The following is a 72,089-nucleotide window of genomic DNA, read 5'->3' as shown; positions in this document are numbered from 1 at the left end:
CCTGGAGCCTGCTTCTGATTCTGTGTCTCTCCTGTTCAGGCTCTGTCTCTGACTCTCTCTCCCTCTCAAAAATAAATATTAAAAAATGTTTTTCTAAAAAAAGATAAAAGAAACAACCACAAGGCTGTTCATGCACTGGACTGATACCAACAATGCTGTGTCTGAGGCTGACGTGTTGCACAAAGTCAGTTTCTAGGGTGTAATCTGTGGCAGCTGGTTGAGTCGTGCCAACCCAGGAAGGGGTGGTGTTTGGGGAGCAGAGTTTGCAGAGATAGGATCAGACAGCGGGAGCATGCATGTCTCATCAGGAGCTTCATAAATGAATACAGAGAAACAACCAACGGCCGCCATGTTGCCCAGGGAGCTTCCGGGAACACCAGGGGCATTACAAACCATGGGAAAAGCAGAACCGGGTAGACTGCCATTTGTGAGTCCTCAAAATTTAAGAAGATGGGGAAAACTGGACTGCTGTGGCAAGCACTATGTTAGGATTTTGCCATTTGGGTCCTCTGTTTAGAAACTTCAGACAGACCGCCACGTGCCTATGGGGTGTGTACAAATGTATAGTCTCCACGCTGACATTTACTTGGGAGCGTGTGACGTGGTTGTGCATGGCCTGTGACAGGAACCCATCACAGAGACCCTTCATGTGCAGCAGAAGGATATGGACCACAATGAGATGCCTGCAGTGACCCCTAAAGATGGCCTCGTGACAAGACCCCATACTTTGTCCATTGACCATTTTCATGGAAACTAGGGAAGGAGGAAGGACAGAAGGAAGGCACCCCAGACAGAAGAGAGAGGATCCTGCTGTCAGGTGGCCTAAATACGGAGGGCTGACCCCATATTTTCCATACCCAATTGGGACGGCTCTTCCTCACGGGGCAATAGAAAGGCAATTGTGCTGTGACCCTAAGTCCACAATGTGGCTGACACCGTCCAAAGCAAACTCTACCGCCTTTACAGAAACAACAATTTCTTGCTTACTGCGAAGTACCTTGGCAATAACTCTGAGTTTGAAGAATTAATTCCCCAAAAGAATCCTAAAAAAGAGCACAGCACAGTATCTGTCCTCCAATACCCTTTCCAGTAAATTCTTCCAGCCTACTGGGCTTTTCAGTTGGCAAATAGCAACCACATGGAAATTTCTCTGCCAAAGAGAACTCTCTTTGAGAATATGTATTTACTTATTTGTGGGTTTTTTATTTAATAAACTATGAGAAAGCCAACTTTTCCCCCTAACCACAACCTAATGCACTCTAAATAGCCGTGTTAGATTATGGACACCATTTGTAAAGGTACCTCATTAACCTCTTCCCTTTAAAAAAAAATGAACTGAAAGCCAATATTTACAGAAATCTGATGCATCTCTTTGAGTTTGTTCAAAAGCTTTAGCTCCCAATGATACCCAGGAGCAATTCTTAAGCAATTCTTCAAAATGTATAGTGGCTCGTCTTTGGGTGTGATGTGATTTTGCTTGTGAGGCTGAGTCACTGACTGCATTGGGCTGAATACGGAAAAGATGGGTTACACCCATGAAGACAAGGGTCCTGTTTCATGACGATGTGGCCTAGGAGGAGCTGATCTTCAGGAAGACAGATGTCTCAGGCTCCCAGGATGACAAGAAGGCACCCAGGTGAGGAAATCAGAGATGTGTCCTTTACCATCCGAGTGGATAAACAGTAGAATTTCTTGGGCATCTGTTCACAGCCAAGGGACAATCCTGCAGCTTTGAAGCCACATCCTTGCTTATTTTCAGAAAGTGAACAGACTCTTTTGTTTAAAAAGTATTGGTGGGGAGAAAAAACATTTCTGGCCAGTTTGGTTACTCTGTTCTGAAACGCTCCCCCGAGCCATCAACCACCAATAAATAAAGTCCCCACAAACAATTGATCCAATGGAAAACTCATTCTGAGTTCAGAGCTCTCGGGGGAGAAACATGTGTCGTGTGCATGTGAGTGGCTATGTGGAAATGGAGGTTTCTTTGCATCTGCTGGATCAGGGAGATTAAAAATGAAGGGGTAGGCACCCATAGCTACCTTGTAACCCAAACTCTCTTTGTTAACGCACAAAGGGGAGGAATTTCGAATCATGGGCTCTTATCTGGAAACAAAACAAAATGGCATCAGGTTTGGACATCTGGTTTCAATTGACCTGAATATAAGTTTTTGTGCTGACTTTTTTTTTTTTTTTTTTGATCCACTGCAAGACCAAGGCCCCTGTAAAAATAACCACCGGGAAGTGGTTATGGCTCGTTCCCCCATATATGTATTTAAAATCTTTATTTAGAATCGATGTGAACCCCAAAATAAGCATGAGGTCTGTAGTGTGGATCTGAGGGAGTCTACTCAAATAGCCACTAATAATTATCTAAATGCAGAAGGGAAAAACCAATGCATTGACCAACTGTTGCCAGTGACTGGCATCTTATGTTGAGTCTTTTGTCTTCCCTGATTTCCTTTCTTTCATTGGGCAGCAAGTGTGAAAAGGATAACCTTTTCTAACAGTTCTAACAGTTCCGTGGAAGCCATGTTTGCTGAGAACCAACTATTTCCTGCTTGGCACTTCCCAGATCACAGCATGAGCCCCCTTGTAGCAGAGTGGGGGCCACGATGCTAATTCTGACCCATCCGTTGTGAGCCAAGAGGACAAAGGCCACAAGTGCTGGTGTGAGACAGCCATGAGCTTCTTTTCCTCTCTGGTGAGGTGGCTGCCAAAGACGAAGAAGGAGATGCCGTATCAGGTGGGGCTGGAAGGGACTCCAGTGAGTAGAACCCCTGGAGATGCTCCAGGGGCACAGGGTGACATGGAGGAAATGATTCTTTGCTGGCTTCGACGTTGACATGGGGGGGACTTGGCCACCTAACCCTTCTAGGTGGACATAGCTGGTCAGGAGACAGGGGTCTCCATCATGACCTGTGAAGATATTGGCGCTCAAAGAGCTAAAATGACTTTTCCTAGGTCATGAACCTAGCGTTGGTAGAGACAGAGACTGAACCCTGTTTTCTGATACAACCTTTACATGACTGTGTAGTTCTGTCTTCCGTGACAAGGAGCTGTCATTAGGGCAGCGTCAGACCGAGGTAAGGGTTTTGTTTGCGCTCTCCAATGTGCCTGTCCTGCTCGGTCAGGAACTGTGGCCTCCCACGGGGCTAAGCAGCAATTGAATATAAATGCAAATCACCCTGGCAATAGAAACACATTGGCTCAAGTTCAAACAGAAGCAATGGTGGTCACCCCATCCTTGTTGAAAAGCAGAAGCTCCACCAGGGAGGTGTGAAGGGCAGCATGTGATTGGCGTGGAGGCAAGAGGTCCTGGAGATAAGGCTGGGAGTGGGATGGAGTGAGTGTAGTGGGGAGAGAGATAGCCTAGAAGCAAACCGCCATATCAATCCATGCCAGGAGAATTCAATCTTGAGCGAGTTTTCGTAGGAAAATACAAAGGTTTTGGGTGCCAACCGTGTTTGCTCTCTTCAGACAAAGCCGTCATGCTCTTACTTGCCTTTGGCAGGGCGTGTTGAGTGAGATGAGTAGAACATTCGTTCCAGGCTGCCGTTCCATGTGGAAGGCACTTGAGGGTGAGCAAGGACTGTAAATGTACATCATGGCATCAGCCAAAGGCCTCTCTCCTCTGTCTCCATGCAGTGAATCCTACAGACTACTTTTCCTTAATCGATTGGATGCACAAGAAGACGTACCTCAACAATGGCTAGCAGGATGCAGAAAAGTTCATATGTCCAAATGAGGAACAATTTTAAGTTTTTAATTTGGGATATCATTCAACACATTATCCATCTATCTATCAGTCAGTTGATCAGCTGATCTATTGATCTATCTCTCCATTCATCCATCCATCCATCATCTATCCATCCATCCATCCATCCATCCATCATCTATCCATTCATCCATCCATCCATCCATCCATCCCTATATCTATTCATCCATCCATCCATCCACCCACCCACCTATCATCTCTCTACATACCTATCTGCTTATCTATCTATCCATCATCCATCCATCATCTATGTATCTTCTCTTTATCATCTATCTATCTCTCTATGATGTATCTATCAATCCATTTTTCATCTGAGACAACCTTCTCTGTGTACCTTTTTGAAACAGCTAAAGTAATTTTGAAAGCTGAGATGCGCATCATTGTATAGAATAACCCAAAGATTATGTATATCTAAATATATATATTTAGATAAATAATATATGAATACATATTTACATAAATAAATACATATTATTTACCTAAATATATATTTACATATCTAAATATATAAAGATTTTATATATATAAAGATTATATAGACAGACGGATAGATAGATGATAGATATGATGGATGGATAGATAGATCAATAGATCAATAGATCGATAGATAGATGACAGGTAGATAGATATGATGGATGGATAGATAGATCGATAGGTAGATAGGTAGATACTGCTTATACATTGTTTGGCATTCAATGGACTCCAACTGTATTGCCGATTTTTTCCACTTAGAGAGTTTATTCCCCAAAGTGAGAGAGGCAAAAATAGATCATCACTCCTTCACCGAGTTATTTAACCATTTGTTTCCCCAAACTTCCTTTTTATAACCAGTTTTGAAACTCTGTATTATTGTATACTTTCCAAAACCCATCTCCCTCAACTACATCAAACTGCCATCTTGAAATTTTGGAGCAAATTCTCTATGGTTGAAACAAAAGATTAAGTGCTTAAAAAGAATCCATATGTCTTTATATTTAAAGTTCATCTGTAAACACCATGCTCCTCAGACAACAGAGAACCAGGGCAGAACGTATCTATGCCCAATTACAAAAAAATAATATTAACCACAGTAAGTGCAGGGTTTTTATGAGTCTGCTAGAGTTTGGCAACATGTTTCGCACATGCAATGGTCATCCTTGCCCCTGAGATGTAAGTATTCTTACACCTGGTCCCCCGTGAGGAATCCACCCCCAACAGGTAAACCACACTCAGTGCAAAGCTGTGTTGCAAACCCGTGTCTGAAAGTTCTGAACCGACAGCTGCATAGATTTGAATCCAGGCTCAGGCTATCTTGGAGAGGAGCTCCTTAATTGAGCTGCAAATAAGAAGTCAGATCCAGAGTTCAGTCCTGAAACGCCAGAACCCAGGCTCTGTAAAAGGGTTCAGCATGCCACATTCAGAACCTCGTCATTCCTACAGGACGCTTAATCGTTTCATCAATCCCAGCGGGACACTGGCCGTCCTGCCCCCGCCTTCATTGTCCCCCACAAGACGTTACGCATACGAGCTCACGATTTTTAGTAACCAATCTTACAACATTTCCATCATGCCCATAAATGCCTGAGAGTTATTCACAGTTAACCCCATGCCCCCTACTCCGGTCCCAGGCAATGTGTATCTCTATGGACGTGCCTTTTCTGAGCATTTCACATAAATGGCATCTACGATGTGTGGCCTGTGGCTTCTCGCGGCACATGAGGGTTTGGAGATCACGAATCGCACATCGTGTGTCAATAGTTGTTTTGCTTTCTTTCTTTCTTTCTTTCTTTCTTTCTTTCTTTCTTTCTTTTTGTAAGATGTTTTTAGGGCACTTTTAGGTTCACGGCGACACCAAGGGGTGGTGTAGAGATTCCCACACACGCCCTGCCTGTCCCTGCTCATGCACAGCCTCCCCCATGACCGGCATCCCCCCTGGACGGTGCTTTGGTACAAGTGATGAATGTGGACGGACCACCCAGAGCCCAGAGTTTAATTTACATGGGGCTTTATTCTCGGTGGTGCACATCCTACGGGTTTGGGCAAAGGTACAGTGACCTCTAAGCACCATTATGGTCCCAAACACAATAGATTCATGGCCCAAAAAGCCCCGTGTGCCCCTCCTCTCCAGCCCTGCCTCCTCCCCAACCCCAGGCCACCATCGATCTTTCTACTGTCTGCATAGTTTTGCCTTTTCCAGAATGTCCTACCGCTGGAATCACGGAGATGAAACCTCTTCAGACCAGCTTCTACCCCTTAAGGAATCCGCATTGAAGTTTCCTCCACATCTTCTCATGGTCTGGTCTCCGTGTCTTAATTGAACATTTCATTCTCTGAATCAGTCTCTTTGCACGTCAGGAACCACGTTTACGCCCGTGGCCTCTTTACTCCAGGACCATCTTTCCAGCCGCCCTCTGGCCGCTTGCAGCCAAAGCATCACAACAGATCTGGTGTCGCAAAAACCCTGGGCACGTCCTGGTTTCTTCCTCCTTCCTCCTTCAGGGCATCTGGTGCACAGCATGGAAGGGGCCTGCCCTCTCACCAAAGCCCCTGCAGCAGGTGTAAATCCCGTGCTCCCTGCCTCTGCGGGTCCCCGCTGTCTGTGCTCCCCTCGGCATGGCCTTCTCTACAGATCAGTCCTCGTCAAGTGCCTGCAACTCCCTCCGGGCATGCACAAAGCAGCTGTCATCACCCGCCCCGCCCCGCCCCGCGTGGGATCGGCATGCCTGGCCCCCTGGGCCCCCTGAGCTATGAGATTCCTGGCTCTCAGGGCGCCAGGCCCACATGTGGGATTTTAAGGCCGCGCACAGGAAACTCCGACTCTAAACATTCTTCATGGATCCTGCAGGCCAGGAGGGGTAGGCTTGCTTCCACAGGCAGTGAGGGCGGAGATTTAAGTCTCCAGGGGCCACCTCTGGTTTGCCTCTCTCTACGGGGCCAGCAAGGGGCTCCTTGTGCTGGTGAAGGTGCAGTCACATCAAGCCCGTGCTCCTTGTGAGCTGCCCTGCAGGAATGAGCATGCATGGGGCCCCTCTCTGTGAGTCCCCTTCCCCACCGGCTACGGGGCCTCACAAGGCAGCCATCCACGGGCCCGACCTGCATACAGGAACCATCATAGTAATTCTCCCCTTCTCCGGTGGGCGAGATAAGACGGACAGAAAGCCCTTAAGGATACCCGCTCGGCTAAGAACGCTCCCCTTCTCCGTAAAGGAGCCAAAATGCTAAGCAGGTGCGTATTTATGGGGATTTCCTCCAATGGTAACTTCCGTCCATGTTCTGTGTCCAAACGTTCAGCCGAAGGAACAACGTGGAATGATAGGCTGCATTTCGTCACAGGCGGGATCTCGACAGTTCTTGATAAACCCTACTGACCATCTGGACAGTTCCCCCAGGGACTTCTTCTGGTCCCATTCTACTCAAGCTCTGGTCTCTGCTGCATGATGGCCACTATATCTCCCTCTCCTACCTGGACTCTTACCCCAAAACCGTGTTCCATGTACTCATGGAGACAACTTTATGACCATTTCCAGCGACCCCCCCACCAAAGAGCCTCACTGGGTCCCCCAAATTTCCTGCACCATCCCGCCTGTGCTTCCTGACCATTCGCCAAGACCCCACCTCTGCTCTGCCAACCCCAAGTCCGTCCTGCCCAAATGGGAGAACTGTCTTGCCCGCACGCTCAGTCCTGGCCTGTCTAGTCCACGTGACATGGTTCCATTGCAGGCAATACAGCTCTTGTTTCTATAAAGAGAGAGAGAAGTGAACGTAATGTCTTCACCCGACTTCAGTTCTACCCAACCATGGAGGGCAGAAGTTCCCGCCTCACTGCACCTCACAAGGCATCGGGAATGGGATCACCAGCATCGTCACGGCAGGGTTGACTTCTGACGGGTCCCCAAAGGCCAAGGACCTCAAGAAAGGAATCAGTGGGCCACGTGCTGTTTGACCCGAGGATGGAAAGGAAACATGTCGAGAACATGGCAGTCCATCTGGGCCATGTAGACACAGGGAGCATTACAGGTGGATAGGGAGGCACCCCAAGGGTGTGTTTTGGGCCCTCCAAGCTTGCAGGAGCTGGGGATACAGGACACCCAGGACAAGCCACACCTACTCTGTACTCAAGCTTTTGCAAAGAGCCCATCCCGCCAGGAAATTTTGAGCATCTTAACCAGCAAAGTGTTCTGCTCAAGGACACACATTGACCCCCAGAGCACAGACTTGAAGGCAGGTAAGAGCACGTCCAGGAAGAGAGAACATGTCATCCAAAGGGTCTAGTGAAAGGGACCAAAGAGGAAGAGACTCGTCAAGGACGGTTGGTGGTTCACCCATAACCCTGACCAAAGCAGGGTGCACCCTGCCCAGCTGAGGTCAAGCCCACGCCTCCAAGGGCGTGCACCCCATGCTTATAGAGATGGGCTCTGTTCCTGTTACGTCCTGCTTCAGGAAACACTCTTGCCTTGAACTCTGACAGTAGGCGTTGTCGCCAACACGTGGCAATGCTTCCATTCACAAGTCATTATTGAGGCAAGACGGGTAAACGCAGATGTGGGTGTTTCCTATGCCAGCCTGGAATTTTCTTTTTCAAGGAAAGAATGGAATTATGGAATCCCTTGGAATATTTCTCATTCCTTTTGTTCGTTAATGGAGATCAGGTCACGCCAGCGATGGAGGCATCACCGTGACTTATTTCTTTATGGCCGGGAGGCTCGATTCTGGGGAGGACCACCGAAAAGTGACCCATGTCTGAAGCTCCTGGCCCTTCACGCATGAGTCACTGTGGGCCATGAGCCATTTAACGTGCTGTGCCTGAGCCTGGGGCTTGAAAGGTCACCCAACTTCCCAAATTGGATTTCGGGGTTCCATTGGACCGTGACCCAAGGTGACTTCTGTCACTTGAGGACGGCATGGATGAGGGATTCCGCTGGGTCAAACCTCCCTCCAGCTTCTACGGCTTCCTTAAAAGGTGGTGACTACCCAGTTACCTAGCGTTTCCCAAAAGTGAATCACACTTCCTGGCGTTGGAGCAAAGATTCACCTCGAACCACCCGTGCGCACACAGCATCGCCTTCCCGATGTTTTATCGGAGGCAAAGAATACGGGGAGGGGGGTCAATCTGCCTGCACTACGCACACGCAAACGAGAAAAGGTTTGGGAACATTTTCTCGGTCTTGGTGTCACGTACGATGCTGCACCATCATATACTCGAACTATTGTAAGTCAAGCTATTGTAAGTCAGGTGCTTTCTGAAAGACTCCCAGGGGACCCTCCCGCATTAATTTACTGGCTCCTGGACCCCCTCCTCGGCTTCCTCCTCCACTTGACTCAGAGCTGAAGAATTCACCCTCCATCAGGGATGAAGCATCAAACCTCCCGGCCTCACCCCTGCTGCTTCCCTTCCCCTGCGTCCGGCCCTGATTCCACTGCTGCAGCCACGGGAGGCAGCCTCCCTCCCGAGTGCACGGGATGGTTTGCGGAAGGCGGGGAGGTGGCAGGGTCACATCATAGGCACGCGGTAATTTCTGTCCCGCAAATGCAGTCCACACAACTCTCCTCCAACACAGGCACAGGGCAGATCCGCTCCAGGCTGTGGGACAGATGGTTCCATGGTTGGAAAGGGAATCACACCAAGGACCTAATGAAACTTGAAACGGTCTAAAAATGAAATGTGTTCAGTAAAGGCATGGAAGGAAGGAAGTGAGGAAGGAAGGAGGGAGGGAGGGAGGGAAGGAAAGAAGAAGGAAAGTAGGAATGAGGGAAGGAAGGAAGGAAAGAAAGAAGGAAGGAAGGAAGGAAGGAGGAAAGAGGAAGGAAGGGAGGGAGGGAGGGAGGGAGGGAGGGACGGAGGGACGGAGGAAGGAAAGAGGGAGGGAAGGATGGAGGGAGGGAAAGAAGGAGGGGAGGAAGGAAGAAGGAATGAGGGAAGGAGGGAGGGAAGGAAGGAAGAAGGAAGGAAGGAAGGAAGGAAGGAAGGAAGGAAGGAAGAAGGAGGAAGGAAGGGAGGGAGGGAAGGAAGGAGGGAAGGAAGGAATAAGGCAAGAAGGAAGGAAGGAAGGAAGGAAGCAAGGAAGGAGGGAAGGAAGGAACGAGGGAAGGAAGGACAGAAGGAGGGAGGGAGGGAAGGACGGAAGGAAGGAATGGAGGCAGGGAAGGAAGGAAGGAAGGAAGGAAGGAAGGAAGGAAGGAAGGACAGAAGGAGGGAGGGGGAAGGGAGGGAAGAAGAAAAGAAGGAAGAAGGAAGGAAGGAAGGAAGGGAGGGAGGGAAGGAAGGAAGGGAGGAAGGGAAGGAAGAAGGGAGGAGAGACACCATAAGGGTGGGGGAGATGTTCCTAAGCACAGTTACAGAAGAAATTGCAGCCGGCTGACCGCTGGCTGCCTAGCTCTCGACCCCAAGAGCGGACGTGGCAAGGGAACTCGCAAACTGGCCACCTTCCCAGGGTCTGAGCGACAAGGACAAGCAGGGTTCCTCGACGAGCATTTCCTACTGTGTCTTCCCTGATGCTGACACCTGCAGCGTTGGAAAGCCCAACACGGAGGGGCACGAACGTGTACACGTGAAGCCTTGAACTCCGCTAAGAGATCCCAGCTGGCGTGGTCGTGCACATGTGTAAACACCTACTTTTTTGTCTGTTTGCTTGTTTGTTTCCACGCATGGAACTTTCCAGAACTCCCGTATGGCCCAGGTCCGCCTACCTGCTGCAGGACAAGATCTCTACAGTCAATAAAGCCTGGAAAATATCTCCTGAGTAGGTTCCCCACCAACTTTTTCCTTGGGTTTTCCATGGTGAAGCCATCAAGGTCCCCGTGATGGCATCTCGGGGCACATGTGCATGCACATGCACTTGTATTCAGGGACAGACGTGCAAACGTGCAAAGGATCGCCTGGACACGTCAGCACATAAACAGGGCTTTATTGTACACACGGGCTTTTTTCCTTTTGCTTTAGTTTTTCACTTAAGGAACCAAGCGGCCAAATAACTTTTTTAAGACTGTAGAACAAAATAGGGGTGTCTGGGTGGCTCAGTCGGTCAAGCATCCAACTTCGGCTCAGGTCATGATCTTGAAGTCTGTAAGTTTGAGCCCCACATCGGGCTCTGTGCTGATGGCTCAGGGTCTGGAGCCTGTTTAGGATTCTGTGTCTCCCTCTCTCTGTCTGCCCCTCCCCCGCTCACGCTCCGTCTCACTCTGTCTCTCAAAAGTAAATAAATGTAAAGGAAAAAAAATTTTTTTAAAAGACTGTAGAACAAAATAAATAAAATAAAACAAATGAAGTAAAATAAAATTAAATTAAGTTAAATTAAGTTAAATTAAATTAAAATTAAATTAAATAGGGATGCCTGACTGGCTCAGTCGGTTGAGCATCTGACTTCAGCTCAGGTCATGATCTCAAGGTTTATGGGTTCAAGCCCCATGTGAGTCTCTGTGCTGTCAGCTCAGGGCCTGGAGCCTGCTTCAGATTCTGTGTCTCCCTCTCTGTCTGCCCCTCCCCTGCTCACGCTCTGTCTCTCAAGAATAAACATTGGAAAAAAAAATTAAAATAAGTAACATAAAATAAAATAAAGTAATAAAATAAAAAAATGAAGTCAAATTAAACTAAAATTTAATAAAGTAAATAAATACAATAAAGTAAATAAAATAAAATAATGAAATAAAATGAAGTCAAATAAAATGAAGTAATACTAAATTTAATTTAACATAAACAAGATAAAATAAAATACAATAAAATAATAAAATAAAGTGAAGTTAAATTAAAACAACCAAAGTAAAATAAAGTAATATGAAGTAATATTAAATTACATTAAATTTAATTTAATTTAAACAAGATAAAATAAAATAAAGTAAAATAATAAAATAAAGTTAAAAATAATAAAATAAACTAAAACAAAGTAAAATAAAATAAAACGAAGGAATTCTTAATTAAATTAAATTTAATTTAAATTACACAAGATAAAATAAAATGCAGTAACATAATAAAATAAAGGGAAGTTAAATTAAAATAAGATAAAATAATAAAAATACAATGAAGTAACGTAAAATGAAGTAATACTGAATTTAATTTAATTTAAACAAGATAAAATAAAATACAATAAAATAATAAATAAAGCAAGGTTAAAATAAAATAAAATAATAAAAAAAAGGGAGGTTAAAATAAAATAATAAAATAAAGCGAGGTTAAAATAAAACAATAAAATAAAGTGAGGTTAAAATAAAATAATAAAATAAATGGAGGTTAAAATAAAATAATAATAAAATAAAATAAAATAAAATAAAATAAAATAAAATAAGATACAATAATAACATAGTGGTAAAATCCATACGGCACCACTTTCCGTGTGCAGGCCAGTGGTAAGAAGTTTATTCACTCTGCTGTGCTATCCGTTTCCAGAAACATTTCATCTTGCAAAACTGAAACTCTGTGCCCACTACACCCCAAAGTCCCAACTCCCCCTCCCTCCACCTCCAAGCAACCTTAATTTTTTTTTAAACAGCAAGGCGTTACTCTATAACGTAAAGGAACCAAGCTGTGCTAAGGTTCCCCCACTACGGAGCGCCCCCCACTATCTGCAATTCTTCCACCTCCAGCATTATTGTGGAAACTATCCCTGGCATCCAGCCTGGGATGACAATTGATTTAATGACTGTTTTGAGCCGGGAGCCACTCAGCAGACACGGGGCAGAAGGAGGCGTCCGGGACCAAGCGGGGCCTTAGCTGAGCCACAGCAGAAAGTCCTGCAAAGCGATCACGGCCGTGAGGCCCTCTCGTGGGGAGAGTCTGATGGGCACAGAGCAGGCACACAGCCGGCGCCCAGAGGCACCTGCCAGAGGGCTGACCTATTCCACTGGCTTCTCCCACGACCCTTGGCCGACCTCGGAAGCCACAACCCCGTCCTCAGCCCTGTGCATCTCTGTGCACCTGCCCTGCTCTGTCCAGACGCGTCACACCCACGTGGGAACCACGACTTTTTTGAGATGAGATCCGGGCTCTCCCTGTGGGTGCAGGACGCAGGCTGGATCCCCTGTGTGTTTCCCTCTTCCTCCTCTAGGTTCAAGGAGGCCAGCGCTGGTGAAAGTCCGTCTTTGCAACTTTTCTGCAAATCTAAAACTGCTTCAAAATAAATTGCATGCTTGGGTCGCCTGGGGGGGCTCAGTCGGTGAAGCGTCTGACTTCGGCTCAGGTCACGATCTCACAGTCTGTGGGTTCCAGCCCCACGTCGGGCTCTGTGCAGACAGCTCGGAGCCTGGAGCCTGCTTCGGATTCTCTGTCTCCCTCTCTCTCTGCCCCTCCCCTGTTTGCTCGCTGTCTCTCAAAAATAAGCAAACATTTTAAAATTTTTAAAAATAAATTGTATTTTAAAAACCAGATATAATTAAATTTACGAAGATCTGGTAGCTTTAGGGATAAAGCGGACTCAGTGGGGTGTGGAAAGGGATGCTGACTGTCTCAAAAACTTTAGGGGGCACGGGGGCAGCCACCTGTGTTTTATCTCTGCATGGACATTGAGTCCCCAGGGTTAAGGACCAGAAACAAACCCCTGTGTCGCAGGGATAAAATCAGCCAGAGCGCAGCGGTAGGATGGACGGTCTGAAGCACTTCCCGGGGCTCTAGACGCAAGGCTAGGAGTTTGGTTACTTTTATAGAAACAATGCCACCGTGTTGGGAAAATGAACCGAAACCGACTAAGGTTATAAATCCTGCACTTGCTCCTGCTTTTACACTAAGAGGTAATGATGTTCGAGAGCCGGGAGACATGAGGAGGAGGGTGCCGTGGTCAGGTTGAAATCTGAAGGTTAGCCGGACTAAAGGGGTCAATGAGGTGACTTCTAGTGGTATTGTTGCTATGAATCAAAGAACAATGTTGGGGTACGTGAGGGATGGTCAGTAATTGCTGACAAGCTTTTGGGAAGTAAATGTCTCAATTCCAACATCCCCAGCATTTAAACATTGACTGGTGTTCAGATCAAATACTTCCTCTACCCTCTTAGATGTGGTTCCCGGGAGGTGTGAATTAAACTCTTAGAGGACAGTTTGAAGGGAGGGGGTAAAAAGCATAGAATTTTATTAATATTTTACGGGCACCAACATTTGCAGAAAAGAAGTAAAAACTCAAGTAAGTGGCTACATTCAGGGGCATCTACACCATTTTAAGGAAAGGGGATTAGGCTTTGAGAGGTGGCAAATTGTGGGAAAGTGACTAGGATTGATGGGGGAAATTAATGGAAGACGGGGGGAGGGTTGATAAGGTTTTTTCTTTTTTTTACAAGTTTTTTTGCTAAGTTTTCTTTAGGTAGACTCTTGCCACGTGCAGTGATCACAGTCACCTTCCCAAAGGGCAACTTATACCCTGCTTTTTGGGCAGATAGGGCAGGGCCCAGAACTCCTCAGCTGCCTTCAGTTCAGAACAGTTTTCTCTGACAAGGCAGGTTGTGAAAATCCATCCGGCTGTGATGAAGGAGCCCTTTCCATGAACGGAGGTCCGTTTGCATGTTTATTATCCCTGCTCAAGCTTGCCTGTTGCCCCGTTCCACTGCATTGGTCTGACCCACTCACCCTTTCCTCAAGCTAAAGTGTGACAGGTTGCCTGTAGAAAATTGGACGTGAAGTTCACGTTTATGTCGGGTGTGTTCTTAGTGTGCTTGCTAGATAAGAGTCTCAGAAAAACATTAACAACAGGAAGAACTTAAGAATGGGACAAGAGGATCAGAAAACGCACCGTGTTGTATTTTTCCTGGGTAGATACGTGGCCAACGCACTTGTGGCCAACACCTTCCGTGTCCCCGCAAACGCGCGCCTTGAGCAGAAGCTGCTTTTTCAAAAGTCCTTTACCTCATGACATTCTTTGCACAAATCCCATCACGCGGCTCGTTCGTCCTACAGGAAAAGAGTAGAGAAATGTCCTTCCCAGAAGAGAATTTCTGGGTCCGCCATAGTTGGTGCAGATTTGACTCATTTTCCTGCTACCTTGGCAGCTTTATGTTAAACCTTCATTCGCATCCTGCAGAGGGTGGTGCGTTCACAGCGACTCCCTTACAGGGAGCACCGCCTCCTTTCTCATTGTCCTGTGTTCACAGAGAGGAATGTCAGACCTGAAAAAAGAAAAGTTAGCTTTATTTTATTTTATTTTATTTTATCTTATTTTATTTGGTTTTATTTTATTTGGTTTATTATATTATTTTATTTTATTTCATTTTATTTGGTAAGTTTTTTGAAAAAAGAAAAAATGATTTATTTTATTTTGTTTATTTTTGCTTTCTTGAGAAAAGAAAAGGCTGTTTTTTATTTTATTATTTTATTTTATTTATTTTTGGCAACTTTTTTGAAAGAAAGAAAAAGCCGTTTATTTGATTTGTTTTTATTATTTTATTATTTTATTTTATTTGGTAAGGTTTTTGAAAAAAGAAAAAGTGATTTATTTTGTTTACTTTTGTTTACTTTTTTGAGAAAAGAAGCTGTTTATTTTATTTTATTATTTTATTTTACTTGTTTTTGGTAAGCTTTTTGAAAAAAGAAAAATTAGTTTATTTTACTTTGTTTATTGTTGATAACTTCTTTGAAAAAAGAAATGAAAAAAAAGAAGAAATGGTTTATTTTATTTATTTCTGGCGACTTTTTTGAAAAAAAGAAAAAGCTGTTTATTTTATTTTCTAATTTATTATATTCTATCATTTTATAATTTTATTTATTTTTGTTAACTATTTGCAGAAAAGAAAAAGATAATTTTATTTTATTTTGTTTGTTTTTTTGGTAACTTTTTTGAAAAAAGAAAAAGTCATTCATTTTATTTCATTTTTGTTTTTATGTCGTTTTATTTTGTTTTATTTCAATTTAATTTACTTTTACTGTATTTTTTTTTTCCTTTCATTTCATTTTACACTTTTCGGTAGCTCGGTGGGGAGGGGCCCTAACATACTAGAGAAAGAACACGTTACCCTAATAGAAATGCCCACCACAGCCAGCGTGCAGGTGAGATATTCTGCCTAAACATATTGCTTTTATAATATTTTTTCCGTGTGTTCCTTACCCGTCCTGGAAATTCACTTCTCATTCACAAATCCAACACTCTACAAATCAAGTCAGCAAATTATGCCCCCCTCCCCCACCCCTTCTGTTGTCTTTCTTTCCACGGCCCTTGGAGAACAGTTTTTCTATTTTTTAATAGTTGGGAGTGGGGGGAAGAAAATCAAAAGGAAAACCGTATCGCGCACCTATCACGATTACAGGAAACTCCAATCTCTGTGCCTATAAGGTTTTATTGGAACACGCGCACGCATTGGGCACTGTCTGTATACAGGTGAGCAGACCTCCAAACAGAAGATGAGCTTTTGTCCAAAGGGAAATTGAAAACACACAGAGTCTGGATCCAATAACCCGCATGTCAATAATTTTAGTGGAATAGTTATTATTAGCTCAACAGTATAATCGGTTAAAACAGCACCAGAAAAAAAAAAACACGGCTTTTCTGAATTATGCGATCCGTATGGCTGCATGGCTGTGTGATATCACACACACATGCTATCTGTCTACACCTCTATATGTCCACGCGCATTTATATGTGCAGGTACATGCACATGTGTGTATATGCAATTGTATAAAAGTACAAATATACACACAAAAGCGTGTGCATCCGTGGATATGGTACATACCTCCACCAAAAAAAAAAAGGAGTCAAATACCCAAAGTTTATGACTTCCTCCAAATGGGAAGGGACCCAATTGCTCAACAACCATAAAATGAATCCATATTCCACGGTAATGGAGAGAAACACGCTAGAAACACAGGCTCCAGGAAGGACAGATTTCACAGGCATTACAGTGCCCGCCAGGAGCCCGACACAGAGAAGCCTGTGCCTCATGGCCGTTTGCAAAGCCCCCAGCCACCTGCCCGGCTGCCCATGGCCACATGGGACCCTCAAGGACTGGGTCCTGGGTCCCCTCCGTGTTATTTCCTGATGTGGATGCTGTTAATTTAAAAAAAAAAAAATTTTTTTTAATGTTTACTTTTGAGAGAGAGAGAACGGGGTGGGGACTGGAGGGGCAGAGAGAGAGGGAGACACAGAATCCGAAGCAGCTCCAGGCTCCGAGCTGTCAGCACAGAACCTGATGCGGGGCTTGAACCCACGAACCATGAGATCATGACCTGAGCCAAAGTCTTAGCCAACTGAGCCACCCAGGAGCCCCTCGATTTTCCGAAAGCACATTGGTCTGACACTGTGCACGTCCCCAGTCAATCCTAAATGTGTGATGCTTATCAATTTACGTTCTTCATAAACAACAGGGCCCCTACGCATGGAGCTCATCTCCTTATTTGGCTTTGCATCGTCTACACGGCTTTTCTAACACCTTTACTCGCATGCAGATATCCTGCTGCCCAAAGCCATCAGGAGCTCAGAGCGCATTAAAAGGAGGGAGAACATAGGGGCGCCTGGGTGGCTCAGTCCATTAAGTCTCTGACTCTTGATTTTTTAAAAAGGCAGAAGGAACGTCTTCTGTTTGGATACTTGAATTTGGTTTTTTTTTCTTTTTTTTTTTTTGGATACTTGTATTTTTGCTAGGAAGTGTAGCTGATCTTGGAAGTGAAAATGCAGTTTCTTTATTCTCTGCACCTAGCAAATGTGTATTCTATGCTGAAATGTAGGCTTTTTAAAAATTTTTAATGCTTATTTATTTTTGAGAGATGGGTAGAGAGAGAGGGAGACACAGAATCTGAAGCAGGCTCCAGGCTCCGAGCTGTCAGCACAGAGCCCGATGCCCCTATAACTATTATCTATCTTGCGGTTCTAGGGTTCACCCCGTATCCAGCGTCCTGGTGCCCAAGCACCTGAGAGTTGACGGATTCCCCTCTGTGGCTCCAGCCCAGGATGGGGGCCTCAGGCTTTTTCTCTTGCAAAAAGGGGGTGATAAGAGGGGACCCCCCCCCTCCTTGCTGGTGTCGTGTGGCCTATGTGAGCTGAAACGTGGATACGGTTTCTCCCCAGCAGGCGGGAAAAAGTTAACTAATGTTACTTCACCTTCCCAGTAGGGTCCTTTGCAAAGGGGTGTGCACGGGGATTAACATGCGGTCACCTTCCCTTACCAGTAATAACTCATCAGTTTTAGACAGAATCTGTTTTGTAAAGGGCTCAGCACCAGGATTAATGCCAAGTAACCTTCCACTGGAAGTCACAATTTATCATTTTTACATAGATTTTTTTGTAAAGGGGTCAGCACAAGGATTAATGCAACCTAACTTTTCATCGGAAGTGATTTTTCATTCTTTTTAGGTAGGGAGATAGAGAAACAGATATATTGCACTTGTCTTGTCATTGCTTGTATACACATTGCATACATCCTGTGGGGATTAATTCTATGTAGAGATATTTAGTGTCTATAACTAATAATATAGATACGATAGTTTTCCACATAACTTTATATGTACGTACATATATAAATGCACACATATATAAATGCACACACATAGTATTAGTTATACTAAATGTTTATAACTAATATACATAGTATAGTGACACATATAAGTTTATATATGTACATATATTAAGCCCACACATATACACCCTGTTATGTTTCATGTTTATAACTATATATATACATAGTAGAGTCACACATATAAAGTTTATGCATATACACATATATAGAAACACACTGATATACGCCCTATTAGTTATATTTACTGTTTATGACTATATACATATAGTCATAGTTACACATATAAGTTATGTATGTATATATATAAACACACACATATACATCCTATTACTTATATTTACTGTTTATGACTATATATATACATAGAATAGTTACACATATAAGCTTATATATGTACGTATATATATATAAACACACACATATACAGCCTGTTAGTTGTATTTAATGTTTACAACTATATATATATGTATATATATATATGTATAGTCACACATATAAGTTTATGCATGTACACATATATAAACACACACATATACATCCTATTACTTATATTTACTGTTTATGACTATATATATATACATAGAATAGTTACACATATAAGCTTATATATGTACGTATATATATATAAACACACACATATACAGCCTGTTAGTTGTATTTAATGTTTACAACTATATTTATATGTATATATATATATGTATAGTCACACATATAAGTTTATGCATGTACACATATATAAAAACACACAAATATACATCCTATTAGTTATATTTACTGTTTATGACTATATACATAGTATAGTTACACATATAAATTATGTTTGTATATATAAACACACACATATACATCCTATTATATTTACTGTTTATTACTATATATATACATAGAATAGTTACACATAAAAGCTTATGCATGTACATATATATAAACACGCACATATACAGCCTGTTAGTTGTATTTAATGTTTACAACTATATATATATATATGTATAGTCACACATATAAGTTTATGCATGTACACATATATAAAAACACACTGATATACACCCTGTTAGTTATATTTACTGTTTATGACTATATACATAGTATATTTACACATACAAGTTATGTATGTATATATAAACACACACATATACATCCTATTATATTTACTGTTTATTACTATATATATACATAGAATAGTTACACATATAAGCTTATGCATGTACATATATAAACACACACATATACAGCCTGTTAGTTGTATTTAATGTTTACAACTATATATATATGTATAGTCACACATATAAGTTTATGCATGTACACATATATAAAAACACACTGATATACACCCTATTAGTTATATTTACTGTTTATGACTATATACATAGTATAGTTACACATACAAGTTATGTATGTATATATAAACACACACATATACACCCTGTTAGTTGTACTTAATGTTTATAACTAATACGCAAACTATATACCGTTACACATATACATTTATATACATATACATAAACACACACACATATAACAGAGAGATGTATTATAAGAAATTGACTGATGCATGACGGAGGCTCACACGACCCAAGATCTGTAGGCTAATTTGGCAAACTGGGGCCCCAACCTACCTGATGGTGTGAGTTCTCACCCAAACGCCAACAGGCTCGAGACCCGGGAAGAGCCCGCGTTCCAGACACTCCAAAAGCAGGAGAGTGCACCTGTCCTGCTTCGACAGCACTCAGCAGGTGAAATTCTCTCTTCTGCCCCACACGTCTGCCTTTTTGATGTAGTCGGGCCTTCAACTGATGGCACAGGGCCCACCCACACTGGGGAAGGCCATCTGCTCTACTCCGTGCATGCATTCAGGGCTCATCTATTCCTGAAACACCCTCACGGACACACACAGGATCACGTTTCCCCACACGTCTGGCACCCCCACGGCCCAGCCAAGTTCACACGTGCAGTTAACTGTGACTCTCCATCAATGTGCTCTTTTCAGCAAAGCGGTGATGGCTCCAAGGACAGGCCTTCCCTTCCCCCACTCCGTTCCAGCCCTCAAGCTCCATGCATGTGCGGGTTAATTGTACCTGGACTTGGACCACTGAGGTGCCCAGCTGTTTGGTCAAACGCTAGGCGAGGTGTTGCTGGGAAGGTGCTTTGCCAAAGGGATGAACACCCACCATCAGCTCATTTTTAACAAAGTACACTTTTTCCATACCAGGTGGGTGGGCCTGGTCCAATCAGTCGAAGGCATGACACAAAGGAACAAAAACCAAAGTGGACTCTCCCAACAAAAGGGGGCGGTGTTTGCCAGACCTTCCAGCCCGCTGCCCTGTGGAATTGGGACTCCAGTTGGCCACGTCGATGCCGGCCCGTGCCTCCAGCCTGCTGGCTTGCCCCACAGATTTCAGCCTCGCCGGCCCCTACAACGCCTCGAGCCCACTCCTTAAAATACACCTGCACATGCACACGCATCCTGTTGGCTCTCTCTGGAGAACCCTGAGGAACACCACGGTAAAAGGGGCAACCCAGTCATCACGCCGAGTCCCGGAGCATGTCCCCTCCAAGGAACAGGGGCCATCTGCAGGAAAATGCATCTTAAAACAACTTCCAAGGAAATGCCCCAAAGCAGGAGGCATGCATTTGGAATTGTGGGATTTGGGCTGGGTGCCCAGCTCTCCCTGGGGGTGTCTTTCACTGCAGGCGGGGCGGGGGCGGTCGAGCCTGTGAGTGCATCCGCGGGATGTTGGGACGTCCTTGACCACACCCACAGGCGGTGACATGTCTGGGGCAAAGGCCCTTGGGTGGCATCAGGGTGTCAGTAGCACAGGGGTCGATTGGGTAGGACAGCACCTGAGCTGGCCCCAGTGCCCCAGGGGAGGTGGGCTCTACCGTATATATGATAGTATAAGTCTAGCTCAAGGCCCCCCAGGGAAGGTGAGCTCTACTATATATATGATAGTATAAGTCCACCTCCAGTCCCCCAGGGAAGGTGGACTCTACCGTATATATGATAGTATACGTCCAGTTCAGTCCCCAGGGGAGGTGGGATCTACCGTATATATGGTAGTATACGTCCAGTTCCAGTCCCCAGGGGAGGTGGGATCTACCGTATATATGATAGTATACGTCCAGTTCCAGTCCCCAGGGGAGGCGGGGTCTACCGTATATATGGTAGTATACGTCTAGCTTCCGTCCCCAGGGGAGGTGGGCTCTACCGTATACATGATGTATATGGGTTTATTGTGTTCTCCACGGTGAAACAATCATACCGAAGGATTATCTGCTTCACCCACACCCCCCAAAACGAGGTAACTTTTTTGGTAATTATCTGGTTAACTCAGTCAGTGAAATTTGCCAAAGTGATTCATCATCCCTAAAAGTTTTGTTTCTTGTTCTTTTGCTCTTTGATAGCCCCCTTGAGATTTCTAACAATTAAATGTGACAGCCTTTCTTTGCAATAGCATCAGCACGTTTTGCAATCTCTGCTGAGCGTGGCTTTTTCCTAATCTCAGTTAAATTTCCTTGTAAGTCATTTATCTTCCTGATTCACTTTTGAAGGACCCACGTCTCCCTGTGGGATGTCACGTCAGTGGATGTTTAGAGCTCCAACTCCTTCTGGCTTTGATGTTGACACCGTAAGCATCTTTCACAAATTCCTGTGTCCGTATTTTCGCCCCATTTATTGAAAAACCGATTCTGGGGAAACCGCACATTACTTCACGATGTGTCAAAATTCCTTGTCCTGCAAAGAAACGCTGGGGCGTCCCAGCATGGCTGAGCTCACGGTGTCTGGCCTTTATCTGGTGCGGACAAGAACTGGGTGAGTTTCTAATTCTTCAGACCCGACTATGTGACTGACGAGCATTCGACAGGACAGAGCACATGGAACCATAATTTCCCCCATCTTATCAAGACTGCTTTGTCCTACTTACTCCTTTCATGCTCATGGATCTTCCTTGCTTACAAATTCTATACATGGTGTTAGGAAACTCCACAAAAGGTGTGGAAAGGAGACCTCTTTAACCTGTACGCACATCGCGTTCCGTGATTTTCTTGTCACCTCATTACTTGTAAAAAAGGTACAGTTGCTATGGGATGTCGTTGACCCAAAGGAGCCCAGCCAGTGAGGAGGGCATCGATCCAGTCTTGGAACTCTGTTTTTATTCTGTCTATCCTATTCTGAAATTTCTCTGCTTCCCCCTCCCCCCAAAAAAGCATTTGATTGTCAAGCCTCAGGATGACTCAGTAAGTCGTGAATCCTCCCTGAAATAAGCCACCTTGGATTCAAACCTAATTATATTCTGAATCAATAGTCTCTTCGAGGACCAGTACATGATTGATCGTTGACGAAGGCACGTACACGCACACGAGGGCACCAGTGAATTCAGCCCCCGTGAGCCCTGCCGTAATATTCGCACCCCTCTCCACCCCTCTCCATTTCTATTTTCCTTTCCCCCTTTTCCTGGGTCTGAGCTCTAGCTGAATCGGGTCAAACAATGTGCACGTGCTGGCCAGCGCTAAACGAATTTTCTAATTCCATTTATGCCTGATGCTCCTTAAAATGCACCTCCCTCTCTCTCTCCGTCTCTCTCTCTCTCTCTCTGTCATGCTCACAATGCACGTCTTTGTTCTGTCCATCCTGAGCAAAACGCCAGTTCACAATGAACTATAGCAAGCTTCCAAAAACACCCAGGCTTTCAAGCCTATAGAAGGGGTAAAAAACCCACACCACCGGGACACATGGTTTTCATCTAAAGGACTAAAATAATTCAAAAGAGGTCAGCATTTTTAAAATTAATTAGTGCTCTGCCTCTTGGTGAAAAACCAAAGAATCGTCTGTTGTACAGCAAAATGAGGTCATGGATTTCTTTTTTTTTTTTTTTTTTTTTCTATTCAAGCAGATGGTTTGCATTAAAAATGATACGGGCTAAGGGAATTTCAGCCTTTGGGGAGATTCCTGCACGCAGAGTTTCTTGAGATGCCCCTCTAGTCTCAAGGGGCGCGTAGACGATAACCCCACAGGACCGGGCACCCGGGCAGTGAGTTTCTGTCTTTCCTGCATCATCCTGGGTGAAAATATGCCTGAAGTCACTGACAGCTAGCTTCCACCCCCGCATAGACTCAGACAAACCCCCGGGGAACCTGCATGCTGGTGGGTGTGATCGCACAGCCACTCCCTGCGGCCAGAACACTCATTACAGACCCAGCTGATTTGCTGGATACAGTAGACAGGCGGACTCCACAGGTAACCGAAACGGCAAGATAACAGAATAGAAGGAAAACTCCTTGAGCTCGGATGCTTAAGCGGCCGCCATTCCCGACAAATGCTCCCAGATCCTCCCTGCGGAGAGACCGAATACAGAACCGGCCGTGGCCAGACCAGCTGTGCAAACAGAAAACCCCTGACAGCAAAGGCCCCAAATGTCCGGGACCTGATCACCCCCCGCCAAGATCCCTCACTCTTGCCCCTGGTTTTCTTCCCACCTTAGGACCAGCCCAACAAGGCTTGGGTCAGGCTCCCCCTGACCCATCCCATAGGACGCCCTGCTTCTGCTCAGCCGACACCAGCTCCCTCCCGGAGCCCCCAGCCCCCAGCCACGTGCACACCTGTCCTTTCCCATTTTTGTCCACAAGGCAGGTGGGCCCCACCTGTGCCCGCCTCGGAGCCTCCACTGACACATCTGTGCTCAGCGGCCGACTCCTTCCCCAGCTCTGAATAAACCGCTCGCTCAGGTGGTCTCCGGCATTCCCCAGCATCACGTCCACATCCTGCATTAAGTGTCCCCTGCTCCCTATTTGCCGTCCCCGAGCTGCTCTGCGACTCACTCCCCTCCCCTCTCCCCTCCGGCTCACGGCCACCTGCCCCCATCCTGCACACCCCAGGCAGGTGCTCACCCTGAGGCAGCCTGCTGGGACCCCTGTGCTCCCACCACCCCTACGCCACATGGCCACTGGTGGTGCGCACATTTGAAGGAGCCGCTGATTGTCTGCCGGCCTTCGGTGTCCTCCGCTCGGGTAAAGAGGGGCGTGTTGCTGAGATCCGTTGAATCTTGTCTCCTGGCTGAAATCACGGCAGCCTGACTCATCCCCCGGGAGGCTGGAGCCAACCTGTCTATTCATCTCTTGCCTGTAAGACAGAGAGAAGCAAACTCACTTGGCTCGTACATCGAATATATTTATTCTCATTGACTTGCCCAATCTCCCCTTGAGAGGCATTTACATCGCTTTATTTTTGTAAACGTTTATTTATTAGTTTGAGAGAGAGAGAGAGAGAGACTGAACAGAGGAGAGGCAGATAGAGAGAGAGAGAGGGAGAGAGACAGAATCCCAAGCAGGCTCCGAGCTGTCAGCACAGAGCCCAGCATGGGGCTCGAACCCATGAACCGTGAGATCATGACCTGAGCGGAAGTCAGATGCTTAACCAACTGAGCCACCCAGGCGCCGCTATATCAATTTATTTGGATTCACTGCACAACATCACGATAAATACTATGACGCCTGCAACGTACCCTCTGCCCTTGCTTGTATTCCTGGATGGTTTCCTTCGCCCAAGAGTCTGCACATGAGAAACTTGCTTTCCGCGGTAGACCAGAGATCCCAGATGTTGCTACTATGAATCCCCGAAAGTGCCTTCTTTTTCACGGGCGTTGGGAAAAGCAGGTCTGGACGGACCCCTGCCAGATTCTTGGAGGCAGTGGATCTCAGCCTCAGCCCCACGGACAGTGCCGGCTTTCCAGGGCGAGCCTTCCGTCCGCAGACACACGGCTGTGAATCCGACGAGCGAGACGTTTCCCGACCCCAGCTCTCCGCTCTTATCAAAGCCCGAGCTTCCCGATGCTTTGGGCTTGACGTGCAACTAAGTGAGTCAAGGCTGGCTGCACAATACTCGTGCACCTGTAAAAAACCTCTTTCAAGAACCAGCAGCCTCATATGGGATGAGTGAAGATATCCCTGATTTCCGCAAACTTGTCAAAGATGTGATCGTGTGTTTTCACAGAAGGTGCACACGTCAGGCTTCCCACTGGTTTCTTTGTCTGTCTGTGTCAGGGTGTGCGTGCTTGCGTAGAGTTTTTAAAAATTTAATCTCGGGGCGCCTGGGTGGCTCAGTCGGTGAAGCGACCGACTCCGGCTCAGGTCCTGATCCCATGGTTCGTGGGTTCGAGTCCCGCTTCGGGCTCTGTGCTGACAGCTCGGAGCCTGGAGCCTGCTTGGGATTCTGTGTCTCCCTCTCTCTCTCTCTGACGCTCCCCAACTCGCACTCTGTACTCTCCTTCTCTCTCAAAAATAAATAAACAGTGATTTCTGACATAGTCTTTGCAGGGCACATGAGGACCACAGCTACTGGTCGTGGACGTTAACAGAGATACCAACGCCATTGAGTGTAGACAAACTGTATGAAATATGGGTTTTTTTAGTTTGTTTATTTATTAAGAGACATAGAGAGAGTGAGCAGGGGAGGGGCAGAGAGAGGGAGAGACAATCCCAAGCAGACTCAACACAATCAGTGCAGAGACCAACATGGGGCTCGAACTCACCAACCATGAGATCATGACCTGAGCTGAAATCACGAGTCAGATGCTTAACCGAGGGATGAGCAGCGAGGGATGACCTCACAGCTGTTAGGGAGGGACCACGGACAAGGCAATGACACCACGTGTTGGCGAGAATGTGCCCATAACACAGCCTGAGCGACAAAGTCCATTCTTCTGAGAATCCTTGACTGCCCGATGCCATCGTCACATTGGGGACATAGCATCCCGTGCTAGAGAGTGACAGTGCTGATTCAATCTAGTCAGGGAAGTCATATGCCCCCGACAGAGCAGAGAAAAATACACCCACATCTGGAAAGATCACTCTCCGATGCCTGGCCTCCCGGCCCAGATCCACCTTTATTAGGACCCCTTTCCCCTTATCCTGTCCGTGTGCCTTAAATCCCAGGGCCCAGCATTTCCACAGTTCTCCCCAATTTGTAACTCTGTGACTCAAGAGACGGAGTCTTGTAGAGACTGGAAGAGTGTCCCCCTCTCCCAAAATGCACATCCATCTGGAACTTCAGAATGTGACTTTATTTGAAAATAGGACCATCGCCATTGCAGGTTAGGATGATGTCATGTCCTGATGGCAGTGACAGGTGTCCTTTGAAGAAGAAGAGACACAGATCTAAAAAAAAAAAAAACAAACCCATGTCAAGACAGAGGCAGAGATTGGGGTGATGGTTCTACAAGCCAACAGTAGGGGAGGGAAAGTCATTTTCCTCTACCCTGCTAATTCTGTACCGGAGGGATGCAAATTAAACGGACGATAAGTTCACAAGAAAATAACTAGCTTTAATTACGTACATTTGTAACCATGGGAGCTCACAAAGAAAGCTGTAGTTCAAGGAGGCAGCCTGATGATGTTTGTGTAGCACCTTAGAGTAAACAGAGGAAGAGGGGTTTGTGCTTCCCATAGGAGGAAGTAAGTTTGGAGAAAGGGAAAGGTAAATTGTGTTGTAAATGGCATTGTCTTCTTATGTGCATAGAAAAGTCTCTCGGATAGTAAGAAATGCCTCCAGAAGTCACTGTCTTTCTGGTAAGAGGTGTTTCTGCAAATGTGGATTTCTTTTAGGAAAAGGGGAAATTCACACACTCTGTTTTTAGGCAGTCAGGGAAAAGTAAAGAACTTTTCCTGCACCTGCTGGCTTGAAAAAACCTGTAGCTCAAAATCGCCCATATCACCAAAAATCTATAGTTTAGGATAGCACATTGTGGTCCCCTTTGGAGGGAACGTCGAAGGTTAGCAGAAGCCCCCATGGTGGGGTGGAGGGAGATGTAGGGGACAGACCTGGGAGAGGACGCACCTGTTGTTGTAAGTCCCTAAAAGTATGGTCATTTGTGAGGGCCACCCCAGGAAAGTCCTACCTGTGCCACCCTGGGATTATCCGATTCGCAAGCTGTGCACCCTGACAACTGGACCTTCCCCTGCTTGGTCCCCATGGCGGCCTCCACATCAGCAGCCTAAGGGACCTGGTGCATCATCAGACAAAACAAATGCCTTGACCCACCCACACCTCCCCCAATAGGGGGGAAAATCACATTTCTTTTTTTAAATTTGTAAATTTTAATTTTTTAACTGTTTATTTATTTTTGAGAGAGAGAGAGAGACAGAGTACGAGCAGGGGAGGGGCAGAGAGAGAGGGAGACACAGAATTCGAAACAGGCTCCAGGCTCAGCCGTCAGCACAGAGCCCGACGTGAGGCTCGAACTCGTGAACCATGAGATCATGACCTGAGCCGAAGTCAGACGCTCAACCAACGGAGCCACCAAGGTGCCCTGAGAAATTGCATTTCTAATGTGAAGCAAAGTAAATGAGGCAGCACAGACAAACAATTTTACATTCTGCTGGGTTTACTGGGTCAGCGGTGAGGGCGGATACATGAGAGGTAGCAACAAAAAGCAACAGTGTTCAGAAGCATAAAAAACACAAGTGAAAAGTCCTCTCCTCCCCGCCTCATCCACGACGTCAAATGAAAACTCACGGAAATACCGCTTGGCCCTTTTTCGATTGCCATTCCGAATGACCATTTCTGAAATCCTGTGCAAAATCAGCATATGCATTCGTTGGGGTTTCTGCACCTTGAGAGAGGAGGTCCTGATACCCCGTTACCTTCCCTGGACCCCCCCCCCCGTCTTTCTCCAGATGGTTGGTTCCTGTGTACAGAATGCTTGATTCCCCTGCATTCTGCACCGAGCATGAAACACCCACTGAAATTTCTTTTTCTCATTCTGCAAGGTATAGACCGTTTTTTTTTTTTTTTAGGAAGACAGCACTGTGTACAACGATAATTTTAAATATTCAATCCGAGTGGAGTCCACCTGATGGCAAAAATAATCCCCGTTGCATTTTCTTACTAGGAGTACCACTGTTTTATATCATATATGTTCTCCTTACATATATCATATGCATGTATATGATATATGCGTATATCCGTTATATCCACACATGTATCTGAGATGCTTACTTATATACATTTCATGCGGTGCTGACCTAGTTATGCATTTTCATGCCAAACACCTTCATCGAGGCCTGGGAGCTGGGTCCGTCCAGTGGTGCCTGCGGACCACACCCAACGTCAACGACCTTCCCAATTCCAGCCGTCTCTGACCCAACAACATGCCCCAGGAAACACCAGTCTGCCCCCCTCCCCCACAGAGGACACCAGCCCTTCGCCAAACTGTAAAAATAGAAAAAGTTGGGATTCCACTTTGGAGGATGTAAGAACAGTAAATCCCAACTTTGCACCAGGCCCTGTGCTTTCGCGATAAACACGGATGCTCAGCTCGCAGGTGGAGAGGGGAGGCCAGCGTTTGCAGGCGCACAGCGAAAGTGAAATGCAGTGGGTGGGGGAGGGGAGGTGTGTGCCCAGAGCTCCGCCCCCGTGTCCAGGCCGCAGCCCCAGGCACTGTCCCCTTCCCTGTGGGCCCCTGGCTGGTCTCTAATCACAGGGACAGCAGGTCAGCAGGAAAAACAGGGGAGGGAAGTCCGTTCCGGAATGAACGTTGAGGGTCAGCATCTGTGTGGTTGTGTGTGCATCTATCTGTTCACGGTGTGTGTGGCCGTGTCTGTGCACGGCATGGGCACCCTCCCTGCTGTCCGTCTCGCTCTGGCTCTTTCTTAACCCATTTTAATTCGAAAATCGCACATTTGGGGGCGCCCTGCCCTGAACCGGCAGCCTCTCAACCTGGACTGAGAAAACCAAGCAGCCCAGCATCTTTGTTCTTTCCAGACTAGTGAGAAGAAAACAAGGCAGTAAACCCCAAAAGGGCCCTCCGTCACCCCTAGCTGAGAGGTTACATGCTGGAGGACCGTGAACCCACCAGAAGGGACAGGAAGGGACGGACAAGGCAGGCGTCCCCGGTCCCCTGAAATTACCCAAAGTCCTCTAAAGCGTATCCGCTGGCCTCCACGCTGGGTCCCCCGGAAGGTTCTGCACTGTGTCAGCACCCATCCTTGCAAAGGGGAACCAGCAGGTCTAAACATCGCAGGGACAAACAGGCTCGTCGCCTTTCCAGCCTCATTTTCAAAGGCTGGCTGTCCACAAAATGAAAATCCTCGGATCGACACATTCTTGGCCCTTGGAAAACTCCCCCTCGGAGCTCACCCCGCCCACACCATCCCTGAGTTCGGAACAGAAGGCAGCCTGGCCCCGGGTCAGATGGAATCCAGGAGGGAAAATCCGCAAGCCGGGATCCAGGGTGCTGATCCCGCGGGACAGGAGTGGGCAGCCCCTCTCGCAGCCGGGTGCGGGGGTCCTGGAGGTCTGGGCACCTCCGTGCACGGGGACCGGGGCTCCTGGGTAGGCAAAGAGGATGCAAAACGCGGCTGTGTGGACACACAGGGCAGACGGCACACAGCCAGGCACAGCCCCCTTCCTCCCGCACTCTCCGCAGGGCTTCCACAGGGTGCAGAGAATACCGCCCCGCTCTGCTGTGCACCTGGCCCCAAATGGGTGGGGGTCCCACCCCAGGCCAGGTGTGACCACCCTGCCGAGCTGCAGACACAAAGCGTCCGCAGGTATAATTGATGGAGAAGAGACAGAGACGGAGACTCAGAGAGAAGGCGAGACAGGGAGGGAGGTCCCACCCTGGGGGAACCCACCGCTGGGGCAGCTACGTTTAAAAAGCCAACAGACCCCAGGCCCCGGAGAAAGACAATGAGAGACAAAATAAATCCCCTGATGCAGATAACTCAGCACATTTTCTCTCTTCCCAGGAGAGCACATGGAAAGTCCGGGATGACTTTTCTCTGGTTCTGACTCATCGGGGAAATTCCTCCTGCAATGTGGCAGTGATAGGCGTGTCTGTCCTCGTTTAGGGCCCAGGAGAATTCTGGGGCTTCCTCCTCCCTCATGTGCCGGTAGACAGGACGGGAGGCATTGGGTGGGGGTGGGAGGGGGGTGATGCAGACGACCTGCTCGTGAACAGGAGTCCCCCTGATGAAGCCGGAGCTTGCACTCAGCTGGACACGCGTTTGACGCTCCTTCGTTTTCATTTCGATACGTTTGCCCAAAGAGGACAAGGTCACCTTAGCAATGATGCGTGTTAGATACAAAGGTTAGCTGATGCTTGGAGCTCTCCACATTACTTAACGGCGATAAAATATTTCCTCCCCCACCTCACCCTGCCTGAAAGAAATGCAACATCGCAACAAAGTCTCGAGTTCCCTCCGGCAAGCTAGCAAATGACAGTCTGAATCGTATCCAAAAACTGTCAGTGAAAGCTCTACAAGTCAACGCGTGCTGTTTTCTGGGCTATTAATGAGGTCAAGAGGGCGGCCTTGCATGACAGACTTTTCTATGCCGTGGGACAGAGCGGGTCTCCAGAAAAAATGGGTCTCGGACATTTGCTCACGATTTCACACGTCTGTATAGTTCCTCAGTCAACTAAGTAACAAAATTGAATGATGAACCAGGAAGATACCTTCATATGTGTGGATATGACTTATCCGTCATCTATTGTCTATCAATCATATGTAACATGTATCTATGTATCTATCTAGCCATCTATCTTATTTATCATATCCATCCATACATATGTATGTATGTATGTAACATCCATCGATCAATCTATCATCTATCAATGATACTTCTATGTATATATTTGTCTATGTATCCACCCATCATATCTATCTATCCATCCTTCTATCTATCTATCTATCTATCTATCACCTATGTATCCACCCATCATATGTATCTATCCATCCTTCTATCTATCTATCTATCTATCACCTATGTATCCACCCATCATATCTATCTATCCATCCTTCTATCTATCTATCTATCTATCTATCACCTATGTATCCACCCATCATATGTATGTATGTATCTATTTATTCATCCATCTATCCATCCACCCATCTAATCATCTATTATCTATCTACCTATTATCTATCCATGTATACATCTATCTGTCACCTATCATCTATCTATATACCTACCCATCATCTATCTATCCATCCACCCATCTATTCATCCAGCTACCTATGTATGTTTCATCTATCTATTGATCCATCTATTAATATACTAACCCATCTATTATCTGTCTAGTATGTTTCATCTACCTATTAATCCATCTATTAATATATTAACCCATCTATTATCTGTCAGTCTATCAATCATCTATATCTATCCACTCATCACCGACCTAGGCATCTCTACGGAGTCATCCCTTTCCCCCGTGACCATGCACACACATCATGATGTGAAACCAAGCAGCCACCCCATTTCAACAGCGTGTGCTGTGTAGGAGGGGTTTGCAAAGAGTCCACATTCCTTTGTCTTCAGGAAGTGATCAGAGCCCTTTGGTGGTGCGGCCGGCTAAGCTGTGATTCCATTTGGATTTAATAAATGCTTCCATGTAACCCTGCAAACACAACAACCGGCCCTCGATTTCATGCATGCGACAAGATCTGGGATACGCATTAACGAGAGAGGGGCCGTGATGAACTTAACATTTGTCTCGTACAAATAAGATTTGCCGTAGATTTTTGTGCGCGTGTGTGTATGACCCAATTAGAGTTTCAACATCAATTTTTAAAATTACTCTCTCTGCTTTTGCTAAGGGTCACTGACGCCTTATGGTTTATGGTATATCCATCTGTTCAGAATTTTTCCAACATTTTAACAATTTCCGTTAATATTTCAACTCCACGAGTGATGTTTAGAAAGCTAAAGCGTTTGGACTCCGGGTTGATCCTGCTGTTTCAAAAGCACGAGTTGGGTTTATACTATCTGAAGTGGAAGATTTTTTTTTTCCAGGGGAGTGGAATTTCCACATGGCTTTGATCATTTTTTTTTTAATATTTATCTATGTTTTAGAGAGAGAGAGAGAGTAGATGGGGCAGGGACAGAGGGAGACGCAGAATGTGAAGCAGACTCCGGGCTCTGAGTTGTCCGCACAGAGCCCGACGCGGGGCTCGAACTCACCGACCTTGAGACCATGACTTGAGCCGAAGTCGGATGCTGAACCGACTGAGCCACCCAGGCGCCCCTCAACTGCGTATTCCCGGGGCGGTCCTGGCTGGCATTGGATGGTGTCTGTTACATTCTTACAGGGAACCCGAAGCCTGTGCGAAGCACGGGCCCCCATTCTCGCACACGGCACCGCTCGGGTTAACGTAACACCTAAGACAAGGCGCTCCGAAGAACTTTCCCCTGCTAGCGGATACGCGTCCTCTACTGCCGAGGTCAATCAATTTTCTCCAAATCTTAGAATTCTTTCCTCTACAAAACAAATAAATAAGTCAACAAAAGCGCTTTCCTTGATCTCCACACCAGCAAGCTTTGGTTTTAATGAAACGAAATCTTGAGAATTACCGTGCCTGCATTCTGCTGGCTGTTTCCAAACCAGCCACTTTTTCCACTGACGTCGACGTGTACGTGGAAACCTTGCTCCTTCGGAAATTATATTTCTTTTGCTGCTTCTGCAGCATAAAAGGTGTCTGGCGAGCTGGCAGTAGGCTTTAACAACTTTTGACTTTTCCTCAAATGCATCCAACACTCAAAGCAAACCAGTAACTGCCGATTCCCCGCTGTGTATTATAAAGGTTCATTAAAGCAAATGTAGAGAATTTTTTGAATTTTGCCGAAATCCCAAGGGGCAGGTCAGGAATAACACTCGGCGATGGCTTCCTTTTCAGCCTCCAGAGACACACAGAAACCCAGGATCATCCACTGGCCGCTGGGCAGTTACCTAATACGGAAACTCTTGTGGGCTACATGGTGACTCCCAAAATATATGTCCAAGTCTTAACCCCAGAACCTTCCAAAGTGACCATATTTGGACAAAAAAAGATAGTGTCATTGGAAGAGACAGAAGAGGAGAGACACAGACACAGACGAGAAGCCACGTGAAGACAGAGGCAGAGACAGGAGGACGTGGCCACAGGCCCAGGGACGCCTGGAGCCCCAGAAGCTGGAAGAGGCAGGAAGGACCCTCCCCTGGAGTCTCAGGAGGGAGCACGGCCCTGCCCCGCCTGGATCTCAGACCCTGGTGTCTACAGCTGGTGGAGGAGGGATTCCTGTGGTTTTCAGCCACCTGGTCTGTGGTCACTTGTTAGATCTGCCCCCAGAGGATCCTGTAGACCCTTCCCCAGAACTCTTGGCCTCTAACTTTTTGGCCACGTCCCTTCCCCCCTTTTGATGCAGCAATCACTCCTGGATAAAGAAAGCCCGGACACCTTTGCAAGTGTGGCTGTGTGAACCCGTGTGTCTTCATCTACATCACAATACTGCCTCTCAAAGGTGTGTGGGTGTCGGGCTGAGTCTTGGTTTCCTGGCATAAGAAAATTGTTCCCCATGACTGTTCCTGTCTCTGCCACATCCTGCCTTTCTTGCCATCTCCGGCTCCGGGGAAAAACCGTAAGATTGCGCACAGACAGGAACGGAGAGGCTACACCTGCCAGAGATACTTTGTCTGCAGAATTGAACGGGCAGGTTGGAACGTCTTCCTCTATCGGAAAGAAGGGAAAACACATGCACAGGGAAGAGGGAGTTCAGAGGGAGTCAGGACGATTTGTTCCGTGCAAGAGTCTTCCCCAAGCCGGCACGGTTTTGTAAACTTACAGATTCAGATCACTGTCCTCATGATAATGGAAAGACTGGCCTTCGATCTGGGGCGGGGGGTGGGGGGCAAGTGTGATTTTGAATGACATGGTAAGACATTACATGAAGACTGGAGGTCAAAAAATCAACAGGTAACTTTTGGGGGCTCCTGGGTGGCCCAGTCGGTTGAGTGTCCCGTTCTGGTTTTTTTAATGTTTATTTTTGTGAGAGAGAGAGACAGAGACAGAGAGAGACAGGGCACAAACAAAGGAGGGGCAGAGACAGACACACACAGAATCCCAAGCAGGCTCCGAGCTGTCAGCACAGAGCCCGCCATGGGGCTCGAACCCACAAATTATGATATCATGACCTGAGCCAAAGTTGGACACTTAACCGACTGAGCCACCCTTTCTTGAGTGTCCCTTTCTTGATTTCGGCTCAGGTCACGATCTCACAGTTTGTGATTTTGAGTCCCACGTCAGGGCTCTGCACTGCCAGTGTGGAGCCTGCTTAGGATTCTCTCTGTCCTCTCTGCTCCTAACACACTCAAACCCTCTCTCTCTCTCTCTCTCTCTCTCTCTCTCTCTCAAAATAAATACATAAACTTAAAAAAAATTATAAAAAATCAACAGATAACTTTTATAACCCCCTCAGTTCCTGGTAGACTTCTATTCCATTTCTGGTCAAGCATGGATGCTTACTTTGAAGAAATAGCCCAGTTGGGAAATGGTAGAGTGGGCAGAACAGGTAATGAGGTGGGGAACACCAGCGTGCACAAAGAAGTCAACCCCGTGAGTGGTTTTCTGTACCTGAAAAGTGAGGTCCAGACATGTGACGGGGTCATGGCTTTCACGTGCGGGCCCCTAAAACACAGCACTGGGGCCATCACGTCCTCTCTGCAAAGACGTTCAAGAACAGAACTGTAGGATGCCATCCCTCAGAACCCTGTTAGCCGAGCCTCATGGGAACCAACACCAGTCCTTTTCTCCGTATTTGGAAAATAGGGCCCAAGTGATACAGACCGCTAGTCCGTGTTGCTGCGAACCCACGTGCCCCAAGACCAGTTCCCTCTTTGTCCCTCCATCCCTGACAGACACCCCCACCTGTATTGTTCCCTCATGATGTGCTTGCCGAGTAATGTAAGGAACATTCACAATTCTGCCTGAAAGCAGATTTTAACTCATGAGAGAAAATAAATACATCAAAAGCAATGTGGGTGGTTCTCGATTTTCCTTCATTGTGCAATATCTCCTCGTAGGTAATAACTTATTGGCACAGACAACATGACATTTAACTCTTCCACTCCTAAAAGGAGTATCTGTTGGCATTCTTGGGGCATCAGGCAAGAAAGAAAGAACAAATTGGTTGAAATCACGGCTCTTTGAAGGCAAGAACCCATTCGAAGCATCAGGGGATGTACATTGATGAGATCAAGGAAACCACCCGCGTGGCTGGAGCCGGTGTCCCCAAACGCCCACTTGCTGTCTCCAGACCAATGGTACCCTCTCATCCAGTCCTCACCATCTCCTGCCTCCTTGGTATTTCCACTTGGATACTTGTCAGCCATATCTCAAATTCGGGCTTTCCACTTGTGGGATCTCCCCCTTCCAACCGCCATCTTTGCAAATGGCACCCGTGTCCCTGCAACGGCTGACACGAAACAGCAAGAAGCCATCTGTCGTAAACATGTTTTCTCTTCCTTTGCACCCCTTCCCCACAACCAATTAGCAGCACGTCCAATTACTTCTACTGGCGATGCGTGTCCAGAATCCAGGCGTCCTTTGCCATTTCTAACGCCCGTGTTGTGGGGCAGGCCATCACCGCCCACACAACCTGGGGCAACCACCCTCTCTTCTCCTGTCCCTGTGTCCTGTGGCTCTGTTTTAGCCACCCAGCTTTGATCGCCACCCCTAGTCCTATGTTTTTCCTCCACGCCTGGGTCCTTTCAAAGCCAGGTCCTCCCCATCCTTCAATGTCAACCTAAAGATAACTCTTATCTTAAACATCCAGAGAGTAGGGACAGGTTTACACTCATCCAATACTACCTAAAATTTCAGAGATGCCTTTGATCAGCGCTGAAGCTTGTCCCAGAAGAGACTCTCAGGGAAATCACCAGCAATCAGGGCCAGCTTCCTGATGCCTGACCCATATTGTCATACGCCAGTCCCTCCCCCAAGGAATGGCCCGCCTGGCTGAATACCCTGCCCTCCCTGTCCCCACATCCTTAAGCATTTCCGAAGAAGGAGCCCAGGGTTTTAATTCTGCGGTGTGCCCCTCAAATGACATAGCACATCCTGACCCCAAAGGAGGAGGCCCCCCAGGCTGATTGTGGCTATGGCATTATTACTCAGACTGAGAACCTACACAGGTAGGTTTAGATGCACAAAGCCTGTCTTTGCAAATAGGTCAATTATACGTGTTTCTTGCAACTGGGTTTTGGGAGCGGTCCCTCAGGGTGACAGGGCGTCTGGATCGCTGAGTAAAATTCTGCTAAAAGGAAACAAACATTTCTTTACAGTTAAGAAAGGACACAGGGGAGAGACGCATGAGGGGATATTTGCATTTTGCTGGCGGAAGCTTTGCTTGCCTTTTATTTAACTGCAGTGGGAAAGGGGGGAACCTGGGTGGCTCAGTCGGTGAAGCATCCGACTCTGGATCCCAGCTCAGGGTCTTGAGTCATGAGTTCAAACCCCAGGTTGGGCTCCACGTTGGGGGTGTGACGGCTGCACAACTGTCCCTCACACCAAATCCTTGTCCCCGAGGAATCCAGATGTCCCATAGACATTGTCCTTCTGGGATACTTGGGCTGAGTCTACCTCCCACCATGTTCTGGACACTCACTCTGGCCAGAGGCTGGGGTGGAGCCCCAGACACCACATAATGCTAGCCCTACAGGTCTTCACTGTCTATCAATCCATCCAAGTTGGGATTTCCTCCTGAAACCCCAGGGCATCCAGAGTCACATTCCACGAGAGATTTTGAGTCTAAAATGCCATTGGAGGTGGGTCCACCGTTTCCTTAGACACACTATGTGCAAGACTGGAAGAGTAGATGGTGAGGGCAACAAAACATCGGAATCACTTGCATGCATATCCCACCTCAAATTATCATTTTCGCCCCATCCCTGGAACAGGAGGGTCTCCAGACAAGAGAAACGATACATCTTTGGTCCACATTTGTCGGGATTCTTCCAGGTGTCTGATGAATGCATCACCATACTCAGGATGGATGAACAAAAACACATCACAAATAGTAGTTGTCATCAACGTGTGATTGCTTAGAAAATTCCAGATGGTGAAGTATGCATGCTGAGTATTGTCTCTAGGTCTGACTGTGTTTCTTTAATTTTTTGCTTTCTGCTATTCTTACCAGAAAATGTGTGGTCATCACCACACACACCACCCCCCTTCTTACCTTGTAACATAATTACCTCTTAACATGAACAAAGCAGGTGAGGGTGAATGTCTTGATCCAATCAGAGGGGAAATGTTGAAAACGGGGTCCATGCCTTGCAAATTCCTTTTTCGGGAATGGAGTGGAAACTCATGCTTTTTGTTTTTTTTTTAAATGAAAGATGTGTGTACATTTAAAAAGTTGTTTCTTAGGAATTTTGAGTCAGGGATGCACACAGCTATATTAGTGTGCCCCCTTGTGGTTAAATTAATCTAATGATTAAAAGCATCTAACACTCAAGAAAGCTTAAATTATTAGGTATTGAGAATGGGGGAAAAAAGAATTTTTTTATGTATAAAATAATTTTTATAGCATTTTTAGGTTCCTGGCAATATTGAAAAGAAGGTGTAGCTTCCACAATACCAACTTAGGAAAAAACACTTTTAAATCAGTATATATGTGGAGACAATTTTATGATTTATAACTCTATCTGGGACAATGGTTAACCAATGGACCTTTTGACAAGTGGCCAAGACATGCACCATTTTGATCTATGACATGCCTTACATTCTAACCCACATATTTTAAGGTATCTTCAAAACAGCTCATCGAAAAGCAACTATTTACCTAGCAGTCTGTGTGGGACCGGGTGCTAAGTCCTTTATAGGAATTATCTCCGGGAATCTCCACGCAAGTCCTGTGATGTGAGTGTGGTTGTTACCTGCATCTTTTAATTAACATTCTTTTTTTTTCTTAAGTTTATTTATTTTCTTTTTTTTTTAATTTTTTTAACGTGTATTTATTTTTGAAACAGAGAGAGACAGAGCATGAACAGGGAAGGGGCAGAGAGAGAGGGAGACACAGAATCTGAAACAGGCTCCAGGCTCTGAGCCGTCAGCACAGAGCCCGACACGGGGCTCGAACTCACGGACCGCGAGATCGTGACCTGGCTGAAGTCGGACGCTCAACCAACTGAGCCACTCAGGCGCCCCGGTTTATTAATTTTCAAGAGAGAAAAAGACAGAGAGTGAGTGGGGCAGGGGAAGAGAGAGAGGGAGACACAGAATCCAAAGCAGGCTCCAGACTCTGAGCTGTCACCAGCACAGAGCCCAATGCCGGGCTCAAACCCACAAGCCATGAGATCATGACCTGAGCCAAAGTCGGACACTTAACCCAACTGAGACACCCAGGCATCCTTATTATTGACATTTTATACACAGAGACACTGAAGCCATAAGTGGGCCAAAGACACATGGCTGGGGACAAGGTCAACTGCTATTGAATTCTGTACACGATTTGTCTCGACTCTCCAGATACCACTGTGCAGGATGGGAAGGTGTCCTTGACTATACATGGCTTGCTTTTTCCTGCAGCCTTCACTTCAATGTGTGACTTGGGGACGTAGAAGGAACAGAGCTGGGACCTAAGAGCACTCCTGAATCATGTGTCACCAACCTGCAGTCTGGAGTGGGTCACCCTGGTCAGTGTGGGATGTGGCCTTTCTTGGTCAATCCTCTTAACCACCCCCAACTCTGTCTCCTTCACCCATGAAAGGGAAGAGTAGGTCTCCTTCCTGAGACCTCCTGAGAAGGTCTCAGAAGATCCTTCTCAGGCTAACGCGCTCCGATTCTCCTCTGTGACATCCTAAATTGAAAATGAACCTTCTCGTACGATGTGTCATAAAATCAGGATGTGTTGGAAGTCTTAGGACAAGCAGTGTTAGAGAGATGATGCAGCCTGTGTAACTAATCCTTTCGTGAACTAATAAAGTCCAAGAAGGCTGCCTGAGATCACTCAGGAGACAAACAATACCCGATATTAACACGGTTATTTGTGTTTGATAGTTGTGTATAGGGACTTGGGCTGTGTTCTCCTGAGCATGTGACACAACAATTTCCAAGCCCCGGTTGGTTATTTATTGGTTTATTATTGGTTATGTGAACGTCATAACCCCTGGTACCTGTGAATGTTCCCTTCTTTGGAAATAGGACCTATGCAGATGTTAAGATGACGTCTTACAAATCCAATGACAGGTGTCCTTTTAAAGAGAGGGGGGCTTGGGGACAGGCACACAGAAAGGGAAGAAGACCGTAGGAAGACGTTGACGGGAACCAGAGAGATGTGTCTATAAGCCGAGGGACCTTGAGGATTGTGGCCACCACCAGAAGCTGGGACAGATCCAAGCAGTGAAGGATTCCACCCATAGCTTCAGAGGGAGCACAGCCATGCAGATGTCTTGATTGTGGCGATCTATCAAGGCAGCCCAAGCAAACTCGGGCAAGGACTCCTACCCAAATCATGGAGGGGAAATCTCTGGCACATCCTCAGGGGGAAGTCCACGCACCTGCCCCTCCCAAGCCTTGGATGGACTAGTCCCCATTCAGTTTCTGTGGATGAAGATAAATCCATTGGCTCAGCAGCCTACTGGTACTTTAGACTAGTTCCTTTCAACGCATTATTATATAATCCATATTATTTTTCAACTACTCAATTATTTCAATGACTCAATACAAATTCAATCATAATTTCAATGATTATTCTTTAATGGTTGATTTTTTTTTTGTTTCCCCATCAACGGTGCACACAGGACCTAGATACACATGTATCCCCAAGAACAGAGAAGAAGTTGACAGATAGCATCACCACCAATGGGCATTTAGTAATCTGGAACAGTAGACGAACCCATGGGCTCTCCAATTCCTTCCTTGAAATTTTGCAGGTGCCACGATCGGTTGACTTTGTCTGCCTGTGCTCCATCTTTCCCTCATGCCCCCACGGCAGATGTGTTCCCTTCTGTGTCGCACAGACAAAATGGGAACACCCCACAGCAAGGCTTTAGCCATATGTTGCCCTGATTCAATTCGGAAATCTGGTGCCGGACAGGAATGATGCTTTTCTTGTGTTCCTTCACAGCGTTGGCCACCGTCTGGATCACCACATTGTAAGAGGGCTCCGTGTCTGGCGTCAGAGGTGTGGACTCAGAGGGGTCCCTTGTGAGGTCAAAGAGCAGAGGAGGGTCATGGTAGGTGACCAGTTTTCCCGAACATCGGCAATATTGGGTCTCATAGCAGCCCTGAGCTCCTGGCGGCTGGAACACGGGTGTCACGTAATGAACCTTCCACACTGCCTCACCTGGACGAGAAAAGACACGTCAGCGACATCCAACCCATGTGCCAACCCATCTCGTGTTCTACCTTCTCAGGCATTTTCCCTGTTCTTCTTCCTTGCCCACAGGTTAAGGCTAAATGTCATTCCATCCTTAGAACAACACTAAGAAATCAGACTCCCCTGGTATAATTCTATATATCCTTGGAATCTGTCACACGTTTCGCATCTCAAAACATATTATTTCTTATAGATGACCCCCTACCTTTCTAAAGACAGTGATTCTTAGAATGATTTCAAAGAAGGTGTTTTCAGTGGCCACCCTAGAATAAATGGACTTGTCTCAACAAAGTGTTGAGAATGGACTTGAGTGGCGATAATCTTGGCGTCCATAGCAAGCAGGGGCTCGAGTACTCACTGTCCTTTGGATGCCAGCGTGCTGCGTGGAGAAAGGCACCACAGTAGTGGAACAAGAACTCATGCTCTGAGCGCTCGACATCTCCCTGAAGCAAAGGCATGAGGTCCTGGCCATCGATCACCCTGCAAACACACGCAAAGGGCATCAGGCAAGGGGAAGCTGACCACTGGGCTGTTTGAAGGATGACATTCATGGGACGCCCGGATGGCTCCATCAGTCAAGCGTCTGACTCTTGATTTCGACTCCGGTCATGATCTCGCGGTTCATGAGTTCAAGCCCTACATCAGGTTCTGCAATAGCCTGTTTGGGATTCTCTCTCTCTCTCTCTCTCTCTGACTCTGTCCTGCCCTTTCTCTCTTTCTCTAGCTCTCTGCCCCTCCCCTGCTGTCTCTCTCTCTCTCTCTCAAAAATAAACATTCAAAGAAGCAAACAAAAGGATCTTCTACCTCATGTTAGAAAACAGTAATAATAAAACCTACCTTGTCATAAGAAATGCAATAATAACTGTCAGATAATCCTAAAAATGATCATGAAAGAATGAACACTCTCTTTATTCTCAGATACAATGGTTGCCTGTGTTGATAATCCCTTAAGAGTTACTGTGCACTAATTCAGTTTAGCAAGGTCGCAAGTATAGAATTTTATCTCTATATCTTAGCAACGAACACCTAGGAAGTCCATTTTTTAAAACTAGCATTCACTACAGCATCACAAAACACGGTTTCCAATGTTAAAATTTTGTGTCCCAAAGCCACAAAACATCTGATAAGAGAACTGAATGTCCAAGAGATGTACAATGTCCATAGACTGGAAGATGCAAAATTGTTAAGATGTCAATTTTCAACAAGCTGATCTGTAGATTTAATGCAAACTCAACCAAAATCCCTAAAGGGTCTTTTGCACAAAGTGAGCAACATGTTCTAAAATTTACATGGGAGAATGAACAAATAATTGTTAAAAAGAAGGAACTAGTTTGAGGATTCCTACTAAATCATTCCAAAATTTAGTACAAAGAAAGGCTAATCAAGCCAGTGTAGTAAGGTCATAAGGGTGAGCATATGAATCGGTGAAACAGGAGACAATCCAAGAAACAGACCAATACATATGTCGGTCAGTTGATTCTCAACAAATGTCCAAGGTTATCTAGTCAAGGAAGAACTGTCTTTCCATAAATGTCACTAGAATGATTAAATATCTAAATGCAGGAAAAATAAATCTCAACCCATACCTCACACTATATAACAAATCATCTCAATATGGACCATAAGCTTAAATGTAAAACCTGAAACTGAAAAAAAAAAAAAAAAAAACACAAGAAGAAATCATAGCAGGAAGTCTTTGTGGCCTTTGAATAGAAAAATGCGATTTAGATATATTACAAAAATTACAATCTATGAAAGAACAAAAGAGGTGCCTCCATGGCCAGTTGGTTAAGCACCCGACTCTTGGTTTCAGCTCAGGTCACGATCTCACATTTGGGGGGATCAAGCCCAGCATCGGGCTCCGTGCTGAGCATGGAGCCTGCTTGGGATCCTCTCTCTCTTTTCTCTGCCCTTCCCCTGCTTGAGTGCATGAAATATCTCTCAAAAAAAAAAAAAACAAAACCAAATAAACGTTTACAAAAAATTTTTAAAAATTTTTAAAAATTAAAAAAAAGTAAATTGACCCTTATCAAAATTGAAAACTGCTTTTAAAATAACAAGCTAAGGGGCGCCTGGGTGGCGCAGTCAGTTGGGCGTCCGACTTCAGCCAGGTCACGATCTCACGGTCCGTGAGTTTGAGCCCCGCATCAGGCTCTGGGCTGATGGCTCGGAGCCTGGAGCCTGTTTCCGATTCTGTGTCTCCCTCTCTCTCTGCCCCTCCCCCATTCATGCTCTGTCTCTCTCTGTCCCCCCAAAAATAAATGTTGAAAAAAAAAAGTCCCAGGTTATATCTGCCTGGAACCAGGACTTTAAAAAAAAATAACAATAAAATAAAATAAAATAAAATAACAAGCTAAGAGAATGAACAGAAGCCACAGAACGGAAGATAGGACTGGCAAAATGCAGATCTGATGAAAAACTTGTGTTCCGAATATATAAAGAACTCTCACAGTTCAACAAGAAGAAAATAAAATGCCCAGTTTAACAAAACAAAAATGGACAAATGATTGGAACAGACACTTGGCAAAGAATGGACACGGATGGACCAATAAGCACATGGAGATGTGTCCAACACCATTAGTCCTTAGGGAAACACAAATTAACAGCATGATCAGATTCAACTGCATAGTTATTATATAAGATGGAAAAGAATGGCCATAGCAAGTGTGGCCAAGAATGTGGAGCCACTGGAAATCATACATATCGCTGGTGGGAATGCCAAATGGGGCTGCCATTTTGAAAGTCCATCTGAGAGTTTCTCATAAACATTTATTGATACTACGACCCAGATTTCCTGCTCTTGGTCATTTACTCCAAAGAAATAAAAATTGATGTCTACCCAAAGGCCTCTGTGCAAACATCCAATGCAACTTTCATCATAAAAGCCAAGTTTCTTTCTCCAAAGCACACATGCCTCTCATGGAGCCTCTCAGCTCAGTTTTCCCCTGAAGAGTAAAAAAAGTACTGGGAATAAAGATAAGATGTTTTTAGAACTAATTCTGCAAAAAATAAAAAGCAAATCAATTCTAGGAAGGAAATCCCAATGAGAGATCAGAGGACAATATTTCTTGGGGTTGTAATTCTGCAGAACACTTTGAGTCCAGTATATAGATTATACCAATGTCCCAAAGTCAGTGCACCCCACTGATGTCTTAGAAAATTATTTTTATGACTGTGATCAGCTCAATTAAATAAAAAGGTACAGGGGCACCTGGGTGGCTCAGTCAGTTACGTGTCCGACTCTTGATCTCAGCTCAGGAGCTCTTGATCTCATGGTTTTTGAGTTCAAACCCCATGTTGGACTCCTCACTGGTCATGAAGCCTACTTGAAAAAAAAAAACACTATTTCTTCACTAATATTTCTATGGTTTAAAAAAAATGGATCATTTAGGGGAGCCTGGATGGCTCAGTTGGTTAAGCACCCAACTTTGGCTCAGGTCATGATCTCGTGGTTCGTGAGTTCAAGCCCCACATCAGGCTCTGTGCTGACAGCTCAGAGCCCCTGAAGCCTGCTTTGAATTCTGTGTCTCCCTCTCTCTCTCTCTCTCTCTCTCTAAAAATAATGGATCATTTAGCTCAAATCAATAAATATATTTCTTAGGAGACCAGAATTGTATTCTGTTCCTATTTTATATAAATTCTCAATAAGTCCTATTATTCCCCAAAATGAAGGTTAAAAAAAAAATAAGTTGGTCTTTCTTTGCTGCTGTTTCTAATTTGCTTTGGGATTTATTTTACTTTCCTTCAGAACTAGGTGAATATGGAAACATTACAATCAGTCTTTGGGCTTATGATGAAGACGTGTCAGTGGGTTGGAGCCACTAGAATAAACTATCCAAAAGGTGCCTGCAAGGTTGCCTCGGTCCGTTGTCTCCAGGGAGTGTTAGGATTCAGTAGGAAGGGTCTCCTCCTGGTGGGATTGAAAATCACGATAGGCATTCGAGTATCCATGCAACGTCTTACCTTCACATCAGCCTCCGGATCTTGAGCAGCAGAATCCAGGGGACTGTTGTGTCTCTTGCATGGAGGAGTGTTTTACCACGTGCTCATCCCCAAACCTCCCCAGTGAAAACCGCACAGTGTCTGAGACCGGTGTCTTGTGCACCCATGATGTTCAAGAGGCACAGCCACGCACGAACCCAAATCTTTTAGGTGCGTGTTGAGACAGAGTATGCTGCCTGTGTCCCGAACGCTCTGAGAACCACAATGGCGTGAACAGACGGTATGACATCACCTGTCCTGAGGGACCGTGCTTCCTGACACGGCCGCCAGCGTGGGGAAAACGTCCATCATACTCGTCGGTTCCTCGACCACTTTCCCAGCTGGTAACCTTCCCGGCCAGCGGACCAGTCCCGGGACGCGGATTCCACCTTCCCAGCCGCCCATGCCTTTCCCACCTACAGGGTGAGGCGACAGACGTCCAGGTAAAACAGTTGTGGGGGCAAAAGTGTTTAAAAATGTATTTGAAACGCATTTCTACTATTTAAAATATACTTAAATGTATTCAGATGCATTTAAAATGTACTCAAATGAATTTAAAAATTAATAGCACGGACGATGTGCTCGGAGCCAGCACTGTGCAGAACTCTGAACGGGTCACTGGTACGTATCCATGCAATTCCTTTTCCTTGGGCTGCTGATAGGTGTTCAATTGAATAACTGATCACATTCAATATGGCGTATTAGCACTGGCTATTGCCTTCGCCTGTACGGCTGTTACCCCACGTATACACCTGCCTCGGCCCCAGCCTCCTTCACACCTTTGCTCCAGAGGTACTCTCTCTGTCATTTCTGCAGGCACATTTCTGATCAAATGAAAGCCTCATCCTAGAATTTTTTCAGGCTTTTTTTTTGTTTGTAGATTTACTAACATATCTTAGAATTTACTCATTCTTTTCTTTTTCCTGCTATGCCACCCTTCACGACAACGTAAATTCCCTGAAGGCAGGAATTCATTGCTTTTGGTCACTGCTGAATCCAGAATGCATGAACACACGTTGAATGGAATAGTATGGATTCATGCAAATTTATTACCCAACCCAGGGCATTCTAGGGAATGCGCATAGGTGTCAGCAATGACCCCTCGACAACAGGCATAAACCAGGATTCCCTTGAGCAAACCAGGAAGAATGGCCATCCTACAGTGTTCATGGATTCTTACTATTTCATTAAATTATTCAAAAAAAATTTTTAAAAAAATAAAAAAAATTTAAAAAAAAGGGGGCGCCTGGGTGGCGCAGTCGGTTAAGCGTCCGACTTCAGCCAGGTCACGATCTCGCGGTCTGTGAGTTCGAGCCCCGCGTCAGGCTCTGGGCTGATGGCCCGGAGCCTGGAGCCTGTTTCCGATTCTGTGTCTCCCTCTCTCTCTGCCCCTCCCCCATTCCTGCTCTGTCTCTCTCTGTCCCAAAAATAAATAAACGTTGAAAAAAAAAATTTTTTTTTAAATTATTCAATCACAGCATGTTCAGACATGGATATTTTTAAAAAATATCCTGATAGACAAAAATAGAATTTCAAGAATTTGAAATTGAAATTGAAATCCCAATTTCCTCATGGGATTTATTTGATTTCCTAAGCGTGCACGTCACTTGTGCACTGATGCCCCACAGCCAGACTGAGACAGCGACGACCCTATGCACACAAAAACATTATTTCCTACTGAATCTGTATTATTATCGTTCATACAATTATAGATTCAGTTGTTCTGCATTCAATAGGAAAGCATGAATATCATTAATATTTTCCTCTGGAAAACACTTTGAACTGCCTTTCAATACCCATGCTAACACGTACAATTTTCTCTTCACACCAGGGTACGTATTATACAGACCAGGACAGCATGGCCTAATGGAACGTGTTTTCATGCACTAAATGTTGCATCAGGACAAGGAGTCGTTACCTGTGCATTTAATGACACAACCAGAGACATGCTTGCTTCTGTGTGTGCTAAGCCATATCCTTACAAGACAGCACCAAATCGTCCTTAATAACCCAGGAGCCTCTGCTTTTTGTCCTCCATACCCTGGCTACCAGATTTTTCTATATCGGGTCTTCTTTCAACAGCTTTATAAATGTAATCAATGAGTAGATAGATATTCAGTTCATTGGCAGAGTTGTGCAAAGGCACATGGTTATGGTAATACTTTATAACCTCACAGGGTTTCCAGGCAGGCAGACTTCTAGATGTCCCTTCAGCAGAGTACCAACCCTGGGGGCTAATTTCCCCAGAAATCGTGGCAAACTTAAGGTCAATTTCCTTGGTTAGCACTTTATTTTACCCAGAGCCAAACAAAATGAACTTGTTCACTTTTTCATGCATCAGTCGGTTCAGTTCACAGATTTCCATTATCATGAGCACGAGAGAGCTTACTTACAACCAGACCCGGCTCACCATCCCCCTCCTCACCTTTGTATATTCCGTTCCATCCCCCGAGCTGGGCGTGGCCCACCCGTGCCTCCAAATGTCCGCCGTGGTCTGATGTAAAGTAGACGAGCGTGTGGTTCCTCACACCAAAATCATCAATGGCATCAAGAAGCTTGCCTGAAATAGTAAAAAAGAAGGAAAGAAGGAAGGAAGGAAGAAGGGAAGGAAGGAAGGAAGGAAGGAAGGAAGGAAGGAAGGAAAAGAAGAAAGAAAGAAAGAAAGAAAGAAAGAAAGAAAGAAAGAAGAAAGAAGAAAATAAAAGGAAAAGAAAAGAAAGAAAAGAAAAGAAAAGAAAAGAAAAGAAAAGAAAAGAAAAGAAAAGAAAAGGGACGCATGTAATGAACGTCATGATGAGCTTTGGGCTATAATGTTAGTCTGTGTTGCCTCTGCGGGAGTCATTGCAAAAATGTTTCTCTTTCACGATGCACCCTGCTTACTGCGGGTGATAGTGTGAGCTCCAGAACAGTGTGTGGTTGTGAACTTCTCAATTCCTCCTCCACATCTCGTGTTGGTCGGACGATTATGTTACCTTACTAATAAAAATTGATTTATTTTTTATTATCATTACTATTACCCATTGCTATATTATTGCTTAATCGTATTTATTTATTTTTTTTTCAACGTTTATTTATTTTTGGGACAGAGAGAGACAGAGCATGAACGGGGGAGGGGCAGAGAGAGAGGGACACACAGAATCTGAAACAGGCTCCAGGCTCTGAGCCATCAGCCCAGAGCCCGACGCGGGGCTCGAACTCCCGGACCGCGAGATCGTGACCTGGCTGAAGTCGGACGCTTAACCGACTGCGCCACCCAGGCGCCCCTCGTATTTATTTTTTAAAGACTTTGTGATGCAGATGCCAACATTTGTATTGGTGACCCCTAAGTCATGTTTTGCTTTTGCTGATTTTTCTTTTGGGGGCGTCATTGTTTCTATTCTTGATTTCCATGGACTCCTTTATTCAGGAATGAAACATTACATTGATGCTAATTGTTGCTCTGTTTGCCAGGAGCCTGAGGCATGCTACTTTTGGGTACGTTTTTGGCATTTCGTGAGGCCCAGCACTCTTTGCCTGTGTCGTGACTTCCCTGTGTTTTACTAGCTCTGTGCTCATGTGCTATTGTGATCCGTGTGTGTGTGTGTCTGTGTGTGTGTGTGCGCACATGTGCACGTGTCTGGGCCTTCACACGGCACACGCATCCTCTGTGGGTCTCTGTGTCCCCACCTCTTATCTTCTTGCAAGGTCACCTATCCCTTCTCGCAAGCACCCACTCTTATGACCTCACCATACCTTGATTCCATCTGCAAAGCCTCTATTTCCAAACACTGTCGCATGTAACAGATTCCAGCACTTACAACGTGGACCTTTTTTTGGGTGGGGGGGAGCTCAGTGCAACCCCCAACACCAATTTTGCCTGACCCATCCCATCCCTGCCACCGTGCGTTAGTGACCTCCCTCCTGCATTCTCCTCCTCATTGGACCGTCTTCGCGGCTTCCTGTTTCGGCAGCCCTGATCTGAAAGTCAAATCTTCTGCACGTCATTTAGTGTTTTAAGGTTTATTTTCGATAGTGCTTTCTTTGCGACCATAAAACTGAGACTGGACACTTTCCTTCAACTGGTGTCCTGTCAGATGTCCCTCAGGCACTTGGTAAGGAGGGCTCGCCACGTAAGAGTAATTAAGACTTTCATTAGACTCGACTTGGGCCTCGATATTAATTTTGGAATCACTAATATTTTATAAGAGTCACTGTGCCCACCCAGAACCTGGTATATTTCCATTCGTGAAAGTCTTCTTGTATGAGTCAGGTGTCTTCGATGTGGTCACCTACTTTCTGAACATATTTCTATATATTGATAATGGGTATTGGAGCTACTATGAATAGTAGCCTATCACCCACTGTATCTTGAAACGGGTTATTTTTAACATAAAGAGAAAGTATTACTTTTGGTGTGCATTTTTAACAGAGAAACACTGTCACGTATTTATGTATGTACATGTATATGAGAGTATATACATATATATATAAGCATAATAAACTAAATATACTATTACACTAATTCTATACTAGGAGTATACTATATAATGATCTCAATGTCTCTTTTAATGTTTATTTATTTGTGAGACAGAGAGAGACAGAGTGTGAGCAGGGGAGGGGCAGAGCACAGAATCCGAAGCAGGTTCCAGGCTCTGAGCTGTCAGCACAGAGCCCAACGAGGGGCTCGAACTCATGAAATGTAAGACCACGATCTGAGCCGAAGTCGGACGTTAACCGACTGAGCCACCCAGGTGCCCCTCAATATCTTATATGTTATCTTAATGCCTATATTATTATATATTATTGCTATAGTACTTATTAATTTAGCATGCTATTAATAATATAATATACTGATGATCCATGCATTTGTTGTATTATATAGTACAGCATATACAATTACTAATGATCTATGTACATGTTATATCATCACATTTTATGTTATATATTATATATGTGAAGTATATATTTAAGTTGATGTTGGACATCATGTATTTTCATGGTTACTCCCTAATTCATGATTTTTTTTGTTATATTTTTGAGAAAGCGAGCACAAGTGGGGCAGGGGCAGAGAGAGGGAGCCAGAGGATCCCAGATGGGCTCTGTGCAGACAGCAGAGAGCTCACGAACCATGAGATCATGACCAGAGCCGAAACCAAGAGTCGGACTCATAACTGACTGAACCACCCAGACGCCATTTACGCTTTAAATGAGCATGTTGTGACTTGTCCTGAGATGTGTGTGTGCGTATGACTTTCTCAGACAATTGTGTCCTCTCCTGGGCTCCTGCCGCCCTGCCCAACCCATAACCCACTCCCAGCCATCACCACTGCTCTGCACGCAGGGCCAGCCAAGCCTCTCCTCCTGCTCGCCTGTCCCATCCGTCCGCCTCACCTTGGACTCTCACCGTCCCCTCCCGTTCTCCATGAACCTGCTCTGAGCTACTGAATTCTCTGGGACTCATTTCGGATGCCTTACTAACTAGGTGCCAACCAGAGGACTTCCCCTGGGTCGAGTAGGGGATGTTATTTGCATTGAAAGCCTCTAGGCAGGTTTGAGGAAGCAGGAAGCCAGATGGGGTGGGGGTGGGGAGTTTCTGGAGCTTTCCAAACACCTGTGAAGTGGCAGGTGGTGTAGGGCAGGAAGTTATATGGAGGGAGATGAGGAAACATGGCTAGGTTCTTCTAATGCATCCTGTAAGCCCTCAGACTCCTACAGGCGGAAACCAAGAAAGCCTAACAAAGAAAACATTGTAACACGGAGATCAGAGATTTTTGGGATTTGGGGTTTTGATATACTTTCCAGGATGGGTATGTTGGAGAAAAATAAGCTTTTTTTAATACTATTTCTGAAATGACATATGGAAACGTGATTATTTATCCTGAAGACTCAGGTCTGCCTGGACAGACAGCATATACACGGCCCGTGAGTACCCACGCTTAGATATTTCGAACACTTTGTATTGATTTACAATATTAAAGCAAATCGAATTTGTTTTTGTTCTTTTTTTTGTTTCTACTGACCCCATCCTCAGTTGGAGTTAGTTTCAGACACACACACACACACACACACACACACACGCATACGTATCCCTGCATAAACACAAACCTGTGTGTCTGTATTTCTTTCAATACTATTTCTATTTCTAATAATGTTTCAATCATTTCTGTATTTTGAAGACTGTGAATTGACAAGCTTGATTTCCAAGGCGTCTCTCTCTCTGTTCCCCGAAATCCATTTCGTGCTGCCCACTGGGGAGGCCAGCCTGGCGTGCGTTTCTGTGTTTCCCCAGAGGAAACCCTGAACCTGATGTGCCAACTAATACACGTGTGACAGAAACACCGGGACTCGCACTGACGGGGAAGCACTGAGCATGCTTTTGTGGGAAGTTTGTTGAGGGCTGGCACCTGTGGCATCATTGAGGCTGGGCGGGGGGCCGCATGAGGCTGTCCTCGACTATCAAAGCCCAGACTTCCCGTGTCCCTACGTCCTGTGCCACTTACCCACCATGAAGTCCATCTCCTGAACGTTGTCCCCATACAAGCCGTGCTTGCTGGTGCCGATGAACTCGGTGGTCGTGGGAAGCGGCACGTGGACGTGCAGAAAGGAGAACACAAGAAGGAACGGTCCCTCACGGTGCCTGAGGACACATCAATGACGCGGCTCGCGAGTTTGCAAAGTCCAGGAAAGGGAACCACAGTTAGCGAGACCGTCCCTCCTCTGCCTGCCCTAAGAGAGGGGATGCATGCACCAGGTGGCATTGTGGCTGCGCTGGGCTCCAGCATCCCCCAGCGTCCGGACCGCCCCCGGGGACACGTGCGGGACGGCTGCAGTCCTCAGTGACTCCGCCTGACACAGCCCCACGCTTTCCCAGGGCTGACGAAATCTGCAGGCCAGAGTCACATCCAACAGACCCAAGGGATGCCAACTCTTTCACAACCCACGAGCAAGCACGGACAGAGACATCTTGGCAAGCTGTCCCCACACCTTTGGCCCTTCCTGTCAGGACAGAGAAGACAAGGCTGACCTACTTCGAGCCCTGACGATCCTCCGGGAAGGCAGGTCCTCAGCTAAACAGGGCAGTGCACGACTCAAATGCCAGTCTTTGGGAAATTTCTCCTCTGACGACATGTCATGAGGGGAAATAATGAAATCATCATCATCATCATCATAAAGTTGCACTGTGGTGAGCTGGGCAGAATGGCTGGCGTCCCTCCAAAAGTGATGCCCATCTGGAAGCTCGGAATGTCATGGCATTGCCAATGGAGTCTTTGGGGATGTAATTAGTGGAGATGAGGTCATCCCGGGGTAGGGTGGGGCCAGAATGCAAGAACAGGTGTCCTTCAAAGAAACGGATGGTTCGCAGATATGGAAACGCACACAGGGGAAGGAGGCTTTGGGAAATCAGAGGTAGAGGTCGGGGTCATGGAGGGACACGCCAAGGAACACCCAGCACCGACAGCAGCCACCAGAAGCTAGAGGACTCCAGGAACGATGCTCCCCTCACGACATTCGCAGGGAGCACAGCCCAGCTGACACCTTCCTTTGGGACTTTTCCAGCGTCCACAGCTCACAGAGAGTACGTTTCTGCTGTTTCAAGCCCTTCCGTTTCTGGTACTTTGTCCTTGGAGCCCAAGGAAGCTGCTATATGTGCTAGTGAAGAATGAGATTATACAGATGCCGCCTTGCATGGCCAAAGGGAATCTGTAGATGCAATTAGGTTCAGGATCCTGAGACAGTGGGTGGATAATCCTGGATTATCTGGGTGTGGACCCAATGCAATTACAAGGTTCCTTGTGAGAGGGAGGCAATAAGGACAAAATCAGACAAGCACGATGTGGGTAGGAGGTAACAGAAGCAGAGATGCAGGGAGAGAGCTATAAGCCAAGGAAAGTCTGCAGTCTCTCCAACCTGGAACAAAGAACACTCTTCCCTAAAGCCTCCCAGAATGAGCTCGTCCACCCAAAGCCTTGATTTCAGTGCCATAAGATGAGTTTGGGGTTCCTGACCTCCAGAACCATCGAATAACAAATCTGTGACGCTCTGAGCCACCCCCACTTGCGGAAATGTGTTCCAGCAGCCAGAGGAAACTCACACACTGAGAATCCAGATAAAAGTGATCTCTAGCAATCTCGAATCTATGCCACCTGTTCACGGCCGCATCGCTAGTCAACAGAATGGCTTCCGAATCTTCGGGTCCCCATTCCCCTTCGACATGGTGCCATGATAGATCGTGTAGACCTTCTGAAACTCAGCACAGGTTTTGGTGACGGAAGTCCATTTCCACACCCCAGCATTTGTTCCTGATGTACTAATGTAAATGGTAAGCAACACCATGAGTGGAACAGAATCGCTCATCTTGAGCTCTCAGTGTGACGGACCCACCTTGCAACCTGTCAGTGTGTCCCTCTGTGCATCTATGCCTCTGCACATGTGGAAGTTACCAGGGAATGAGGCGTTTGCCCTGATGAAACCAGCCATTGCATTGCATCTACAAGGCAAAGACGGTTTGATCTCTCCTCTCTGAGAGTATAAATTTGTTTTGTGTCCTCTTGGCCTATGGGGTAAGGGCAAAGCTAGCCACACATGGCCCAAGATCCTTCATATCACCAATCAACTCTACAGGGCAGTCAAACACACCAGCTTACAGATCCCTACCCTGTGATGACCTCATCTTCACAAATCACATCTCCAAAGACCCGATTCCAAAGTAACATCAGATCTGGGCTTCCAGATGGATGTGAAGTTTCTAGGGGATTCCATTTCACACTAGCCTAATCCAACTCACCATGGCACAACTGCTTTTTTCATTCATTTTTTTCCCTTTCTTTGCGTTTCCATATCTCATCGCAGCCGAAGTTTCTCAGAGTGGCATTTGCGTCCTGTGTGTCCCTGCTTAGCCGAGGACCTATCTTCCTTCTGCTTCAGCTTTATTTGGGAATGCCTGGCCCCTTGTTGATCTTGTTCTTGCTTACCTTTCAGGATTTAGTTAACATGTTTTCTCAAGTATGGTTCCCTGACATCTTGGAAGGTTCCTACAGTTTGGACTGATAGCACCCGGAACTAATGCCCATTACCCTATTTCTTATCATGGGCTTGTACATCTAATGTCATCGCTAAATGTGTACTTGTCCTTGAAGCCCAGACCCCAGGATGTGATCAGTAAAGACAAAAGGTGAGCAAAAAAATGTGTTCACAGCCTTTTTCTAAAAAAAGATCCATCAGCTAGATGTTTCTAAATGTGGCTCCCTTGCAAACTTTCCAGTGATTATGTTCGGGATGCATAGGACTTTCTAACGATCACCACTGCCCTAAGTTGAATAAAATCCCTATGTATCACATGCGCAGCAATAAGCCCTCTGATTTTAACCTCTCAAAAAGTTTTTTTCCTTAACAGGAAAAAAAAATGCAATGGCCAACTTACTCTACTATCTGTTTCCTGGCAAATACATTTCCCATTGTACATTAATATACAAACAATATGCATTGCAAATTAATAAGCCAGTTTTGTAAGTCTCAGTCTAGTGTGAGTCTACCTGCTTGGTCTGACCAAATCTGAATTTCTAGGCCAACAGAGATATTGTGATTTTAATAAGAGGAACTCAAATGAGATACCACCTCCTCAGGCACTTCCTGAAGAGTCCATGTGAACTCCAAAACACGCACTATTGTATTGTCTAGCCCTAACTAGCAATATTCCATTTCTTAAGTCAACATTGTTCAAACCATCACCTTTTATTTTTAAAAAACACTCATTCTCTTATGGTTTTTAAAAGACTCCTGTCTTATCCAAATGGCCAACAGGCACATGAAAAGATGCTCAATGTCAATCCTCATCAGGGAAATACAAATCAAAACCACACTGAGATATCACCTCATGCCAGTCACAGGGGCTAAAATGAGGAAATCAGGAGACTATAGATGCTGGCGAGGATGTGGAGAAACAGGAACCCTCTTGCACTGTTGGTGGGAATGCAAACTGGTGCAGCCACTCTGGAAAACTGTGCAGGTTCCTCAAAAAATTAAACAGTGTGGAGGTTCCTCAAAAAATTAAAAACAGATCTACCCTATGACCCAGCAATAGCACTGCTAGGAATTTATCCAAGGAATACAGGAGAGCTGATGCATAGGGGCACTTGTACCCCAATGTTTATAGCAGCACTCTCAACAATAGCCAAATTATGGAAAGAGCCTAAATGTCCATCAACTGATGAATGGATAAAGAAATTGTGGTTTATATACACAATGGAATACTATGTGCCAATGAGAAATGAAATATCGCCTTTTGTAGCAATGTGGATGCAACTGGAGAGTGTTGTGCTAAGTGAAATAAGTCAGTCAGAGAAAGACAGATACCATATGTTTTCACTCTTATGTGGATCCTGAGAAAATTAACAGAAGACCATGGGGGAGGGGAAGGAGAAAAAAAAAGTTAGAGAGGGAGGGGGCCAAACCATAAGAGACTGAGAACAAACTGAGGGTTGATGGGGGGGTGGGGGAGAGGGAAAGTGGGTGATGGGCATTGAGGGGGGCACCTGTTGGGATGAGCACTGGGTGTTGTAAGGAAACCAACTTGACAATAAATTTCATGTTAAAAAATATATATATATATGTATATATATGTTTTAAAAAGACTCCTGTCTTTAAAATACTCATTGTTAAATCCATTAAAATACATGGATTTTGAAAGAAAATGACCTTTACCTTTCCATAAATGAAGTCGCCTCCCTCACCATGATGGAGCCAGCGCGCTCTGCCTTCATCGGCTGTTCAGTGATCTCGTGCTCGCGCATGAGGAGGCAATCCCAGTACAGAGGGGATTTGTAACTGGAGAACCAAAAGTAGCCCAGCAAAAAAATAAAAAGAATCATGGAGAAGATGAAGGACCAGGGAAGACAGATCAAGCGACTCAGCTTCCCCAAGGCAGCCGTGAGTGCAGCAACGGCGACCAGCTGAATGCAGAGCCAGACTTTGCCCCCGATGGCTAATTCCGTGTCACGCGAGGGATCCGGCCAGCAAGGTTCAAACAGAGTGAATGGCATGCCATAGAAGTAATCAAACCCATAATTATATGGGTGATGGCAGTGGTCATGTCGGGAATCACAGTTTAAGCCTTCGTGCCATTTGCCTGAAATGACAAACAGACAAATAATGCATAATATGCACACACGCTACCAACACTGTGTGACTTCTTTACTGCACAAAAATCTGTGTCAAGACCTGGTTGTGAGCGACCAAACAGGATGAAAATTAAAGGGAGGAAAACACACTTGTGAGTTTGCAGCAAGGATGTGAACTGGGCAGTTTCTCATTCACAGGAAGAAAAAAGTCGTAGCCACAAAGATGAAGACATGAGAGAGTCAGTGTAGACTATAGATGATGGATAGACAGGTGAGTAGGTAAGTAGATAAATAGATATTAGATGATGAGATACATATGATATAAGATGGATAGATGGATACATGAGTGGCAGATGAATGGATAGATGTATGGGTGGATGGATGGATGGACGGACGATGGATAGATAGATATGATGGATGGATGGATAGATAGATAGATAGATAGATAGATAGATAGATATGAAGGATGGATGGATGGATAGATGGATGGATGGTTGGATGAATGGATGGATGGATGGACAATGGATAGATTAGATCGAAAGGTAGATAGATAGATACATAGATAGATAGATAGATAGATAGATAGATAGATATGATGGATAGATAGATAGATGATAGATAGATAGATATGATGGATAGATAGATAGATAGATAGATAGATAGATGATAGATATGATGGATAGATAGATAGATAGATAGGATGGATAGATAGATAGATAGATGATAGATAGATAGATAGATAGATAGATAGATATGATAGATAGATAGATAGATGATAGATAGATAGATATGATGGATAGATAGATATTATGGATGGATAGATATGATGGATGAATGGATGGATGGATGGATGGATGGATGGATATGATGGATGGATAGATGGATGGATGGATGGATGGATGGATACACATATAGATAGATACGATGGGTAGATAGATGATAGATATGATGGATGGATGGATATGATGGATGGATAGATGGATGCATGGTTGGACGATGGATAGATTAAATAGATAGATAGATAGATAGATGTAAATTATAGCCATAAATATAAATGATAGAGGTAAGATAAATGATACATGATGAATAGATGGTGGGTGGGTGGAGATAGTACATAGATAATGATAAATACAAATAAAATCATGGCAAACAGATGGGTAATGTATATATGCATACATAGGTGGATAGATAGATAGATGATAGATGAGTGGATGTGTGGGTGGGTGGATGGATGGACACATAGGTAACAGATAGATATAGAGAATAGATAGTTGGATAGATAGATAGAATGATAGATAGATAGATAGATAGATAGATAGATGACAGATAGTTAGTAGTTGTAGATAAATGATGGAGAATGGACCAGGCATGCATGAATAGATGGTTGGATAGATGGCTGGCTGGAAATCCCAGAGTCTCCCACTAAACTTCACTGAACTTTATTTGATAAAACCTGCCACACGTTTTCAATGGTAACAGAAAGATCCATGTTTGTCCTGTTAACATGAGGACTATAACAGAATCTGATCATGTGCATCCACTAAACCGTTAATGGTTCCCCCCATGGAGTTAGGGCCTCATGAAGGATGCACAGATTCACATCTCAGAGCACCTGAGGGACTAAGCACATGAGAACCAGGACTACTGGCCCAGGCTTTTTTGTCCTGCACCTCCATGAAGACTGTTTTCTCTGATCAATGTCAAGTTGGTTACAAAAGTCAATTTAAAATAGCATGTTAGGGGCGCCTGGGTGGCTCAGTCAGTTAAGCGTCTGACTTTGGATCAGGTCATGATCTCACAGTTTGTGAGTTCGAGTCCCACGTCGGGCTCTGTGCTGACACCTCAGAGCCTGGAGCCTGCTTCCGATTCTGTGTCTCCTCCTTTCTCTGCCTCTCCCCTGCTCATGCTCTGTCTCTTTCTGTCTCTCAATAATAAATAAGAAGACAAGACAAGACACGACAAGACAAGAAAATAGCATGTTATTCTGGAGATACCCAGGTGGTTCAGTCAGTTAAGCGTCCAACTCTTGGCTTAAGTCATGATCTTACCGTCACTGACAGCACAGAGCCTACTTGGGATTCTCTCTCTCTCCCTCTTTCTCTGCCCCTCTCCCCTGCTCTCTCTCTCTCTCACTCTCTCTCTCTCTCTCTTTCTCTCTCAAAATAAATAAATAAATAAACTTTAAACTAGGATGTTATTCTCAAGCAAATTGAAACCCAGGCTCTCAAATAAAGACAGTAGGCGTAGCTGCACTTGATTGGGGTGACAGATACAGGGTGTTGACATTTCTCAAAAGTCAGTTTTTAGATATTTTTTTTCTATTTGGGTGATGGTTATAGGGCCTAGAGTTTTTACGGAGTCATTAGGTGACACTCTATGAGAAGTTAATGATGCGTAAAGCTATTTGTGTGTTCTTGAGAGAGCTTGTCACATTTCACAAGTGATGTGTGGTGAATGGGATCACGTATTCCAGAGTCTGCAGAGAATAATGTAGAAATCACAGTATCGTACAGAGTTCTATGCAAAGACGAAGAACACAGGATTATACAGAAGCACGTGGGGTGGCCATCTGGCAAGGACTGGGGGTCTGGTGGGAAGCGGTCTTCCGTCACGCCTGAATTCTGTCTGAAAAGAGTGAACGGGCGTCGTTTAGGAAGAAGTGTGTGTGTTGGCCAGGGGGCATTAGGGCAGATGGTCCCAGGTCAACAAAGCATGATGAAGAATTCTGGAGGACACAGGGAACACGTTTCCTTGGGAAAGACCGTATGATAGATTAAGTCTATCGATAGAGTCGATATCACACGGAGGGCCTTCTCTGCCACAGCCAAGATGCATGCTCCTTTGGAAACAAAGGGTTTCCAAGAAAACCACATCGAGCATAGAACGACACAGATTGTTCCTTTGTGTAAACGAGGCATGCCCGTGGTCGCTTCTTACCTATCAATGCCGTACTATACCCTTGCCTCTTCAGTAAGGCTGCAAATGTTGTCTCATTGCGAGGGAGTCCAGCAGGAGCTCCGAGCGTGGAGATCACACGGCTCACTCTGTTAGAAACCATTCCTAGACGGGATGGGAAAAGAAAAGCAAAAAGCAGAAGGCACGCACAGTGAGTAAGTCCCCGTGAGATGGAGAGGAGAGGGAGTCACGGGCAGTTCAGGAGCTGGAAGACGCACACATGACGAAAGAGGATGAACAAAACCATCACGTGGGCGAGGAAAATCACGTCCCGCGGACAGAACTCACACCGGGCCCCATGACGCACGCCTTTACCCGCTTGCACGCACACGCACGACACTACCAGATACGCACAAGCACACCACTCAAATAACACTCTACACGTAGCCTCTTGCGAATTTACAACAGGACAGGGTGTCATTTCAGTAGACACGCGTGACTGAACCACTAACACAGGCCTACTCTTGGCAGGGGGATCATTGTGTCGGGAAAAGAGCCAAAAAATGAAATCACGAAAACATGAAATCCTACAATGTGTGTGTGTGTGTGTGTGTGTGTGTGTGTGTGTGTGTGTTTCTGATAATAAGTTTTGTTTTTTTTTTAATTTTTTTTTTCAACATTTATTTATTTTTGGGACAGAGAGAGACAGAGCATGAACGGGGGAGGGGCAGAGAGAGAGGGAGACACAGAATCGGAAACAGGCTCCAGGTTCCGAGCCATCAGCCCAGAGCCCGACGTGGGGCTCGAACTCACGGACCGCGAGATCGTGACCTGGCTGAAGTCGGACGCTTAACCGACTGCGCCACCCAGGCGCCCCTCTGATAATAAGTTTTAGTATTTGTAGAAAAGACGAATAAGCCAAATGTCTGTGAAAAACCTGACACTGGGGCATCCGGGACAAGTGGACATCTAGGTTTTGAACTTCTCCGAATTTACATAAAGTGAGCAGCACAGAAGAAAAAAGAGAGTCAAATCACATAGAAGTTTACTACAAGAAGAAAAAAAGAATAAAGAGTTTAACGTTCACTGGACCTGATGCGCCCTAGCACCCGCTAAGCCAGATATCATCAACCTCAAAAGATCTGAAAATGAGTCAAACATGTGTCTGGGCAAGTACACAACAGAACTTTTCGTAAGAGCCTAAAGCCAGAAACAATCCAATGGTTAGTCAATCAAGGGACAGATAAGCAAAGCCTATTGCATCCATACAATGGTTGAAATGGGTGCTGAACGTTTGAGACATTGTGCTAGGACATCCTCATGACAGCCCGGATTAGCGTAGGCGTGTTCTGCACGTTAAGTCCTTCTGAGACACCTTCTCGTTCTTGCCCTGGGATGGAAAGTGCTGCCTACGCCCGATTGCAGGCCACCGAGGAGAAACATTCAACTCTAGGTGAATAGACATAACTCAGCCACGCAGGGTGGGCTTGAGTTGACTAGGAGAGCAGCGCTTTCCACACAGACGTCCGCAGCTGTGTGTGCATGGACGTGTGTCTGCCCTTTTTGGGGCAAACTTTTCGAAACGACCTAGTCGCCTACTCACTTCCTCGTGGCTTAACATGTTCACAGAGAGTAGCAGAGGTGCGTCCATCTACACACCTGATCGGATGGGGTATCTTCCCGTGAGGAAGGCGGCCCGGCTTGGGGTGCACATTGACGCTGCGGAGATGTGGTGTTTCAGTTGTACGCCTTCCCTTGCTAAGCGGTCGATGTTAGGAGTCCTGGAAAGAGAGACAGAGGGGAATTGCAGAGGGGACAAGAGGGGACAGAGAGAGAGAGAGAGAGAGACAGAAACCAACAGCTCTGTTTGCTGTGATTCCCTGAGCTCAGAATCAGAGAAAAAGTAACTGCACACAGCGCCTAATTTCCTGGTTTCTGCCCGCATCGTGGAGAAAATACAGCTGAGGTTTTAGGCAGTGGCTGTGTATTGCACAGTCGATATAATTTGGTTCTGCAATGTGGTATCTACTGCATATATTCAATGAGTACATTTAATGGCTCTGCCTTTTAAGATATATGCAAAATTGGGGCGCCCGGGTGGCTCAGTCAGTTGAGCATCTGACTTCAGCTCAGGTCATGATCTCACAGGTTCATGGGTTCAAGCCCTGCATCGGAGCCTCTGCTGACAGCTCAGAGCCTGGAGCTGGCTTTGGATTCTGTGTCTCTCTCTGCCTCTCTCTCTCTCTCTCTCTCTCTCTCTCTCAAAAATAAATAAACATTGGGGCGCCTGGGTGGCGCAGTCGGTTAAGCGTCCGACTTCAGCCAGGTCACGATCTCGCGGTCCGGGAGTTCGAGCCCCGCGTCGGGCTCTGGGCTGATGGCTCGGAGCCTGGAGCCTGTTTCCGATTCTGTGTCTCCCTCTCTCTCTGCCCCTCCCCCGTTCATGCTCTGTCTCTCTCTGTCCCAAAAATAAATAAAAAAACGTTGAAAAAAAAATTTAAAAATAAATAAACATTAAAATTTCTTTAAAATAAAATATATGTAAAAAAAAAAGTCTGTGTTTATGGGCTGATGAATTAAGGCTAATGACTTACAGACCTTAGTTATGCCTAGCTACTAATAGACCCAACGACAAGTTCAATGCACAGGTTCTATAGACAGACGTCTTTGCTCCAGACAAAGTTTGCAACCTCTGCCTCATGATTCCCTAGAAAGGTGTGTGGAGGTTGCAGAAAATCAGACAGACTGTACAGAAGAGAGACAGCCCCCTGGCTGGAAGCCAATAAAATGTAATGAGACCTGGCTTTCTTCATAAGAGAGAAGATGGGACAACGTGGAATTGTTGAATTCCACGTATAGACTTCACACGTCTTGCCCTGATGCACTCCTAAGCCTACGTGTTTTGTTTTGTTGCCTACCACAAAGCTCTGAGTCTATTTCATGTACATTTTTTTTCCTTCAGAATGCCCATTCTTACAATACAAGCACCTCACCGTAAAAGGTCTGTTGGCTTCCAGAACTAGGAAGAGGGCAATGTCCAGTCCCGCCGAGAAAAAGTATGCGTCAAAATCGTCGCTCATCATAAAAGTGCATATCGCAGAGGGCTCATGACATGGTAGGTAACTACTCTAAATGCCTTGCATATGTGAGCCCACACCTGTACACTGCTCACCTGCACGCTTGACGGAAAGAAAGATAAGAAAGACACACAGAAGTCAAGTGACTTGTGCCAGTTTTCAGAACCAGTAAGTGCAGAATCAAGATTCAAGTCCAGACGGTCCTGATTTTAATGTTATTGGCTTCTTTTAAAGGCAAATTCCATCCCATGAGTTTGGTTTTCCACATGATGTAGTCATAAAGCGTTATCAACCTCCCAAGCCTAGACAACAAGTGAAATAGCACAAGTGAAATAACTCGAAGCCATACCTCATCGTGTCATTGCCAAAGCAGCCCAAGTCACCGATCCCAAGATCGTCCACTATCATCAGGACAATATTCGGCTTGTCCTCATGCACCTCCTGGGCCCCACGTGGGCTTAGGAGTAAACACGTCCAAGACAGAGCGATGGCGAGGATCCTGAGAAGGGACAGTGGATTTTACAAGGATGGCTTCAAGAGCTCCTTCCCATTACCGCGCCCCCGTGAATGCAGCAGGGCTCACGGGAGACCAGGCAATCTCCCGAGGAACAGGCGAGCCTCGAGAATGTCTCCTCCCAAGCATTGACTGCCACTGTCAAATGGGGCCCGCAACGCGCAAAGAGAGGCTCCCCTGGGTTTCCTGCTCACACACACAAAATGCTCCTCCAGGACATGAAGTCTGAAATCATTTACTTGAAGACAAAGCATTGCTTATGTCAGGGGCAGTAAAACTCCTGAGATCACAACCCTGGAAGAAGGAGCCCGCCGACTTTCCTTTGCACTGGAATTCAAACGCGGGTGGGCACAGAGTTTTGCTGAACGGACATTTGGTTGGAGGGAAGGAAAACAGCAAGCCAAACAAAGAGAAACCAACCCCAGGGCAAAGGAGAAGGGAGAACATGGTTGAAGACCTGAATGGTGGAAAAGGAGCACCCTGGAATCCAAAGACGAGTTTAGTCTGCTTCACAATTTTGCTCAGTCCCCAACAAAATCCCCGTTTTCCCGGAGAAATATATAATACTCTTCCCACCAGGTCCCTACTCAGTTAGCAGGTAATGAATATTGGGTGTTTGAACTATTAGTTGTATCATCTCCGTCTGGTTTTTATTCATGTCTGAAGACCCACCTCAAAGATTTCCTCTGGGAGGGAGGAGACAAAGGGTCATTAACCTTCCTCTGCTCCCAGAACCTTTGTATAAACATTTGGAAACAACACTAGCCATATTGAGTTGCTTTTCTCGCATCCTGTTTTGACATCATTTCACCTATTTTGTCTTAGACTTACTGAATCCAGAACATCAGTGTAGACATCTATGGCCAACCCTACCCAGGAACGGCTGTCACCTAAAAATAATAGAACCTATAAATCTCGGGAATCCACAGATGTCCCCAGAGTGTCCATTAGATTCAACACACTTGCACAACAGCAACTTGCCTCACCTGAGCTTCATGATACAGTGCCGAGTGGCTTCCTATTATTTTCTTTGGCCAGAGGAAAAATGTGCTGAAAAACATAAACATGTGTTATTGCCACACTCATTACATGAGTCCCCATTATGAAACCCTCATGAGATTACAAAGCCATTATTTCCACTTCCAACATTTCAAACTGGTTTTCCAAATCTATCAAGATATGACCTTTCCACCGTTAATGACCTACTGCTCATAGTTTATTTTTAAGGAGCTCCTCCTTAGGTGCCAAGTCCCGGGTCTACCTCCTTTCTGCCTCTTGAGACAATTGGCTTAGTCTCTAAAGCTTTACTAAAACACGTCTGGATGGCAGTAGAGTCTTGAGGAGCAGCTGAACACAAGGGCTTATGCTCAGAACATCTAGGTGGGATGAATTTGGGTCCCCTGAAGAGAGGTAATTACTTCAGTGAAGCTACTACTTTGGTTTTGTGTCAGCACAAATTCATATGACTCTACGGTAACCTATGGATAGCTAATCCTTGCATATAAAGAGGGTGGGAGCTATATTAAGCACATGATACAACAGCGAAATATATTGCAGTGAAAGAAAACAGATACCCATCTCCCATATGCAAGCTATTACTCCAATTTGTACTTAAAATAATATGGAGAACATAATAAGAACCACCTCCTTTATCAATCTGTCTTGCCCCTAGCGAGATGCCACCAGAGACCACAGAGAACGAGCCCTTGGCTAAGAAATGGAAAGGAAGCAGGGAGAACGGAGAGAAGGTGACTCAAACAAACACTGGTTTGGAATCAACCTTTCAATGCCTAAGCTGGTCCATTGGGTTCTAGAGGAGAGTCAGCCAAAGGGGTGTCCAAAATCCCACCTCTGCCCATGATGACAGAAACTAAGCGAGAAGTGAGAAGTGTCCCCCACGTGCAGCCTCACAAAGCTTCCTTGACTCACCGGTCCACAGTGTGGTCTACCTGATGTCTGGGACAAAACAAGAAGGAGGTCTTGAAGAACACTTGGTTCTCCTCAGCAGCCGCCTGGAGTCTTTAGCTGAACGTCAGCCTCCTCTTACCACCTGTCCCTGTGATGGGGAGGCCGGTCCACGCTCTGCCCACCCAGGTGGTTCAGATTTGTGAGACACAAATGAGGCAACCTGATTTGCCTCCCTGATTTGCATCTCCTGATACAAGTCCAGGGAAGGGAGGGGGGAAATTACAGTCAGTGAAACACTTGCAGCCTTCCTTGAAGTAACTGAGTGTTCTTATCTGTGACTAGCACCAAAATGATTCATCAAGACGAAAAAGGCCAGCCCTCCTCCAGAAGAGTCATTGTTTGATCCTGTCCGTTGGATTCTGATGACTTCAGGAACTCTGGCATTGCCTCGGGGCGATCTGTGAACCCAACTAACGGAGAGAAAATACGTCTCCCTGACCCCCAGGCTTATTTCTGAATTCTGTTTGGCAAGGTAAAGTTTGGGGAGTAATCTGGGGGCTCGTGGACCTACTATTTGTCAACATCGCCATTACGCACTAACTGAAGCAGAGTGAAACAGCCACTCTTCCACATGATGGACAGATCTGGGTGTGTAAGAACCAAGGCATTGTCATCCTACCCCTGAAGAAAACATCATGAACACCCAGTTAAACAAACCAGAGCAGTTTGCCTGGGGATTAGCTACACAGATTGTCATCATAGAGCCCTGTTTGACCAGAACATAGTGCGTGTGTGTGTGTGTGTGTGTGTGTGTGTGTGTGTTTCAGATGGGATATTTTATTCAAGGTGCTACCGCGTGACTCCATCAACTGTAGATACCAGATCCTGGACCGTCAGACCCAACATGCAGATTATCCCCAGGGCGCCTTTGTTCCCTGGGGAACTCTGCATTGGAATTGTCTAAAAAGACCAAAAATCATGTGTTCAGAAGTTCTGAACCCATTCTCCAGAATGCGTACCACAGAGGGCATACCAATATACCATGTGGCACTTGGCTACTATCCTTGAGACACATACATGAATCTTTTCTTAATGTTTATTCAATTTTGAAAGATAAAGAGAGACAGAACGTGAGCAGTGGAGAGGCAGCTCCAGGCTCTGAGCTGTCAGCACAAAGCCTGATGTGGGGCTCGAACTCCTGGAACGCAAGATCATGACCCGAGCGGAACTGAGATACTTAACTGACTGAGCCTCCCGAGTCCCTCTTGAGACATACATGAATCTTAAGATATAAGCCCTAACAGGACACTTGAACATGATGTTGAGTAGAGGCAACCATTCATGATCCTGTTGGGTGTAGTGTCCCTGCCCACGTCCCTTGATAATTTGGGGTGTCTCCCTAAAAAGGGGTCAGCATCATCATGCTTCAAGACGATCAGGTGGGGAAGTTTCCGCAAACCATCCCAAGTGACGCATAACCAGATCTAGACATGAAACATGCGTCAGCCAGATAACCGATGATTAATTAGTGAGGCGAGCAAAGTCCATGAGAACACAAGAGTTCCGCTCCTCTCTGATGTGGACCATAGTCTGGGCCAAACCAAGCAAACAAGCACAAACCCTCCTCTGCCTTTCTGACATAACAACGTTGCCTATCAATATCCAGTTTCAGGGAAGCCTTAACACGCACATCATGTTTGCAATAAACAACACACTCAGAATAACCCTGTATGGAAAGTAACGAGACTCCCCCCACCGATGTTGGAGACCTAGTGGTTGCACCTTTGAGCAAAACTACATTCGTGCGATGAAATTTTAGCAGATGCCAGCGAAGCATTTGATATCTACGGTACACATCGGCATTATAAAGCTGAGTGGCATGCCTTGTTGCTCAACAGAGACTCTTGAATTCCAGAACAGGAGGGAAACGTAGAAGTGACAAGGTGGGATAAAAGATCACACAGGAACAGCTGAATGCATCCTCGGTTGAAATGAGGACACAGATGAGAACATGGAAGGAATTCTACCCGGGATGCTGAGGAGTTGGAGGGATCTTGGAAAGGTAAGTCTTGGACTGAAGGTGCCTTTCAGGCAGGTGAGAAGGTGCGGGCTTGCTCGGAGAAATGCACACAGGACAGGAGAAAATCATAAATTAGAAATCGTAAAAACGCTGGGAACTTAGCCATCGCCACCCAGCACTTGGATCCTGGCACACCCCAAAGGACACCTGCTCCGTGATTTACGCCCCAGATAAAGAAGCAACTTGCTGTGTTTGGAAGAAACACGTTTGAAAAGCAGCCAACATCAATCATAAAGAAAATGTGACAATGCAGATACATCGGCTGGCTCCCTCAAAGCCACTGTAGGAAACCATTTGCGTCTCTAGTGGTCCTGGAGAAGTGTGTTCGATTCCTCCCCAGTGGCACAAGGGACCCCGCGGACAGGCTGAAGCACCGTGGGCCACGGCAGCGATATTTGTGAGGCTGAGTCCTGGCTTCGGGACCCGACAGCCAGCTGGGGCAAAGAAGTCTCCTCCCGGGATAGACTTGGAGAACAACACGCCCGTGTTAGCACGGCACACAGAGGCGTGCGTCCCGCAGCCACTACCCTTGACGTCAGCCCCGTCCACGCAGGCTCTCGGGGGTGGGGGGGGAGACACTAAACGGATTGCTCTATAACACACGGGGTGAAATCCCAAGCTCATAGGATTGCGGATTTAGCAAGTAGATGCCCAGCCCGCTGTGAATGTCCACGAAACGAGCCATGTTCATTTTCGTGCAACATGTCCCAGACACTGCATGGGTAAGCTCACATGGGGAAAAGGACGTGTTGCTTATCTGGAATCCAAATCTAATCCCATGCCAAGCAACCCCATAGACAGTGAGCTACGGCTCTGAGAGCAGATCAATTTGAAGGCTTCGCAGATCACCAGTGTGAAACTCGTTAATGTAATACCTGACCTCAGCGGTCAAAGTCATCATCAGACCACTTGACACAACTCATAAACATCCACCACTAAAAAAAAAAACAAGTCCCTTGGGGCACCTGGATAGCTCAGTCGGTTAAGCATCCGACTCTTGATCTCAGCGCAGATCTTGACCTCAGAGTCATGACTTCAAGGTCCGTGACCAGCGTGGAGCATTCTTGAAAAAATGTCTCAGTAGGGGCGCCTGGGTGGCTCAGTCGGTTAAGCGTCCGACTTCAGCCAGGTCACGATCTCGTGGTCTGTGAGTTCGAGCCCCGCGTCGGGCTCTGGGCTGATGGCTCAGAGCCTGGAGCCTGTTTCCGATTCTGTGTCTCCCTCTCTCTCTGCCCCTCCCCCATTCATGCTCTGTCTCTCTCTGTCCCAAAAATAAATAAACGTTGAAAAAAAAAATTTTTTTTTTAAAAAGGGACCATGTGTGTGTGTATAAGGATGTATCTATGCTTCCGGATACCTGGGTGTGTGAGTGCATATGTGTGTGCATATGTGTGTGGGCATGGATGTGTTTTCGTGTGTCCCTTTGTGGTGCACATGAGCGTTGTGTCTCTGTGTGCCTCTGATACCACACTCTGGTGTTGGGAGTTCTGCCCAATGAACATAAGAACCACAAGAAGGAAAGGATGAGGTCTTATTGTTGTTTATAAAAGAAACAACACGTGGAAGGCACAGTCAATGGTTTGGATGGCGAATTCCCTCACAGCTCCCGTCCCCTCCAATGGGACACGTGTACGTCCCGCGGGGAGGAGGCTGTGAGGCAGGACAGCGGGATGGTCCACACGCTCAGGAGGCATCCAAACCCCTCGGGGGAACAGCCCAACAGGGTCCTCACTTTCCAAGAATCCAACCCCTCTCCACGCCTCTAACAAGGCAGACCCGATCTGGTCCAACACACCCCAAAGACACCTAAACCGTTCCCCTTGCCCGCACCCAGTAATCCCACCAAAAAAGAGACGCCCAAAGCTTAGATACAAGGAAAGTAACTTGACCCTGGAAAAGATTCCAAAACACAGACGTCCTTCTAAAAATTCAGAATACGCCAACAAAATGATCAGAAGGGACACATCCTGGTCATTCGTCTGCTTGTTTTCAGCTTCAAGTGTAGAGAATAAACAAATCGAGGGGACATTTAATTGAAATATGCTTTGGTCTTATTAGGGAGCAGTGGACCCACAAGTCTGGAAGCTCACAGATATAGACACAGGCAGTGTGCAACTTTCCTGGGGCTCCTGCAACAACTAACCACAAACTTGGTGGCTAAGAACAACACACATTCATTCTGTTCCTGTTCTGGAGACCAGAAGTCTGAGATCCAGGTGGGGCAGAGGGCTGGTTCCCCCCGGAGGCTCCGGGGGACAGGCTGTTCTGTGTCTGTGTCCCAGCTTCTGGGGCCTGCGGGCGATCCTGGGCGTCCCTTGGCGTGTCCCACCTCTGCCTCCATGTCTACACGGCCTTCTTCCCACGTGTCTGTCTATGTCTGAATTTCTCCGTGTTTATACGGGCACCAGGCATATGGGGGTCATGTCCCAGCTGGGTCCAGGATGACCTCACCTTAACAGAGCTGATGATACCTGCACCAACATTTGTTCCAAAGAAGGTCACGTTCTTATCCAAGGTTCTGGGCAATTAGGGCTTCAGCATGTGATTCAGGCATGAGGGACACCATTCAACCCACAAGACGCCCTCAACCCTCAACCTCAACACACACATACACGCACGCACACACACACACACACACACACACACAGACACACACCTCCTGTTCACCTAGCTCGTCTCTGATGGCCACCCCAGGACGTCCCTCCTGTCTATCCACAGGCTGTGATTCACTGTCCTATCACCTCCAGAAGGTCTCTTCTCTCATTGGCTCACTGCACGCACCCCTGCCTGGCAAACCCTACTCTGGGAAGCCACTTCTGATGACCCGTTGCGCCCCATTCGAATGTCAGGTGCGTGACAGTCAGGAAAGGCTTTGCCACCTGCCTTCTGCAGTCATAGCACCCGGAGGACCTTCACCAAGCCCAGGTTCCCAGCTCACCACTTCAAGACGGAACCGTGAAGCCAGGTCCTGTTTTATGCCTTGACTCACTTGACTCCCCTGTGTATTTACAAGAAAACAGAGTCCCATTAAAATGTTGCAGTTCAGGGGCGCCTGGGTGGCGCAGTCGGTTGAGCGTCCGACTTCAGCCAGGTCACGATCTCGCGGTCTGTGAGTTCGAGCCCCGCGTCAGGCTCTGGGCTGATGGCTCGGAGCCTGGAGCCTGCTTCCGATTCTGTGTCTCCCTCTCTCTCTGCCCCTCCCCCATTCATGCTCTCTCTCTCTCTGTCCCAAAAATAAATAAAAGTTGAAAAAAAAAAAAAAAAATTTAAAAAAAAAAAAAAAAAAAAAAAAAATGTTGCAGTTCACGCGAGCAAACAAGGCTGTCCAGCAGGGATCACCAAACCTAACGTGGTCCCGAGTGCTGTAGGGACAGGAGCTCGGGAAACGCTTTTGTAGGGCAGACGCAGCTGGGAGGTTATCTGATCCCCTCTACGGCATTTGGGGAAACATAGTTGGCTGGCTGATCGTTGTTGGTTCTTCTCAAATTTCTCTTCCTCTGGTTCAGAAGCATTCGCAGGTTACGGTTTGCTCTGCACACTGTTACGGCATCAGACCCACCTTATTTCAAGGCAGTTTTTTTTAATGTTTATTTATTTTTGAAAGAGAGAGCGAGCAGAGGAGGGGCAGAGAGAGAGGGAGCCACAGAATGCGAAGCGGGCTCCAGAGCCCGACCCGCACACCACGCATCTCTTTTCTTGCGCCACATGTTCGAACTTTGGTTTTTTTTTTTAGTTTCAGACCAGCCATCAGCCTGCTAAGACCAGGTATGCAGGCAAATCAGACCGGGACCTCAGAGCTTCCTAGTGCAAAACATCACTGCTCCCTGAAAGCCTGACGGGGGTTCTCTGTGGCCGCAGAGACACTCTGACGTGTCCAGAGTTCTGTCCAGCTACTGTCAGTAACCTTCCCATTTGTTGAAAGCCATGGGTGGGTTCAAGGCACGCGTGTCAGAGGCTCTGAGTCCCGAGGGGTTTCCGGAATTTTCTGGAAGAAGATTTTTGCATGTAAACCACGGGGCGGGGTGCGAAGTTAGGCGTGCAATTTCTCGTTTTGGACTGCAGTGGGTTCCTCTGTAGTTCCTTTTCTTACGACAGGTGTCTGTCTCACCCGTCCCGGTTGCTCAGATATCCTGACAACACGGTCGGGATCGGGTCTCAAGCTTTCTTCCCCCCCGGCATGTCTCTCGAGCCCTGAATCAATACCGGGTTGAATCCTATCAAACCACTGTGCGTGTAGGTCATAAGCTGCCACGCCGTGACAATGTCATGTGGTTCAACCCAGCAGGCTCAGCCCCTGCCCCCGCGGACACCTAGGCGAGTCACAGACTCGGAGAAGGACGATCACTGGGACACGCTGGGCGGCTGGCATCGTGCTGACCCAGCCGTACCTGTGCAGGCAGAGGCAAAGATCCCACAACTGTGAAGTGAGGGGGGCGGGCGTGTCGTTTCTGGGAGAGCCAGCAAAGAATACATACAAATCTCGAATTTTACCAGCTTCCCACTCCATTCTCCTTCCTACGTCTTTCTTATTTTGTTTTTACGATGACAGAGAGGGGCAATACATGTGATGCACAAGACGGGTACCACAGGCTCAGCATGAATCACCACCCACCCCAAGGGTGCTGTAAGATTCAGACTTATGCCTGTCGAGAAACACTTAGCCAGACAGAAGACGGAAAGCGTTCGCAGAGACTACAATGGCGTGAGAGGTGGCCAAAGGGCCATCGACTGCCGGCATGTGCTTCGCAGAGCACGGAAGGCAGGCAGGGACCGCCCTCAGTCGCCCAGGAAGGTTTCTCTGGTCTTAGTTGAGGAAGTCAGAATTCCTACAGCCAGGGCACAGGTACTCACATGCGTCAGGGTCCGGACGTGGGCAGGAGATAGTCTCACACGTAAGGCAGTTTGGGCAGTAATGCAGTCCACGGCTCATTAGAGGCACCCAAATCCGTGGCTGAGGGCTCACGGTCGTTTCTGGAACCGCTGAATGTCCGTTTTTGCTGCGGAAATGACCTTTCGCTGTCCTGCTGGTAAGGACGTACATTCCCGTGCTCATCAGCTGACAGCTCAGAAGTTGTCGTGAAAGAGCCACCCAAGGGGGCCTCACCCATGCACCCTCCCCTGGGATCTAAGTCACAGCTGATCTCCTGACACCACATAGCCCCACACCATTTCGGGGAGAGCAAGTTCTGGCAGCCGCCTCACCCTTGGGCAAGGATTTGCCGAGTTTCAGGCAAGCGCTTCTTAACTAGGGCAGCTCGCCTTCAAGCCTTTCTCACACACGGTCGTCCTTTTGTGTTTTTCGCTTTAAATCAACAACCGATTGAGGGGCGCCTGGGTGGCTCCGTCGGTTAAGCATCTGACTTCGGCTCTCTGGTCATGATCTCAGCGTTCGTGAGTTCAACCCCTGCATCAGGCTCTGTGCTGACAGCTCGCAGCCTGGAGCCCGCTTTGGATTCTGTCTCTCTCTCTCTCTCTGCCTCTCCCCTGCTCCTGTTCTGTCTCTCAAAAAGGATCCCTGAAAATATTCTTGGAGTTCTTCCTACGCATTAAAAAAAAAATGATTCTAAATTATCTTTAGTATGAGGCGGGGGTAGGAAGGAAACACAGGTATGCAGAACACAAACACAGCTCTCATTCAGGACCTGGGTTCCCTGGCTTGGTTTGTTTCTTTTTTTTTTTTTTTTTTCTTTTTTTCAACGTTTATTTATTTTTGGGACAGAGAGAGACAGAGCATGAATGGGGGAGGGGCAGAGAGAGAGAGGGAGACACAGAATCGGAAACAGGCTCCAGGCTCTGAGCTGTCAGCCCAGAGCCTGACGCGGGGCTCGAACTCACGGACCGCGAGATCGTGACCTGGCTGAAGTCGGACGCTCAACCAACTGCGCCACCCAGGCGCCCCAATGGCTTGGTTTGTTTCTAAGAATGTGTGCTTTTGTTTTGTTGTTACTCCTTAGAGCGTTTTTCTACAGTAGGTTGTGATTCTGACCTGTTTTCTTTGAATGGCAAAGCTCCATAAATATGTGTCGACAAGTGAGGAAAATTACACTGGAGTCTTGAGTGGGACATTTAGGGCTATATTTAACGAATATATACATATATTCTTTATATATGCTATATTATACTATATTATCTTACACTATACTGTACTATGGTATATTATACTATACCATAGTATAGTATGGTATATTCCATTATATTATATTATATTATATTATATTATATTATATTACATTTTATTAT

At 46.2% G+C, this 72,089-nt stretch overlaps 1 protein-coding gene and 1 non-coding gene across 3 annotated transcripts; both read right to left on the bottom strand.

The window, feature by feature from the left end:
• Positions 1 to 24,515: 24,515 nt before the first annotated feature.
• Positions 24,516 to 24,600, bottom strand: TRNAG-UCC. The gene has a single exon. It is a non-coding gene; the product is annotated as a tRNA-Gly (tRNA).
• A 15,055-nt stretch (positions 24,601 to 39,655) lies between these two features.
• Positions 39,656 to 70,902, bottom strand: ARSF (arylsulfatase F). 2 transcript variants are annotated; one of them, XM_019823520.3, is made up of 11 exons: positions 70,701 to 70,902; positions 62,848 to 62,911; positions 61,697 to 61,846; positions 59,930 to 60,051; positions 58,313 to 58,435; positions 54,960 to 55,383; positions 50,759 to 50,895; positions 46,705 to 46,839; positions 44,533 to 44,695; positions 40,657 to 40,778; positions 39,656 to 40,265 (listed from the first exon to the last, which is right to left on the bottom strand). In XM_019823520.3, the coding sequence occupies exons 2-11, from the start codon at positions 62,856 to 62,858 to the stop codon at positions 39,898 to 39,900; spliced, it is 1,755 nt and encodes a 584-aa protein (XP_019679079.3). In that variant the 5' UTR covers positions 62,859 to 62,911; positions 70,701 to 70,902; the 3' UTR covers positions 39,656 to 39,897. The 2 variants fall into 2 exon arrangements, with proteins under 2 accessions (XP_019679079.3, XP_004000298.3); XM_004000249.4 differs by lacking the exon at positions 70,701 to 70,902 and adding an exon at positions 63,791 to 63,947.
• Positions 70,903 to 72,089: the final 1,187 nt, after the last annotated feature.

The sequence above is a fragment of the Felis catus genome, chromosome X, assembly GCF_018350175.1.
Source record: "Felis catus isolate Fca126 chromosome X, F.catus_Fca126_mat1.0, whole genome shotgun sequence".
NCBI lineage: Eukaryota > Metazoa > Chordata > Mammalia > Carnivora > Felidae > Felis > Felis catus.
This window is presented reverse-complemented; position numbering and strand designations above follow the sequence as displayed.

Bases quoted from the DNA above. Each gene is read 5' to 3' on its own strand.
- ARSF (XM_019823520.3), bottom strand. The intron at 60,052-61,696 runs GTATGGCTTCGA...CTCTCTTTCCAG, and splicing joins TTTGGCAATGACACGATGAG to GACTCCTAACATCGACCGCT. The intron at 46,840-50,758 runs GTAAGTGGCACA...TTACTATTTCAG, and splicing joins GGAGATGGACTTCATGGTGG to GCAAGCTTCTTGATGCCATT.